The sequence below is a fragment of the Chlamydotis macqueenii genome, chromosome 7 (genome assembly GCF_036417535.1).
Source record: "Chlamydotis macqueenii isolate bChlMac1 chromosome 7, bChlMac1.mat, whole genome shotgun sequence".
Lineage (NCBI taxonomy): Eukaryota > Metazoa > Chordata > Aves > Otidiformes > Otididae > Chlamydotis > Chlamydotis macqueenii.
Window position 1 is genome coordinate 25530235 of NC_141562.1, and position 51298 is coordinate 25581532.

The following is a 51298-nucleotide window of genomic DNA, read 5'->3' on the forward strand; positions in this document are numbered from 1 at the left end:
CAGAGACACCGCTGGTGGATGATCTTTGAGGGGACAAAAGGGGGGTGGTGGTACCTGAGATAACAGAAAAAAACAGTACAGAAATTCCAAAATTCACAGATTTTGCTTCATCCTTGCCCCCCCCCCCCCCGGGGAAGGCTTGCCCCTGCCCGACAGGTGCGGGCCCAGCCCCGTGTGCTGTGGTTGTGCAAGGGTAGGGAGAGACGGGACACCCCGAGGGGGCGGAGGGGGCTCAGGGGACCCCCTGAAGAGGGGCTGCAGTAGCCCCTCTCACAGGTGGGGAAACTGAGGCAGGGGCACACATCCCTGCGGGCTGCACCTCCCCGGTCTCCCTCCACCCGCCCCGCAGTCACACACGCAGGACTAATTAATTATCACAATTAAGCTTTCGGGACCCCGAGGCTGAAACCCCGGGAGGTTGCGGGGAAAAAAGCGGGGAGGGGGGGCATGCGACACTGAGTGAGGCAGCGTGTGTCGCGTTCGACCCACGCGTGTCCCCGGGGATGGGGAGGGGGAGGCAAAGCCACCTTCCCACAGGCTTAACCCTTTCCTCGCCGGCGGTCTCGGGGTCCCGGTTTTCAGCTCTAAGATCTCAGCCTCATCCATCATCGAGTTAAAAAAAAAAAAAATCAAATACAGACAAACACATCAAGACTCAGGAGTGGCGACCCTTGGAGAAGGCAGGGTCCAACCAGATATGAATCATTTTTCTTTGCATACTTTAAAGGAATTACTTGTGATATGCACGGCTGTCACTGCAAACTACATTTATGGATTTGCAAGTCATTTCCATAAATCAGCTGCATTGGATCCATCAGAAGAGCAGAGCCCGGCGTCGGTGCGAAGAGGATGGAGCTCTCTTTGAACGTATAATGAAGTGTTCCAAGGGCTGCAGTTATTTTTCTGCTTGTTAAGGATTTTCTTTTTGGGGAAGGGGGAGGAGGGCCCTTTTCGAATTTGATTTTAAATTAAAACGTCGCCAAGAGATGTTTTATTGGTGATCACCCTTATGATAAATTTATGCTTCAATAATTACTTTTCACGGGATATCGATTTCCTCTGGCAAAAGCCTTTCTCCCTCCTTCCCAACTCGTCTCCCATTTCCCGAACAAGGCGGAGCTTCCCCCCGCGCCCCCCCCCCCCCCGCCCCTGGGGACTGCTCCACAGGCAGAAACACGAGTGGAGCTGAGGGAACCGAGCGCCCGCGGCCCGGAAGGGAGCGAGGGGGTGGCCCAAGTTCACGCGTGAGCCGCCGCCGCGCAGCAGTGCAGCCCTGCGGCGCGGGGAGCCCCGTGACCGGTCCCTCTTCACCCCCCGAGACCCTCTCCGGGTCCAGTGAGGCTGTAGATGGAGAAAGGGGGCTTTCCCCGACTTAGCGGGGATCCCTCAGAGGGATGCAGGCAACCTCCATGGCTGCAGCGAGCCTGCTCCCCCCCGCTCCAAGGCGTCCTGGCTGCTGGGAAGATGGGCTGAGGGGATGCCCCACAGCCCCCCTGGCCTCAGCCCCCCCACCTAAATCCAGAGCAAACCTCCCCCTGAGATACTATGGGCAGTCCCAGCAACCCATCAAACCGGGCCTCCCTCCCTTGATACCGGTGAAGGCTTGGTGAGTGACCACCCCACCGCACTGTGCCCCCCAGGGCCCGGGCTTGCCTGGCTGGGAGACCTCTGTACCCCTCCTGGTGCCTGGCCTGGGAAGAGGAGCAGGCAGGGCAGCGCACAGCAAAGGGAAGATCTTGCTGCACTTGGGCCATAACCCCCAGGACTGCGAGTGCCCTGAACCGTGTCCCAATCCGCAAATGCACTCCCTTCCAGGGACCCAGCCGGCCCTCCACACCACCCACAGCAAGCCCACCCTCCTCAGCATGAGTCTCACTCCTCTTTTCTTATAGAACTACTAACTTGCTGTTGGAAACATGTTCAGGGTGCTCGAGTAGATGCAGAGGGTCCATGGTGGGTTCACAGCCCGAAACAACACTGAGGCCACGCTCAACCAGGACATTTGTTGCACAAATGCCCCTTACCTTAAAAAATATTATTAATAAACCAGACCAGAGTGTTCCAAGATGTCACATTCATCCAAATAAATCACTTCTATTCTGTCCTTTCCTGACAAAGCCAATATTCCTCTCAGCTGCCCCCCAACTCCATTTATTATGGAAATAACTTTCCCCTTGGAAGGGACTCACACCGTGCTCAGAGGACAGAGCAGTGAGAACAGGACAGCACAGGGCAAGTCACCACAGAACCTTTGAGTCCATCCCAGTTCCCATGGAGGACCCCTTCACAGGGTTTTCCTCTCTTTACACTATTAGCTGGCTGCTATTCTCTTTTCCTTTTTCCTTTTTTCTTTTTTTTTTTTTTTTCTGTCCTTTCCTTGGGAGCTGGAATATGACATTTGGTGGAAAAGGGATGTGACTGTGAGCATGTGGCTAGTTGGCTGCAGGGAGGCCACTCATCCCTAAATGCTGGCTCATGCTCAGGCAGGGTTTGCTGGTGTTGTCAGCTCATGTCCCAGCTCCCACGGCAAAAATTGCAAGTAGATGTGGGTGGACGAATCATCTTGCCCATATTTGTTTTTTATTTTAAAGCAGGGAATTAGAAGAGTGCACATCCTCAAACACCAAACCCAAGCACTCTGGCAGCTGGCCAGGGCAGAGTTGCCATCGCCTGTGTGCTGAGAGCAAGGAAAGGCCTGTGAGTACGAACAGAAAAGCTGCGGTGCGGACCCAGGGTGCAAGTGGAGACTGGGGCTCCCTGCACACCCCCACCTTGCCCTGGTCTGGCTTTGCAGCGAGGCTGGGGGAAGCAGCGTGGACCCTGTGGAGGTATAGCCTTGGCCAGGCTTGAGGGGTTCTTCCAGCTGCTTATGGTACCCCGGCGTTTAGCTGCCAAAGGAAGGAATACCCCCCCCCACCCCCCCCCGCTTTTATTTTTCTCCTCTGGAGTGTCCCTGGTAGGGGACCTTTTAATGCAGCTGGGGCCAGTCATTGTTCCCCAGACTCCTGTAAGCTGCCTAAGGTGGAGAAGCAGCCACAGTACTGACATGGCCACAACCTGGAGAGCTCCAAATCCGCCACGGAAACCGGCCAAACACCGGACCCATGAGCCAGGGAGGAGAAACAGGCTCTCCTGTCCCGGTCCTCTCCCCTCCGCTTCTCTTGAGTGCTGGCCTCTGCACCTGGCATCACCGACAGTGCCCCTGCCTCGCACCAGCCCTTGGCCACCTCCTGCTCCAGGTACCTCCCCGCCAAGACCCCACATTCCAGCTGGGATGGGGGATGCGAGCAGGTGGGGGGTGTCCCTGTGTCCCCCCACCTCTGGTGCCGCTGCCCCCACGCGTAACGGGGCCAGCTCCGCGCGGCCGCCCTGCCCGGCGCTCAAAGCTTAGGCGAGGGGGACCTCTGCAGGCTGCGCCGCCACCAGACCTCCCCCCCCCAAAAAAAACTAACTCCACTGCTGCCCACCCCATGTCGTGGGACAGAGCAGGTCCCGCTGCCTCCTGCCAGGTGTTTTAAACAAGGGAGAAACCCCCTTTCCTGAAGGTAAAAACCCAAAAAGCAGCCGTCGCATCTCTTCTTCTGCTAGGGGAGCAGGCGCTTCGCGTCCCACGGAGGAATCAAGTGGTGTTTTCACAGGGTTTGTGACACCACTAACAGCAGACAAACAGTGTGAAGCAGCATATTGTCCGTCCCCCCCCACGCCCCGTGCCCCGTACCAGGTGCCACCCCAGTAATGCAAGCTGGAGGGCGAAAGCCATCCCCTGGTTCACAGTGATTTCAGAGAGATTCTCTGCTAAAAACTAAGTGACAACAGTGCCACAGATCTCGGGGACAGGAGGGAAGGTCAAAGCCAAACACAGGCTTAGACACGACCTCACCACTCCGAGAAACAGCGGGACAGCAGGGAAGCAACAGGCAGCTCCTTCTAGGTGGTCCTGTATGCACATCATGCATGTCCCTCAGCCCCGTCCCCCCCAAATTTAACTGCCTTGTTGAATTTCAGACAAAATATGACTAAAGACATAATGAGTACAAGAAATTCAATCCCTGGATGTTTCAAATCCTGCTGCCCTGGGAAGCTGAACTTTGGGGCACTCCCTGGTGTGCACACACAGCTCATCTCCAGCCAGGGTCACCTCCAGCAGAAACACTCCTGCCTCCCACTTCACTCCCAGAGCCGAGAGGGCTGCAGGGTCCCAGGGTCACTCTGCGCCAGCTGACAGGACTTCACATCTGGAACAAGACCTACGACCCCCTGTCTATGGCCCATCCCAAACCCCCCAGCTGCTTCAGTGTCAGGAGCTGCTCTACTCTTCCATGCAGTTACAGAACTGGGATGAACCCACTGCCCTGCCTGTCCCTGTGGCACAAAGCTGCCTTCCCAAACACCTTTGCCTTCCTTTGGTACTGCCTGTTGGCATTTCCATGTGCAGGAAGGGCTTTTTAGGGCACCTGGAGCAGCTCTGAACTGGTCACATTGCTGCATGACGACACTGGCCCTGCACTCCCTGCTCCCCCAGCAGTGGCAGGGCATGATGCCCAAGCAGCACCACTGGTCTCAGTCACTGATGCCAGCAATACCACTGTAGGACCATTCCATCCACAGAGCCAGGGACACAAGCACATCCCAGACTTTAACCCTCTTCTCCATAACCCATTCAACAAATGCAGCAAAGCTCCCAAGCCATCAGTGTCAGCCAAATCGCCAGTGCTCCCCCTTCGTCAGTCACCCCGCTCTGAGGGGGCAGAGCTGCCAGAGTGAAGTGCTATGTATGTGCTGACCGTACAGCTGAGAGACAGACAGACACACTGTCCCCAGGTTATTTTTTGCTCTCTGTGACATGGGCAACAGTTACACCCCCAGGGATTTGCCCTGCTTCCGAATCATGCAAATGAGTATTACAGCCACTTCACTTCCATTGAGGGTGTTCCAGAAAAATAATGGTTTGAAGGAAAATACAATGATCTGCAGCAGGTTTTTTTTTTGTGGCAGCCTTGGGTGAGGCGGTATCACAAGTCACATTCCCTTATGCTCACGCTGCCAGCTCCCCCAGGTGTCCTGTGCTTGCACATCTCCTTGCACAGGCACCCTCAACCATGCCAGGATGCTTGGTGGCGTGTAAGAGAAGATGGAGTCAGGGTCTTCTTGGACAACAGGGAAAGGCTAAGGGGCAATGTACACAAGCAGCAATGGACACAGTAGCATCAAGGAAAACCCTAATTAGATATTAGGAAAAAAAAAAACTTCTCACACAAAGGTTAGTTAAATACCGGACCAAGGATCAGGTTTTGAGGTCTCCAACCTCAGAGGCTGACTGAATCTAACCTCACTCCAGCAAGCAGTGCTCAGAGGGAGCGCTGGATCAGAGTCTTCCTGAGGTCACTTCCAACCCAAATTACGCTATGATTCAATGATGATGCAAACAAACCCCTGGCTGTTCTTGTATCCCCCTCATTCACCAGTGCTTTCCAATGCAGCAAAATAAACGGGAGCAGCCAAGCAACCTCCAAGCCCGTCAGCAAAAGCAGCAACGTAAAGCCGGTGTCACACAGCCTCTAATCAGCTGCTATTTCTCATTTTTTAAAATCTTTTTATTTTATGATCCACTAATGCTTTTCACAAATAGTCCCATTTGTTCTTCACCTAATTCAACCACAGCCCTTAATTGTTTGATACTAATAGCTTCCATTTCTCCCACTTCCTTCTTTCTTTGCCTTGCAGGTGAAATCAGCCGTGACAGCTATGAGCAAGGCTGCAGAACAACTTCTGCCTTCATTCCTTGTACCCTGCCCATCGCAGGGTGCAGAAACCACAGCCAAGGGGGAAGGGAATTTGCCCCATTTGATCCATGACTATTTGAAGGAAAAGCAAAAGGATAGTTAGCGCTGCCAGATGTAAAGACACAGACTAGATCACCCCAAAGTGACAAGAAATAATGATTAACTGATAACCTTGGGTTGCCACCAGGACTCTCCGCTCCTTGCTGCCAGAGGGTGCTTGTGAGGTCCTCTCCGTGGTCCAGGGTTGGCTTGGTGCTGTCTCGCTGCACCTTGGCTCGCACCCAGGGCAGGAATCTCCCTTCAAAGGAACAATACCCAAGAAAATCCATTTCTCAGACAGCGATGCAGAAGGCAAATAGCTCATGGCAGCCCCTGAGGTGGTGGAGTTCACTCCCTACATCTGATATTCTCCTCCATCTGCAATGAATTAAAAAAAAAAAAAAAAACGAAACTCTGATGGTCTGATTTTGATGGAGTGCTCCACAAGTCTGCTAACTGTTTTCCCATTACTCCTTGCGTTTGAAAGCAGAGCTGGATTTTTGTTGGAACAGTTCTGAAAGTCTGTCAGGGCTGAGAGGTCTGCTAGCAGCCAGGCGGTGCAGAGGAGCAGCTAGATGGGTATGTGCTACCTGTTCAGTTGTGGGAAAATGTGACGTTATTTCTCACCTACCTCTCACCCCTGCTGCAGACACAGGCTCTAAACACCACTCCTCCCTGCCCAGCAGCAAGAGAGAGAGACGCAGCAGCATCTGCTGGCAGCAGAGGGGCTGCAACCGGGAAGGATGGGTGCCCGCTGTCCCAGGGACCTTCTCATTCCGTTTTGGTCGAAGAAGTCTAATATTAGCCAGTTCTAACTGATGGGAAGCACGGACAGTTTTGAGAAGCTGTGTCTTAATGTTTCTTCTCCTTTTTCTTAAAGCTAAGCAGCTGCCTGCCCTAGCCAGGGCAGGTGGAGAAAGGTTCCTAAGAGGGAGAGAGACAAAAAGGTCTGTCAGGAGGGGATTAGCTGGAGCAGAGCCTCCCAGCAAGGCAGAGGGCGAGGCGACCTTGCCAAGCCTGTCTGGGCTATTTTCTGTAGCTCTGGGAGGAAGACGGCAAAGCCAGTAGTGATAGAGGAGAGCTGCGTTAGGAGAGGAAATTAATTCTGCTCTAATGCCTGCTATTGCTTACGCAGCACCGCGCACTGGCTGCCTCTGGCCCTGAAATCCCCCAGCTGTCCCCATCCCCACCGAGCATGAGCAAGTCCAACAGAGGCTTTTTGATACCAGGATGGGGAGTGCTGCCCTTGCTCTGTGGCCTACTGGGAAGTGTAGTTCAGTGCCTGCATGGCCATTTTGGAGCCGCCTTTGCTCCTGAGGCTCAGCTCAGGAAGTTTCAGGGACAGGGTTGGGATGGCTTCTTGGGTCCATTTGGTGCTTGCGTAGGTTGACCATCCATCCCTGGAGTGTGGGACCATGAGATATGCCGTCTTTGCTGAGGGGATGAGCTGCAGGATGCCCTTTCTGGTACGCTGATCTGCAGCCCCAATACAGAAGGAAAATCTTGATAGTGAGGGGCTCACATCAACATGTCATCCACGGAAACAAAAGTGAGCACAGTGCCTCAAACCCTGCACGCCAGGCCAGCGAGGGTGAGAGCAAGCAGTGGGCATCTGGGATTTAAATACCTCAGAGATGCACAAAAAGCTGCAGGGTAAGAGGAGGGAGGAAAGGCTTGGCCAGCTGGCCACAGATGCTGGATACAACCACGTGTCTGACTCTGGTAAACCCAGCAAATCGCCAGCACCTGGCAAAAAGAGATGGTTTTGCACACCTTGCAGTCTGGGGCACATCTTGAAGAACGTGACACTGGCTGGGTTTGGGGGTGTTTCATCCCAAATGGAAAACGTAAACCATCTGCATTTCTTCCCATGGCTTTTTTAATTTCCACCAAAGTTTTCTTTCTTTCAGTAAGGAGATGTGAGTTGCATCCAGTCTGCACCTCCCCATTTTCTTCCCCAAAATAATAATAGCCTCATTTGCTAAAGGCGCTATTAGGGTATTAAGTGAAAATGAATTAAGTTTAATTCAATTGTTATTTTAGGAGCTTTGCCTCGTCAGGGTTTTGCAAAGCTTCATTCTTCCACTCGCTGGAGACCGGCTTTAACACGCCCCTGCTGAGCTGTTGCTGCAAGCCACAAACCCATCACACTGGGAGTTTTATTTAATGCTAAGGGTTGGATTTTATTTTGCTTAATGTCAGAGTCTGCCTGCCACGCTGCCGGGGGAGAGGGGAGAGCCAGAGACTGGTTAGCTCAAGTCCATCATACTTGGCTTAGAAATAGAAGCGACTGTCTGGCTGGTGATTTCTTAGGCAAAACCCCAGCGCTTATTCATCCAGAAAGCATCATGTCACCGCTCCCCGGCTTCGGAGGGGCTTCACCTGCTCAGTGCATTGGCTCTCATCTCCTGGATCCTCTCCATCTGCTGCAGTATGCTTTGGCCCACCAGCACATGAGGGTGAGGGCTGCTGGGGTGGGAAGAGCTGAGGAGGGATTAGTCTTCATCTGCAGAGCATCTTACATCTTATCCATGCTTTGCTCTTTGGATTGACTTTAAATGCAATAGAACAGCCCCAGAGAGCATCAGCGTTTGCTCTGGTCAGGAACTGTTCCCCATCCCCAGGGAGGCATCAGCTCCACCCAAGGCAAGGAGAAACTTTGGAAAGAGGGAAAAGAGGAGGGAAGGAGAGAGAAAGCAGTGACAGAGCGACCTGGACTATCTTGGGACTGATGCCCATGCCTTTGCTATGTGAGCAGGCCCTCACTGGGTGCCCTTAACCACATGGGGTTTGAAACACCATTTAGAGAAAATTCATGTCCCTGCACGGGGCAGGGGAAAAAGGGAGAACGTGACCCAGAGGAGTGAGGAGAGGAGGGGCTCAGACTACCACAAAGCCCAGTGAAAAGGCATTTTGGATGAGCTCTCAGCTCCCCATAGCTTGTACAGTTGAGCTGTGAAGATCCATCACATCCCTCCTCCCTTCCCCCTCTGGTTCCTGTAGCGGAGAGTGAGGAGGGAGGACAAGATCCCAAAGACAAATGCCTGCATGCAGTGCCAGGACAGCTTGGTGTTGGTGGCAGCAAGCAGGACGAAGGAGCACTCGGAGCAGGGCTCTCCCAGCCCTAACCTTGCTGAGAGCCGGCGCCCAGGATTTATGGAAGAAAAGCTTGGCAGTGACCTCTGATCCACTCCAGCACCGAGCGCGGACTCGGATGGCATTACAGCGTGATGTACGGCCGGCGGGTCTGCCGGGCAGTCTCTTGTGAGCGATGGCTTGCGATATTTCTGGAGTTTATACCTAGCTCTCCAGCTCGACGGGCTTTCTGGGTATGATTTGTGCCGTATGTAGCTCTATAAATATTGAGCTCAGAGCATTATATATGGCGACAGCCCTACAGCACTCCCGGTGATATATCCCTGCGTTTGCGGTTGTAGGCAAATAATTTTCGTTTGAGCGGTGTGGCAATGAGAACAAGGAGGAAGTAAAATAAAAGGGTAATTCAAGCCCCAGTGAACGGCAGGGAGCGTGTGTGAGGCTCGGCTGATCATTCAAAGCCTCTCCCACCAAATCACTCAGGGAATTGATGGCTGGAGTAATTTTCTAAATTAGTTACCTTATCCCTGTGCGCTGCTGTCTGCAAAATAAAGAGATGTCACCAAGACCCTCCCTGCCTGGGGTTTTGCTGAGGGGAGGTGCTGCAACAGGGGACAAGGAGCAGGGGACAAGGCTGGTGCTCCCAGGACAGGGCCAGGCCCTCCCTGCCAGGGTGTCCCTCAGGCTGGAGCACGGGGTGAACCTCAGTGATTACCACCACCCTCTCACCTTCCAGTTCCCTGGAAAGCTGTGGCAGCACTGCCCTGGGAACCCAGCATGACAAGCAGCTGACAGGCCACCACTTAGATTTGGGAACACAGGCACTTTTCTGCTACAAGTGTGGGTATTGCTTAGTTCACCCAGGATTGCTCCAGCCCAAGTGTCACTTCCACAGCATTCCCTTCCTCCATCCAGGTGATGGGCAAAGGGGGCTCAGATCCATGCAGCCATTTATCCTGTTCAAGCAGACATTGGTGGGACCTCGGGACAAGCTCCTGGGCGGGATGCTGGGAGGATGCTGGGGATTTTCCCCCCATCTCCAGGGGAAAATCGAGGCCAGGTGTCATGCTGTGTCCCATTTACTGTGATGCTTTGAGCTGTTTATGTGCTTGTGTCCACTCCAGGCTGGCCTGGGCTGACAGGTTTAGAGAACCTACCTTAGAGCATTAAAAGTAATGATTTCTGACCTGGCATAGGAGCTCAGCACTCCCATGGGAAGGGCCCATCCTTCAGCCCTGCATCTCACCGCTGCGGGTGGCAAGGGGACAGCTGGGTCACACAGCACCGTGTCAAGAAATCTGATGCAGAACCTGTAATTAATCTTTAATTGTGAAATAGGTGAGTGAACAACTACCCAAGGAATGGGATTACGAGGGAGGAGAAAGAACTGGATGGACCCGGGCTGGTAGCACACTTTCCAACAAAAACCACTCTGCACTGATGTGTTTCAGGTGTGCCTCATTCCAGTACAAATGCCATAATGGGCCCATTATACTTACATTTCTGCCGCTGTAGTGCTGCAGACATGAACCCACGGTGCTGTCACTGTAAGTTAGCAAAAAAAAAGCTCCACAGTGTTCCCAAATTCAGCATCAGTGTAGTTGCATGAGATAGTCTAAAAGGAATTCAGCTCAGTTTATTAGTCCTTTCAGCAAATAACCCCAGCAACAGACTAACGCAGAGGAGCTGAGGCTCCTTCCCCCTGGGAAACCCATACCTTCCAGCTCCCTCGTAACCACCCAAGGGCGCCAGGCAAGGACATGGTCCCACCAGAGCATTTGGTGATGCAGGCAATAGGCCAAGAGCAGCAGAGACCATTTAAAGGCAGCCAGAGTGGTTTCCTCTGAACTTGCAGAGATGGAAGGTCAATGGACAGCAATAGTGTTTCTTGGCGGCTTTATGTCAGGACAGGGACTGCGGCTGTTTGCAGTCACAGCTATTGTGGGCACAAAGGATGAGGGAACTGATTTGGTTTCTTCCTCCAGAAAAGATTTAAGCTATGTGGGAACAAAACCTGCTTCCACTGGAAGCTCCTTTTTTTAAGCTCAAAGAGGCACAAAAGGCTCAATGAGTTCGGGATTTGACACAAAACAATTTGGAGTTAAAGTTGCAAGTTTAACATAGGAGAAGCCATGTAGGGCTGGGGTAGGAGGGCAGGTTCTCCACCACAGAGGCTCCTCAATCAAATGTAGACACCTCTCAGGGAGATTTGCTACTAGAGGAAGGAGTGGTCTGAAACACAGAATAAGGGGCAGAAATGTCCTGTCTGGGAGATCCAGTAGGTCAGATTAATTGTTAGAAGGATCCATTCTGGTCAAAATGCACATTAATCTCTCACCCAAATGAGTCACCAAAACTTTCCATATTCCTATCTCTATTTCTGGATTACTTTCCTTCATGGACAGACTCAGCAGTCCCAGGCTCCAAGCTGTGTGTTCCCAGGAGAGGAGACCTGCAGACCAAAGCCACTGCTCTGACATGGCTGAATAGCCCAGAATTTCTTGATTGCAGCCCTGGATATTTCTTTGCAATTTTGGTGCCTGCTTCGGCGGAGTGACTTCATCCTACTGCTGGGGTAGCTTTCCCTGGGCTCCTTTTGCGGGTGCACATGGAGTCTCTTGAGGACTGCCAAGGCCGGCGGAGCACCAGACAGAGACAGCGGCCTTTGTACCAGCATCCCGTGCTGCTGGGGCCAGCTCAGCTCCGTGACCCTGTGGCCTGATGAAGGCTTGCTGTAGACATGCTCACTCATCCTCATGGTTCCCCACGTGGTGGTATCCATCTCTTCCATCGTACCAGTGGCTGAAATTGGAGATGTCTTGCTGAAACCATCTCTGTAGCCTGTTAACACAAGATTTATACCATGAACAGCCTGAATTTTTACATGCTGAGCCCCCTCTCTTGCACCTCTCATTGGCTCTGCTGGTGATATTTCTTTCCAAGAAATACAGATTGGTTGCAGCTGAGGTGTCACAGTCCCCCTTGGTCCTCAGACCGCTCCAGTGACTTGCATATGACACCTCACTTTGCCCTTACCTGAAGCAGCCAAATACACCTGTGAGGAGAAATTAGCTGCTTCAGTGACGGAGCTCAGTTGCTTGGGAGATTCCCAGTGCCTCCAGCACAATGGGTAAATGAAGCAGCTCAACCAGCAAGCATCTTCCCAGAGGAGCATGGCTCGGAGCAGAAGTGCCGGTAGCTTGATGCTCTGCCTCCCCAGCCGTTCCACCAGACCCGACGACTGTGCCATGCAGGGCTCACCTGGCTTTATCCTACAGAGCTAATGCTTTTCCCTCGCTGCAGGAAATGCTCTGCCCTCCTTCCTACCAAATCCAGACAGTTTCTGACTCTTCCCAGCTTTTCTTCCCATTTTGTACATTAGCGAGCCGCCTCAGTGTCTCCCTGAACGTCTGGGGAAAGCACTCCTCAGCTGGCCCAGCTGTGGCCAGGGAGGTGGAAATGGAGCCTGGCTCCTCCTGTGCCCCTGCGTGCTCACCTGGCCCCCAAACCAGCCCTTTTTCTCGCCAACGCTGACCAAAGATCTCTGTGGGACAGACACAGCAGGGTCACCCGTGAGGACCTACCCAGGGCATCTGCCACTCACATGGTGGAAGGTGTGAAACCCACTGTCAGGTCCCCATCCCAATCTGGCAGGGAATGCTGCCAGCTCTCCTGTGCCCCAGGGAAATCCCATTTTGGGCAGGGCTGCGAGGAGGACACAGGCACGGAGGGCAGAGCTCAGCCTTGGCTTTAGGAGAGCCTAGAGAGCAGCTCTAAGATTGCCAAAATTGGACCAGAGAGAACAAAAATTGTTAAATAATGGTAGATACACACAGACACGGACTCATCTGAACGCACTCACATGTGCAAGCACACTCAAAAGTCTTGCTTTTTCTTTTTGTGGAAAGCAGGCTAAAAAGAGGAAACAAAGAAGAGAAAGTTCACAGCTAGTAGACCTTCCAGAGGGTGTTTGTCCCAAATTTCAGTATATCCTTTTAGATCACATTTTGGCCTCTGCCCTCCAGGCACCACTTCGCTACTAAATGCGCTGTGGAATAAATGCCAAGTGATGGTAGAACATGAATAATCCCTTCTTGGAGACAATTATTTTTCTGGCAAATACTGGGGAATAAATGCAGCTTTAAGAAGCAATAACTTGTGAAACAGATACGCACAGACATACGCACCTGAGCAGACCCCATTGAAGTCGTTTGATGTGAGCCAGGGAAAAGTGTCTCTAAATCACACAATTATTTCAAGAGATGAAGACACATTTGCTTAAACTGGTTCAAATCACCTTTGGGGAGGGAAGAGAGAGGGTTTGTGTCTGCACCATTAAATGCTTTGATTTCCTGCAGCTTACCCCAGACTCCTGTTCTGGTAGCATTAAATGTAAGAATATGTGATAATAAAATACAGGTGGTTTCCTTGAGCTTTATTGACTTCCTATGCCACAAACAAAATCATCACTTCCTTGTTTATCTGTTTTAGTATTTCTTCAGTGTGCATTTTTTCTCTTTTGATTAATGCAAGCAGCTTCTTGGCAGTCCCAGAGAGCTGCCGCAGCTGCCTGCTTTGACACAAGCTCATCTCTCTGATTAAAAAAAAAAATAAAATTCCCAGCACTTACTGCACCCCGCGAGCCAGGGGGCAGTGGCGGGTGGGGGGCGTGGGTGGGCTGCCTGAGCCACACCCCAGTCAACCTGGAGCTCGGCTGTCCGTGAGCATCCCCACGCGTGCAGCGGGAAGGATGCGCGGCCGGGACGGCGGAGGGGGAGAGGACCGGTTGCGCCCGCTCTCGCCGCTAGATGGCGCTCGGCGCCCACCGTTCGCTCCCGGGCAGCGGGGGGGGGGAGGCGCTCCCCGGCCCCTCCCACCCTGCACAGGGGCTGGGACCCACAAGTGCGAGGGGTTGTCGTGCCCTAGACTGCATCCTTTGAGGGAAACTTGGCTGTGAGGGTGGGGAGGCAGTAGGCCAGGCCACCCGGAGAGGATGCGGAGGTCCCGTCCCTGGAAGGGCCCAAGGCCAGGCTGGATGGGGTCACTGGACCCCATCCAGAAAACATCCACAGGCCCCTATAAAGGCAAATAAGGAGGGGCGGGGATTGTTGCTGAGACTGAAATAGGAGTGGAGCATGGTGAAAGAAAGAAGGACCATGGGGTCAGAGCCACACAAGGCAACACCTGTAGCAGTGCCAGACAATACCCACCCAGTCCCATCACCCCATCTCTTGTTTGTGGGTCTCCATTCCCCTCATCCCACCAGGGCCAGTTTCAGCCAAGCTGTCAGCCAGTCAGAGTTTCCTCCAGCAAAGGGAGCAGGGGCTGGAGTCAGGACCTACCTCCTGCGATTCCCCCTGTTGGGAGCAAAGGGAGAGAAACGCTCCCAAACACAGGAGATGTTCAGCAACAGGACAGCTTCTCACCGCTCACCTCCCTTGGCAGGATCTGTGGCCACAAGCTCTCTCAGGAGACTCTTTCTGCCTGTTCCTGGGTTTCTCTGCCACAGAGGTGCCGTGTTCCCCAGGGGCTGGCACACGCATGCCTGCATGTGGTCCTAGCATGGGCTCTGCGCTCCCTCGCCTGACGGCTGCAAGTCTTGCTTCTGCCCATGGTGTGCAGCACAGCTCTGCTCGAGGGTGTACGTACCCCCACATCCTCAAAGGACCAGGCCTGGAGGGAGGCTGCATGGGAACTGCTGTGGGTCCACCAGCAGATCCCTCTTGCCTTGATCCCCGGAGAGCACACTCCACTCCGCGTCCCACCTCCCGCCTCTGAACGCGGCGGTATGAACCATGGCCAAGGCAGATTTCAGACCTGTCATAACAACCGATAAGGTTTCAACATTCATTTTCGCTCCATCCCGAAATGAAAGCCAGATCTCTTCAAACATTTCTGCAAGGATGAGGGCTGGTGGGGAATGCCCCCTCTGCAGATCCCTCTGCGAGTGGCTGTGTCAGTGTTCAGGGCACACAGGACAGGTCCCTCTGCAGTCACAGGGGTCTGCACAGTTTGGCAGTGGCTGAAACGCAACAGTGTTTGTAAATGCAGATGAAACTTCCCGGAGCTTAATCCTGGAAGGAGGGCAGGGCCCTGGATACAGCCCAGCTCCACACCTGCGTCACCAGGGGATGTCATAGCCAGGACCTGCATTTCAACAGCGGCCTCACAATGTGACATCTCCAGACCCTGCGAGCTCCTCCAGCACAAGGCACCCACAGTGGTGCCAGACGGGCCAGGTATAGTCTCTGCTGGGGGACAGCCTCCCTCTGCCCAATCCAGGCTCCCGCTGGACCAGGACCCCCAAGTCCCAGGTGCCCCCCACTGCTCACTCCCATACCCCATGGGCCTGCAGAGACTTGGTGCCTTTTTTCTGCAGCTTTCAAAAGAGCATCCTCCTGGTACATCATGGCTCTCAGGGACCTGCTGGCATTTGTCCTCTTCTCTCCCAGCCTGGCCTCAGAGGACCCCCTCTTCTCCCTCAGGGCTCTCCTGTGAAAACAGCTGGATCAGCTGGGGAGGCTCTTATCCCTGGAGATGGGGAGCTGTGCAGAGGCCTGGAGACAACTCACTGCACTTGTGCTCACTCCCCTGAGCAAGCCCTTTCACCACCTGCACCTCTTTGTTCCCCTTTGCCACTTTACGTGGGGAGATTGCGGGGTCAAGCCCTGCCTCTCAGCACGTTTATGCCCAGCACATCCAATAGCCCAGGCTTGGTCTTGCTCCTGCTGACCACCAGCTTCGCAAACCAAATGCTTTCTAGATGAAAATCCAGAGAGGAACAGTCTGGCCAGCCCCGACGCGCCCAAAAGCTGAGCATCGGCAACAGCAGGTACCAATCACTAAACAAAGCAACTTTCCAAAAAATTCCTCTTGCTGAGACATGAAAGTCCCTAGGAAATGGAGCTTTTCTCCGTGTTTTTGTGCATCCCTGTCTTTGTACTGTTTCCCAACTGTAGTTAAAAAAAAAGTCTATATTGATTGATATTTTTTAACGACTTCTTTGTTATTTGTAGGCGGCTGCAGTCGAGGACAGACAGACAGTTAACCGCAGCTCGCAGACCAGCGGGTTTACATTCTTTGCAGGCAACGAGAAAACTGTTTTCCTCAAGCCTTGCTCCTTCCTGCTCAAAAATTAGAGCAGGGACTCCCCATCTATTTCTGCTCATTTTATTTTTTGCTCCAGAAGCAGAGAGGCAAAGGGCGGCTGAACTAAGGGTAAGTACTGAATTTCGAGCCCAAGGAAGCGGAGGGCAGGGGTTTGCAGCTCTCTGCAGCCGGGGATTCACACACCTTCGGCGCGCAGGGTTGCGGCTGGAGGTTCGGCACATAATTAGGAGTCACAGAGCTAAGAGCTGCCGGAACCAGCCCTGTGCTTGCCACAACTAGATGCCAAAAAAAAAAAACACCAAACAACAAAACCAAAAACCAAATGGAAGCCAAAAATTAATTTCTAGACTTGGAAAATCAGTTGGTTTTTTGTTTTTTTTTTTTTATATCTTTGGGGGAAAAAAAAAATCTCTTTGAATACAGCTTTAAGTTTGATTTGAAGAAATGCATTGAATCTATTTAAAACTACCAGAATAACAAGGAGTTTCTGATCAATAGAAAGGAACAGGGGCAAAGAACCTCTGTCCTGATCTTGGGCAAGCGCTGACATATCAAAAAGAAATTTCCTACTTTACAAAGGCAAAAGTAATAACAACAGCAATTAAAAAAAAAATTAAAGTCACAGCTAACTTCACAAACACAAGATCTGCAAAAATGGAGACAATCTGGAGGGTCTGAATCCAGCAGAATCTAGTTTTGATTAACTATTGCTTTGTGTACTTTTCTTCTTTCCTTAATATTTGTTAAAAAAACATTTATTTGAAACATTGACATTTTCTTCACAGATTGAGACTCTTTCATCTAGAAAATTTCAAACCCAAATTTCAAAATTATTTTGATAATTCCAAATCTCATTTCACAAACATTTTTCAAATAAGCAGCCGTCAAAGCTCACGGTTGCACAAAGAAATCAGTGTCACTCAGCCAGTCTGCTTCTGGCAGGGAAAAAAAAAAAAAAATTCAAAAAGTTCCAGCTGTCCCAGAACCCCAGACAAGGCTGGCTTTTTCATGTAACCCAAACAGTTTTCATCAAAGCTGTTTTCAGTTTTGACAGTAACTCGGCTTGCGTTCTCTGCTCCATCTAGGCCACCACCGTGGGGAAGCTGCCCTCGGTGGTGAGGAGGGGGCTGCCACCCACCAGGAATGCCGTGCCAAGTCAGCAGCCCTTGTTTTAAGCTTTTTTTTTTTTTTTTTTTTTTTGCGAGTTGATTAATTAAGAGCACATCCAAAAATACCGATCAACACTTCTGGTGAGGTAATTAAAATTATTCTATACATGGGTGTTTGTGGGGTCAGAGCCTTTCTCTATGATCCATTACACAAACTGCATTAGAGGCCACGTAGACTTGCCTGGGTCTTCCTCCAGCAAATAGCCACGCACAGGTGACTCTCACAGATGCTGCTGCAGAAAAAAAACAGCCTCAAATATACAACAAATGCCCCACAGATGGGATAACGTAGCCCAAGAAAAGCTGCTTGCAGTCTTTACCAAGCACTCACACATAAATCGGGGCATGCACGTGCTGCAAGGGGCCAAATGTGCTGGCCCGCACCCAGGAAAAAGCACAACTGCAGCCTCCATTCAAGGCAGGAGGCTCCAGCAAAAACCCTTCAGCCCTTCCCTGGGCCCGTCCCTCTGCAGAGGTAAACCAACTGATCCTCGTGTGGATGACTCATGTGCTTAACTAATTGGCTAAATGGGGGCTAGGCCTCTGGTTCCCTCCTGCCCAAATAGTTTGCCGAGCTGGGACCAAACCCAGACAACCGCAGCATGTCCAGCTGGTCTTCGTCTCTCCCAGCTCTGTGCAGACGCTTAATACTTTGCTTGCTCGTGCAAAGGCTGTGCTTTTTTTACCCCCCACCCCAGATTTTTGCCTTCGAAAGCTCAGCACATCTACAGTCAACCCAACGTGATCTTGGTCCCGAGCAGCGCTGCGGGCGGCTGCCCTCTCCTGCGACACCCTCGGCTGCTGGTTTCCCCCTCCAGCCTAAGTTCTTCTTCTCCTTGTTCTGTATTTCCTAGATACAGGCAAACAGTGGAAAAACATTTCTTCCTAACTCCCATTTAACATTTGGGATTTGCTATATTTTGAGAGGGATGGAAGTGGGAAATTACTTTCAAGGCATCTTAAATGCGATTTCATTCCTGTTCCCAAATACGAAAAATAATACGAAAAATAAAATCAGCCTTCAACTTGGTGTGGATGGCCCCAGGATATGGCTGAGGTGATGTCAGACTACAAAACGTATCATTACGTGTCATTGTTTCCTGTCATTCCTTACCGATTTAATTCCATCCTACTTCAGGCAACTTTTATTGTCTGGGTACAGATCATCATATTAATAACTGGAAGCACGTATGCAGATACCAAAAACACCTCCTGCCACTAAATCAATTTTTCAAATGACTCCAGGAGAAGTACTTTAAGAGAAACGCCTTCCAGAAGCAATTGTTCCAGGGACAAGAAAGACCGGACGACTATTTTTCTGGTTGCAGTGCTACATACATTGTAATTTCATCTCAAGATTTCTTTTTTTCTTTCAGTCTTTTTTTTTTTTTTTTTTAAACAGGAAAGATTGATAAGAAAAGGAGGAAGTCAACAGTTTTGAGAACAAGGTGAAGCTAAATATTGTCTCTAAACACACGCCCTCGAATGTACCCTATCATACACTCAGCTTCGCTGGGGAACATTTTGGAATATGAACTGAATAATGTGGATATTATAAAATGGCTGTCTGGGAATTAAATTTTAAGATATTGATGTGTCATAATAATAAAATAGAAAACACTTTTAATATCAACAGTGAGCTCCATCATATTTTTTCTTATTGTTTTGTGCTTTTTCCTACAGAGAAACCTTGAAAACAAAAACGTACACTGCAACAAACTGTAAACCATTAAGGAGCTGTGCAAAGCAATGCCTCCTGAAAGAGTAAGACCTAAGCCTGGTATTATCTATGTAGCCAAAGTTGGGCACATGTTAAATAATTAGCTTAATCTATCTGTGGTATGAAACAGAATTCAAACAAAAGACTTCTGTGAAATTTGTCTTGGAAAAAAAAAATACAAAGTATTTCATTTTAGCAGTTTTTTGGGGGTAATTAGGTATCTTTTAAAGTATCTCCCAAAATGAGTGTTCTCTATATTTACTTTTTCTCCTGTGGTTTATCTTTTTTTTTCTGGTTGTTTTTTTTTTTTCCTTTTTTTTTGGCTTCTTGTCTCTCCATCACTGCAGATGTTTCTCTGTGTTGAGTCGTGCATTGGACAGCAGGATGGGAAAATCCTGCAGCACCGTAAATTTTCATCCCGGTCCTGCAATAATAGATTTTTGGATAAAGCGGGCTATTCATACGCTCCCTTAACAAGCTCTCAGCAAGGCTGCACCCAGCGGACCCAGCTTCCCTGCACGCTCTCAGCTGCCAGGTATCAAAGGCTGGGGGTATTTTGTCACCCACGTCCCACAGGCAGCCTGGTCCCCAGGGCCACGTCAGGGGGTCCCTGCCAGCGGCTCATAGCTGGCCGCCCTTCCCAGTCCTCTCCTCCAACCTCCCTCAGCCAGTGATTCCCAGTGCTGGAAGGAAATGCCAGGCTGAAGTCAACACAGCTTTCCTAGCCATCGGGCTGGAAGTCTCCCTCAAAGAAGCGGACACAAGTTTTCCCACTGGTTTGATTTTCCTCTGAGAAAGGCTTGTCTAGCTGGGGACGATGTCCCTGAGAAAGGCTGAGGGTGAACAGAAGACAGGGTCCCTGGAGTAATTCCCTGCAAGGTTGTTTCTAAAATATACTTGTGCACATTTCTTTATATCCAAATTCCCCTTTCCACATAAAGTTTGAGACACGAATACCTCTAGACCCCCAGCCCAGGTGAGACCTCGCTCCAAGGGCTCTTTCAATAAATTATTCAACGTGAGTTTCAGGCCAAGCCCCTGCCCAATTTCTGCTATCCCCCCAAAACCCCCCCTGGAAGGGCTTCCATTAAAGCAGGCACTCAGCCCACTGCTGGGTGCGTGGAAGCCTGAAAATGTTCACAGGATCAGGGATTAAAATACAGCAAATTACCTCTGGAGCTTCCGAAGCCAAGTGTATCTGAGCAAAGTCAAATGTAAATGCTAACTCTATTCCCATTTTTAAAAAATAACAGAGGCTTCAGCAGTGGCTGTGATACGTTGTCTCCTCTCAGGGAGCTAATAGACAGGGAAAAGCAAAGATTTAAATGATTTATTCAGTACCCTGGAGATTTTTTTTTATTTTGTTTTTCGTTTCCACATAAATTACACAAGCACTTTATAAAATGAATACACATAAACCACCTTATAAGTGCATAACTTAAAAAAAACCCCAAATGAACGAATGCCTTTAAAAATCTCACTGAAAATAGGTTTTCTGATTGCTTGCTTGTACTAGCTGCTTAAATTGGCAGTGCTGTTTTAGATTATAAGTAACTGAAAAATATATATTGTATATATATATCTATATATTCCTGGAATTTGCTATAAGAAGTGCTTTGTTTAATTGTGTCTCATTTCCTCAGTATAATTAAAGAAACAACAAAGTTAACCGGTTGAGAGCAAAATTGATTTTTTGCCATGAGGAACTGCCTTCTAAAGGGAAACAGGTAAAATAAAACATTGGACAACATTTTGCAAATGATATGGAAATAATCCATGGAAAGAAACCGCATTACCCCCACAAACTGTCACCAAGGTCTTCTCGTTATTAAAACACGCGCTGATGGGCACGGAGTCCGTGGCAGCCAGGGACAGTTTGGGCTCTTCATACAATTGAGATATCATATTTACCGTCCTCAGGAGTCTGTCAGATCCTTCTCTTACTCCCCTCTCGTAAGAAAAAATTAATGAAAAAGGGGAGGAGAGACAGCGAGGTGAGATCCGAAGGGGTCCCATCTGGCGCAAGCAGAAATTGCTGCTGTTTCCTCCATTTGTTGCGTCCCCGAACGTCTCCGGCGCAGACAACCCGAGGAGGCTGGCGGCAGAGACGCGCTTTCCAGGGAGCCTCCTCCTTTTGTTTCAAGCCATCAATTCGAGGTGTGTGTGTGTATATATATATATGTATGCACTTTATATATATATACACACACACACACGGAAAAATATGGGTGACCCCAGGCTTTGCACCACCACCAGCAGAATCCGAAGGAAGTTTTCTCTCCCCGGCCGGTTGAACGCCGGTGGCCGTGTCTGTCAGGGCTGGGCTTTTTGTCTGGCAGCACGTCAGCAAGTGTTCATGGTTGGCACCAGCGACTTCCAAGAGAACAAAAGGGCTGGGGGGAGGCAAGTCACCATAGCTGCTCCAGCAACCCCATGGGTGGGGAGAGAGTTTTTGGGGTCGTTTCCCTTCCTTTCGGTCCTCATGGTGTGTTTCCCCGGACGGATGCATGGGATGCACACGTGGCCGGAGGACCGTGGGGTGCCAGCCTTCCCCAGGCAGAAACAGGGATGCCACACATCCCATCGGGAATGCCACACGTCCCGCCGGGGTCAGCCCCGCCGGCAGAAGGTGCGCGTGCCACTGACGGGTGCTAGCCTTATTCGCAAGCAGAGGCAACGCTGGTGACACTGGTGATCTTGGTGGAGTCATCAGACCAAGGCTGGAGGTTCTGGAGGGCGAAGAGAGAGGAGTTATGGACGCAGATGGGGTCGGCTTGGATGGGCTGGTTGATGGTTTTTTGGAAGGCCTCCTGCTGCAGCTGCATGAGGATGCGGTTCGCTTGCTGCCGCTCGGCCTCTCGCTCTTCCGCCGTCTGCCTCCTAGGAGAGAGGGAGCATTTACAGGGGGGGTCTAGGGGTGCAAGGGAGGGGCAACTCCAGAGATAAAAAGTTGTAGGGGGTGCTTAGAGTTGGTAGGAAAAGTGGGTGCCTGGCCACGTTGCGGTCCCATGTCCTCCACACAAACTACCAGTAAGTCCCATAAACTGGGGGCTTGGGCTGTCTCTCTTACCGGCCCCAGCAAAAATTGCTCTGAGCAAAGAGAGCCAGGAGCAGCCCACGGGTCTGATTTATTTTCTGTCCACAGGAAAAATCCAAGCAGAGCCAGGGCACCCAACGCAGCACACAACAGGGTTGCAAAACGTGTGATTCCCTGTGAACACGCTCTGTGCCCGGCAGCAAGGGCCAAGCGCACAACATCCTGGAGAGGAGCACAGGGCAGGAGCCAGGCGAGACGTCACCAAATGGCAGTGCCACACGGCTGGGAGATGGGCAACACCATCCTGGGCATCCCCTTCCCTGCATCCAGGTCTGCCATCTCCTCTGCCAGGCTGCGGTGGCCCGCTAATGAGGGTCTGGATGAAGGCGACAACACACCCACGGCAGGCAGGACAAAAATCAGCAAAATGCCGGCTAAACACTAGAAACACATTTTTTAGCAGTGAGAAGAATCAAAGCCCAGAACAAACTGTCTGGGCAAGGCAGAGGAGGATGTTTTAAGAACAGGTTGGACACGTGTCTGTCTGGAATGACACCAGCAGAGCTGATCCTGCCAAGGGGGGGATTAGGGGGCCTGCAGGGGCCGTTTCCAACGTTGGTAGGGTCCCAGCTCTGGGCTGTCTGGGAGGAGGGGATGGGATAGCTAAAAATGGCCTGAACACACTTAAATCCATAATAAAAGTCCCACTCTCCCCTTGCCTGGATGGTGAGTCAGTCTGGAGGCTGCAGCCCGCAGTCACCTCTCCTTTTCCTGGTGAACATCACCTGGCACCTTCAGCGATGCTGCTGGGAAAGCCCAGGGCAGCTCATAGCGCCGGTCCTAGGATGATCCCCAAAGCACACCCAACCTCGCTTGCACCCCCAGGCCCAGCCGACACTCTCCCAGCAGCTTCGGCAGATCAATGACAGGGGAAACTGCAGCTTTTTAATTTGGCAACTCGGGGACGTGAGAGGTCTCATGTCCTTTGGCTGTGGGGATTGGATGTGGCAGCTCCAAGCTCCACAGTGACATCTCGGAGCTCAAGGCAGGGGGTCCCCAGGTCCCCACCGGCGAAGCGGGCAAGCTCTGGATGTGGGCCATGGGCCTGTGGGGCACCTGAGCCTTCAGGTGTACAGCCAGGGCTCCCGCCTGGGAGCAAGGCGCTGGGGGCTCAGTCCCTGCTCTAATCACTGCGTCAACATCTCACGTCAGACATCCCGGGGAGAGGGGGCTCGGAGCAGCACTGGCCCTCCCCATGCAGCCTGGGAGCGGCTCAGCCTCTGCTCCGATTAATATTTAATGGCTCCCTGCACAATGAAGAGATGCTCCGGGAGGAGGGAGGGAGCCCCTCGTCCAGAGTGGTCAGAAGCACCGTGGCTGTGAGCACCCAGCTCCCAAATATCCCTCTGCTTGAAGCAGCTGGCCCATTCACGCATTCAGGCCAGGCTGGGATTTGCGGGTTTTTGCTGGATTTTGCAGGAACTAAACCTCGATACTCATGTCTGAAGCAAGAGCCCAAATCTGGGGAGGGGATCGTGCAGCCACCTCACTCCAGCAGAGATGCCCAGGCAAGGGACAGAGGCCAGACTCCCCCTGCAGCTTGCCTTTATTTAAGCAGTTAAATCCCTCAAAGGGCTTAAAGTAACTCTCTGGGATGCTCCCCACTGCCCAGCTCATGCTGCACCTGCCAGCGCCCACCGCTCCAGGCACCCTCTGCAGCCCACCACCGCTGCACGGGGACCCAGGCAGCGAGCCGGGCTTGCCGTTGGTCAGGGCCACCCGCATCTCCACCGCAACGCCCAGATGCAAACACAGAGAGCTTACAAGCCTGACTGCCTCCAGCTCAGGCTGGTGGGGATTCTCGCATGTCTTAGACTACAGCTGAGGTCAGGCTGCAGCCTTTCCCTTAGGCAGAACCAGGATTTTGTTTCTCTTTACCCAGCTATTTTTTTCTGAAATGTATGAATAGGTCTGTATCCTCTGCTCCGCTGCCAAAGGGAGCTGAACTTAGCCAACAGACGCAAGGAGTATTGACAGACAGATGGCGAGCCAGCCAAGCCACATTTGCCTCGCTTCCTTAGGAAACCAGGTTAGAAGACATAGCTGACCCCGTTTCACAGGCCAGGGCAGGACTGTTCCTCCTCCAGGGCTCCACTCCTGGCTAACGGGGATCACTCCAGTCGGAGACTTCCTGGCACTTGGGGAGCTGCTCTTCCACGGGCTCTTTGGGAAAGGACTTGTGGAGCGGGGACTCACCCAACCCTTGGATTCGAGTTCCTTGTCCCCCATTTCTTATCCAGCCTCTGCATCCCAGGGTGATTGCTGTCCCATTCAACCTTGGGGACGCCCTTTTCCCCCCGCCTTGAAGAAGCTACTGCCTGCCAGCGCCCCAGCGCCCGGTGCTCAGCACCCAGCAACACCCCCCTCCTCCGACCTGCCAGGGGAGCTGCCCCTTGCCCTGGTCCTCCCCTTCCCACAGGGTGCCGTCCCCAGCCCGGGACAGGGCAGGGAATGCTCTCAGGACCGGGGTGCCTCTCCTAGGAACACCCCAGGAAGCTGCAGGGTCACCCGGGAACCTTCATCTGAGCCCAGCCTCCTCTTCCTCTCCTGCCTGGCTTTACCAGCATGCCTGGCAGGAGGGAAAAAAAGAAAAAAAAAAAAAAGAGAAGAAAGAAAGGAAAAAAAAAAAAAAAGGCATTTGGCAAGGAGGTGCCATAAACCCTGCGGGGGTGAAAATTTGCATGTTATGCAGGGCCTGATATCCTGGCAGCCCCGGGCGCAGGATCCAGCCCAGTGCCGGGTGTCTCTGAGCCGGGGTCCCACTGCCCTCTCCTGTCGCCACTGCTGCCCACCGACCCCTGGGGCTCGCTGCCGCCCCGTGTGCACCCTGCCAGCCACGAGGCTCCCGGTGATATTGGCTGCACCCACCGTACGTGTACCCCCCGCACAGTGCAGTGCACACACATGCACACACGGGTGTGCACACACGCATTCACCCACACTGCATACTTGCACAGCTCCTTGCATGCACACCGAGCCCGCTCACCCAGCGTACACACATGCACGGAATGCACACTGCCTGCACACACACTGCACACATGTTCATATGCACATCTGGCTTGCATGCACACACACATGCACATTGCACGTGTGCACACCCATGTGCACAAGGCCTTCACACAAAAGCACTCAGAGGCACCAAGCACAGTTATACAAGTGTGCTCTGCTTGCACACACACCCGCGGGTGTGCACACATTCACATCGCATAAATGCACAACAGCAAGCACGTGCACACGCGGCCTACACACACACCCCACAGGCACGTTCATATCCACAGGCGCTGCATGCACGCACTCGCTCCTGCACACGTATACACACACATTCACATGCACGCACACGCGTGTCCCCCCGCCACGCACCCATTCGCAGGGCCTGCACCCCCAGGGCTGCCCCAGCACCTGCCCCCTGGCTCTGCTGAGCCCCCCCCCCCACCAGCCCCTCACCTCCATTTCGTGCGCCGGTTCTGGAACCAGGTCTTCACCTGGGCGTCCGTCATCTTGAGGGCCTTGGCCAGGGCAGCGCGCTCGGCAGAGGCCAGGTACTTCTGGCGGTGGAAGCGTTTCTCCAGCTCGCAGATCTGCAGGCGGGTGAAGGAGGTGCGCGGCTTCTTCTTTTTGGGCGGTGTGCGGTTCTGGTAGGGGTGACCTATACGGCGTGTTACAGTGAAGGGTGAGAGGGCCACTGGGGGGGACACGGGGGTGGTGGGGGGGAAGGAGGGGGATGAGAGGCAAAGAAGCAAGCAGCGAGACATCAGCAGAGGGGCTCCGGCTCCCGGGCGCTGGGCTGGGGACCCCCCACCCACCCACCCCACGCTGCGAAGCCGCCGCTTCCCCGCCGACACCCGCGCACCGGCCGCCAAAACGCGGCGGCCCCGGTGCTTTCCCCGGGTACTGAGGGCATCGGCCGGGCACCGCTCGGCTTCTTTGGCGGTGGGGAAAGCCCGGGCGAGGAGGGGGCCGGTAGCGGCAGCCGGTCCCGGTGCCGGCCCGGGGCTCCACGCTCCGTGCGAACGGCACTGGCGTGGATTTCGTTTGGGCACGGCGGCAACCGCCGCCATCCTCGGCCCCGGCGTTCCATACCGGGAAACAACTTCCCGGGCTGGAAACGGGAGCTGCGATTTTTTTGGGGGTGTTTTGTATTGTTTTGGTTTATTGTTTTTAAGAAGAAAAAAAAATTTTGTTTTTCTTTTTTTTTTTTTTTTTCCCCCTGCACGAAAAAATAATTGGGGAAAACTTGCGGCGTGTCTCCGCCGGGCCGGGACTCCGTGAAAACCAGTCCCGTGCCTGCCGGGGGAGCGGCCCGTTCGTTCGCCCGCGGCCCTGCCCGAGCCAAGCGCTCCCGGATCGGAATTAAACGTGAACTTGGAAAAACCGGCCGAGAAGACGGGCCGGTGCGGGCACCGCGGGAGCGGGGCTGATTTTTTTCCCCATTGCAATTTCGGGTTCTTTTTTTCCCCTCGTTTTTTTCATTTTCGTTGTTCGAGTTTTTGCTTTGTTAGCGCCGAAAGAGGAGCCCAGATAGACCTGGAAACGGCGGCGGGGCCGGAAAGCGGCTCCAGCCCGAGCTCGGCTCGGTTCGGGGCTGCAAAAGAACAAAATCCCATTTGAGGGGAAAAACTAGCCGAAACCTGCAGCGGGGGAAAAACCAGCCCGGTTACAGCACGCACGGGAAAAACAGCCGGGCTCCAGCCAGAGCCGCCGGGCCCGGCCGCGCCTCCGCAAAAGCCCTCGGTTTTAAGGGAAACTTTCTCCGGGTCGGGCGGCGGGGGAGCGGGCAGCTGGTCCTGGGGCTTGCGGGAGGTGTGCGGAGTTTGTCGTCTCGCTTTGTCCCTGCCGTCTTTCCAGGGGAAAAAAAAAACCCCAAAACAACAACAACAACAACAACAAAAAACACAAACAAAAACGAAAACAAAAATAAAACCAAAGCAAAACAAAAAAAAGAAAAAAGAGGGAGAAAAAGGCAAACAAAAAAAACCAAACAAAAATAAAACCAAAACCAATGTGTTTAGGGGGAACTGAATGCGCCTGATTTTCCACCCCTTCTTGCCTCTCGCCTGTTCTGGGACTGGCTTCCCGGGGCGATCCGGGCCCTCTCTCCACCCGCGGCCGGATCCTGCTTTCCCCGAGGCCGGACGGCGGGGAAAGGGAGTGGGGGGCGGCAGGAGCAGGGAAGGGGGGAAAAAAGACGGAAAGAGAGGGGGTGTCCCGACTCACCTGTGAACCTGTCCTTGGTGTAGCGCCTGTTGCTCTCCATCCAGGGGAAGGTGAGCCCCGTCAGGCCGTTGACGCCGTTGACGGCCGGCACGGCGGCGGAGAGGGGCTGGTGCACGCCGCCGGTGACCGGGCGATGGGCCGGGACGCGGATCACCCCTCCGGCCGAGCTCAGGGGGCTTCCGTTCACGCTCACCGCCATGTTCACGTTGTAGGAGCCGGGCAGGCCGCCCATGCTGCAGGAGGTACCGGTGTAGGCGCCGGCCGCGCCGCCGCTCGCCCCGTAGCCACCCGTGACTGTGTTGTAGGCGCTGCCCACGATGCAGCCCAGCCCGTAATCCGCCGAGTCCTGCAGCCGCGGGTGCGATACCATGCAGCTGCCCGGCTCCGAGGTGTTGAGGATCTGGTCGATGCCGAAGCTGATGGGCTCGGCTTGCCCCTGGTGCAGGTGGTGAGCCCCGAGGTGATCCATGTCGCCGTCCGATCGCCGCCGCCGTCGGGTGCACCGGGGCCAGACCTCAGCACCGCACCGCCCCGAAACACGGTAACGGCACGCAACGGAGCCGCGCGCAGCCGGGACGCGGCGGCTACGCGCTCGGTCCCATCGCCCGGCTGTCACGCACCCCGAGACGCAGCAGCAGAGCCACGCACAGCCGGGACGCGGCGGCTCCACGCTCAGCCCGAGGACCCGACAGCAGAGCCATGCGCAACCAAGACGGCGGGAGAGAAACAACCCCGCAGCCCAGGACGCGACGGCCCTGCTGAGCCGAGCTGCCCACTCGCGACACAACTGCTAACTCGCTGGACCCAGAAGTCTCCAGGAGCCGAGACGCGACACCCTCACCCACGCACCCCGATGAGACCCAGCACTCCCAGGCCACCGAGACACAGGCACGAGCCGCTCACCCAAGACACGCACGCACGAAGGTGCCCCGCGTGGGGAGAGCACCGCCGAGGGCGATGGGGAGCCGAGAGCCCCGCGGAGCGGAGCAGCGCGGAGCCGAGCGCGGCCGCGGCGGATTGCGAGTGGGAGCGCCCCGCTTGCCCATCAATCACGCTACCCCCAGGCCTGCAGCTCCCGGGCCCTCACTCTCCATTGGCTGGATGCTGAAAGGAGCCGAGTGAATGACAGCAGAGAAGAGCACACGAGAAAAGCAGTTTCTTCTTCCCCAGCTCCCCCACCCCCCCCCCCCCCCAAAAAAAAAAAAAAAAAAAATTACCACCCGGCTCGGCCTTATAAAGTCAGCGCTGGGTGCACACGGGGTATTGGGGCGGGTAAAGGAGTGGCAGAGGGGGACGTTTTGTCCCGGAGTTTGTGGCCGTGGGCTGCTGGGAGGGGGGTCCTGGCTGCCAGGCCCCACGGGGTGGGGGCTGAAGCCCGGGATTCCCCTCCTGGAGGGGTCCCGGACCCACCTGCCCCTTTTCTTTGGAGAGGTGTTCTCAGTTTCAAAAGCCAGCACCTCTGAAAGAGCTGAGAAGGGTGCTCCTCCATCTCCAGACCCTAGAGCAGGCCCCCCCGCCACGGGTGCCCAGGTCCACTGAGGGGGTATCACAGGAGGGGGCAATGGGGGCCCGAGGCATATCTTTCCCCTGGAGAGTGGTGGTGGGGCCGGACGGGGGGGATCATTCCCCCGGGATGAGCATCCGCCCCAGCTGCTCCCCCTGGGGCAGCAGTGCAGATCACGATGGGGCAAGGGGGGCACTGGCTGCTGCCGGCCCCACCACCACTCCTTCATGCCTGCCTGTGGGGAGGTGAGTGTTTTCATCCAAAAAAAAAAAAAAAAAAAAAAAAAAAAAAGCTACTGCTGTAATTTGCTGCAAAACTTGTTTTGGCCCTGACCCGTCAGTGCTCCTGCCCCATTGCTGCCCACCACTCCCGGCCGCGGCATCGAGGGTTTCCCTGTCGGTTTGTGCTCTGCCAGCACGGGGCAGCCCACTCCCGGCTGGGGCCAGCCCCCTCCTCCCTGTATCTTCAATGTGCTGGTGGTTTAGTGCCCACGGGGGACTGTGGGGGTCCCCCAAAGGCAGCCCGCTGCGGGGCATCTGCTGTGCAATACAAGTGCACTGGTGTAGAAACTTGCAGGCCCGTGCCCTCAGGTACATGCACTGCCGTACCATGCATGTCATCCCAACCGTATCTCCACACGCAGCCTCACCCTCGCAGAGGTGCACATGCGCTCACCAACACCCTTGCGAGCTCACGGGCACTCGTGCTGCCGCACAGTCGATGGCGCACACTCCTGCATTTGTGCACACTCATTCACACACAGCCCCTCATTCTCACAGACACTTACAACCCTCCCTGCACCCACACAAATCACACACGCGTGTTCTTTCTCACACCTTCACAACTGTCTGCGTTCATACACACGCACGCATTTGCTCCCACCGCATGCATTAATATGCCCCAGACACACACACAGACGCACCCCCGCTCATGGGTCCCTGCAACCCTCACCCCTGCTATGACACCCCAAGACCCCCACTGGAGACCCACCGCTATGGCCGTACCCACCACTATGGCCCCATGTCGGGGAGGCTGCGGGGGCACAGCTGGCAGCAGCTCATGGCCACCCCACCCCACCACCCAACCCTGCCTGCCCACCGGGGTCAGGTTTCCCCCCCTCCCCATACCTGCCTCAGTTCTTGACTTCTGAACTCTTCAGGGAACTCACTGGCGCCAGCTCCATCAACCAAAGTCCTTGTGGTTAGGAGGAGCTGGGAGGGGAGGGAGAGAGCGAGGGCTGGGGCCAGCCGGGCCGGGAGGTTGCCCTCAGGCAGGGGGTCTCCTCATCCCCCAGGGCTGTAGTTGCCTTTGCCCTTCTCCGGGACCAGCCTGGGCTTCTTCTCCAACCCCTTCCTGCATGGGGAATGTGGGGCAGAGCCTGCTCACCAGCCCTGAGTGTGTCAGGTTGTCTCCGCAGGGACACGGCTGAGCACGCCATGCCAGCCTCACAGTGCCACAGCCCCCTGCCAGCGAACTCTGACATCCAGAGGGACCCAGCTCTGCTGCCAGGACCCCTCTCTCCAGTAAATAGCACAGACATCTGATACTGCTTGCTCATCCCAAAAGCGCCGGTCGATACTGGGCAAAGCCTTTGGCCTTCCCTGTGCCAGAGATCCCCCAGTCTGAGCAGATGCCAAGGGCCCCGGAGGGACTGGCCCTGGGAAATCACAAGGTCACCACCACTAGCACTGAGCCAGGGTCACAGCCCCCAGCTGCTGAGCCCAAGGTAGGGGCTTCTGGGGAATAAAACCTGCCAGGAGACCGATTACGGGTAAGGCAGGTCTTCATCTGCACAAGAAGGGCGGGCAAGGCTGGGTTGAGCTGGGATTCAAGGCTCCTAGAAGTCAATGGGAATTATTGGCGGGGTTTGGGATGATGCATAGACCCAGGATTTAATCCCTGCACAAGCCACAGACCTCACCTGCAGCCTTGGGAAAGCCACATAACTCCTGGTGTTGGAAGTTTGGGCACTGCACGTCTAAGCCCCAGCACAACATCTGGTACAGATGCTCCAGTTCGCATTGCTCCTGGCCTCAGTTTCCCCTTGGCTTCTCTGTGTCTGGGGCTCAAGCTGTGTGGTAGAGCACGAGGCTCTGGAAATACCCTGTCTCACAAGAGCTGGGAATTAATTTATAACTTTTGCATCCAACTCCCTAAATCCAGGGATAAAGAGAACCTGCACACAGTGCTGCAAGTTTCCACACCAGGACAAGCCAGGGCCAGTCTTGGTGCTTTCAGGTTCACATCTCAATGGGAGAGTTTAAAAGGGTCAGCACCCGCTTCGAGGTGCATCCAAGTGATCCTACAAATGGATCCCCGGGGTGAGGGGCAGAGCTCTGCCTGGCTGGTGCATGGAGGCAGATCCCCAAGCAGCATCCTCCCACCCACTGAGGGCTAGATTTGTCCATCTTTGCTAGGCTTCTGGATGTCAGGACCCACAAAAAAAAAAAAAAAATTCAGAGATCATACTCCAAACAGAGCCCAGGGAGACAGGCAATCTCATGCCCAAAGAGCTCTTTAGGGAAGTGGGGTTTCTTTTCTGGCCAGATAAATCCTTTTCTGTAGGAAACATCAACAAACTGGATCACCTCTCTTCAGAGATGGAAGTCTCCAACACAGGAGCTGATACACTGACTAAGTTGCTGCAAAATTGGTGCATTGAGGAGCCCAGTGCCCTTGGTCCCCACTTCTCCAGAGCGTCTCACCCCCTTCCAGCACCCACGGCCACTTACCTATTTCTGCCAGCCTTGAAACTTTTATCCCATCTTGCCTGCCCTGAGCAGCTGTTGGGAGAGGCTCATTTCCAAAGAAGTGGTTCAACCCTGCCCCGGCTGAGGGTTGGGGGCTCGGCATGTCTGCGCTACGAGGTGGTAACGGAGATGAGGGCCCTTCCCGCGCTCTCCCTCCCCACGCAGGCCTGGGGATCGTTTCTCAGGTTCTCTCATTGATCGGGTGCATCTGCCTCCTGCTAGCCGAGAGGGGCAGCCCCACCAGGGCCTGATCTCCACCCTCCACTCCCATTTTCCTCTGCCTTGGTGGTTTTTCAGGGCTCCCCTTCGACACCGAGTGCATCCACAGCTTGGGGTTCCCGAGAGCTCAGCATCACCGGCTGCCTGGCAGCTGCTTGGCCAGGAGGCCGCTGGGGAATATGAGCCCTCCTGCAGGGACCAGGGACAAAAGTGGTGTGTCTGGGGCCTTGGCCGGGTCCCAGCAAAACCCACTGCACTCCCTCCAAAACCCACACTTCCAGCAGCGCTTTCTGGAAACCTGCAAAATCCTCTCCTTTTCTTAAAAGGGGAGCAAGCGGCTCTGGCACAGGCAGGTGCGCAGTGACAAACACACCCGCACCCCTTCAGCGGAAGGGTGCACCCCGGCTCCTTCCTTTCCTCGCTTCTTAATTCGTTTAATTTGTCGGTGATTGTTCCCCCCGCCGCACATCCATCGCCTCCCGCAGCTCTTTCTTTCCCGCCCCGACCCCTGTGAAATCAATTACGGCGGAGAAACTGGTGCCCGGTGCAGGGGGACACGGTCCCCGCTGCCGCAGGGGCTTCTGCCTCTCAGCGCTGCCGTCCCCGCTCAGTCGTGTCGCGACAGTCGCCGACAGCGAAGCAGGGCCACCCTCTCGCACTCTACCAGCCGGTCTCCCGCGGCCATGCGGGCTTTCCAGCGAAGAATCTCGTTTCCCGCACATCCCACCAGCCCCAGACTCAGAGCCTCCCCCGCCCCGTCGGCTTTTCCGAGGCCGCGGGAAGGGCGGGCCGCGCTTCCTGCGCGCTCAGAGCAATTAACACCATTTGGGGAATTTTTAATTGCTCTATAAAGCACGCTGTAAATAATTACTCCCAGCTCAGTTGATCCCTCGAATACGCACTGACAGTTGTAATTTATGGCTTTGAAAACGTGGCCCCTTGTATTCAGCATAACTCCTTATTACGGTAATGACTTAACGCCGCTGCACTTAATGAGTATAAAGTGCCCGGCGCAGCGGGAACCGGAGCATCGCACGAACTTCGCCCGCAACGATATTTCTCCCCTTTATGGTTACAAACGACCGAGGGGCTCCGAGTTAACACGGCGGGGAAGGGGCGGCGGGGCTGGCTACCACGCTCCGTCAACGACATCTTCGCGGGCAATTGTTACCTACCCAAAAAAAAAAAAAAAAAAAAAAGTGTTTAGAGCAGTCCGCAAACTCCCTCTCTTTTCCTTGCAGCCACTGGCTGCCCGGAGAAAGTGGGTTCAGGAGAGGGATGAGAACGCTCACAACTCATCGCACCTGCGGGTGCATGCAAGCCGCGGAGCCCCGAAGGGCGGGTCGGCCATGAATATTCAGCGTTGCCGGTTGCCGGAGGAGCATCTGCCAATAAGTTATTGGTCCCGCGGCACCGGCCCCTCTCCCCACCGTGCAGAAACGCCTGTAATCCCATTAGCCCCGTCCCCTCGGCCACCAGCCCCGCTAATGAACGGCGTCTGGCCGCCATCCCCCCAGGGCCCCGAAGGCACCGGGGGCTCTGCCCCGAAATTAACTCCCAGCTTAATTACACCCGCCGTGCAGTTGAATACATCCGTGCGCTACGGGAGCACGCGTGGGCCGGACAGTCGCGTCCCCTCGTGTCTTCCCCGCTCCGAGAAGCGCTGACCTCTGCGACAGCCAGGCCTGTCGCGACACAGAGGGCGACAGCCGTGATGCCGCTCCCCCCACCAGTGGGGGGCTGCTGGCTGCTCCCCTCCCCCGGCTGCCGGCAGCTGCCCCGTTTGCTCCCTTGCCGGGGGAGCGGCGGCTTTTGTCTCCCGGTCGCTCTGAGCCCCAGCCCTCTCCCCCATCACACAAAATCCTGTTTTGCCAGCAAATTCGGGTCTCTCCCCTCCCCACCTTAAAAGAAGCCCTCGGGGGCAGGGGCGCAGGCAGCTCCGCGCAGGCTAACAAAGTAGCTTTCACTAATGAACAAAAAGATGTAGTAATAATGGTCTTAATTATCGCAAACATTGTTACGGGCTTAGCTATAAAAACCTCTAAAACCCTCCTCGTGTTTATCTGTTTATTTATGTATCGTCCTCCTCCCTTTCCCCTCCCCGAGGTTAATTAGCACGCAAAAAGCAAATACAAATTATGGCAGAACCGATGGGTAAACTTAAATCTAATTTGCTGCTGTTTGTGTTAGCCTTTGGGGGGGCGGGGGGGGGGCAGCGGGGAAAGACCCCTCCCCCCGGCAGCTGCCTTACAGGTGGGCGGCTGCGGAGGAGAGTCCTTGCCCTGCTCGGCGGTCGCCTCTGTCCCCCAAAATCTGGGGACAGCGGCAGGATCGGAGGCTTTTCCTTCGCCGGCAGAAACGCACCCAAGTTCTGGCAGGGCATCTGCCCAACTCACCGCACGTCGTTTGCGGCGCGGAAGGTGCGCGGGACAGAGGGTGTTCGGGATTAACCGTGACAAAAGAAAAAAAAAATCAAAACAAAAAAACCCACCCCAAACAACAACAACAAAAAAAAACCACACCAAAACCCCCAAACAAACAAACAAACAAAAGCAAACGAAAAAAACCCCGGGGAAATTATCTAGAAATAGAAAATCATCGGAGTTTCCAAATCCGAACCCTCCCTCCGCGGCATAACCTACCCACCTCACTCCTCCAGCTCCCCGTGGGGTAAAACACCGTGTGTTTTACCAAAACACAAGACCGGTGCCGCGGGGATAGGGAGCACAAGGGACGATCTGGGTTTAAACACCGTCGGCCGTTTGTGCAAATAGCGTTCTCCACACTCGTAAGTTTAATTCACTAATTGCCGTTTCCCCCTGTAACTGGCTGTCGCGTCCGTGCAGAGCCGCCTCCTTCCCACCGGTCCCGCTGCTTCCAGCCGCCCGGGTGGGATCCCGAGCACCGGCTTACGGGAAGAGCTCGACAGAAACAAACAAACAAATTAAACAGGGTGTTTGTAAATGTGAGTGAGGGAGGGGAGCAGGTGACACCGGATTTTCCCCGGCGACTTTGCGGAGCGGGAGCTTGCGGGACCCCAGCAGAGCCCGCAGTGCCTTGCTGGCTTTGAGGGTCACCCGTGGACACCGTGAACACGAAGCAAAGTGGGTGGTTGCAGGTGAGGAAAGCAGCTTTCATTTTTGGGGACAAATACTTGGAAGGTGCCGAGGGGACGGCGCTGTCCCAGGCACTAAAATCATCTGCCAAGGCATCTCTCTCCGTACGGCTGCTGTAGCTGAGCTCTGAGCACGCCCTGAAATACAGGGACAACTTCCAGCAGCTCATACGCTGCTGCAAACTTCCCCCAAAACTGGAAGTGCCAGGAGCTGGGGCTTCAGAGATAGAGGGAAAGGCTGCGCACACAGATCTGAGATCCCAGGGTCGGGAATGTTGTGTCCAGGAGAAAGCTCTGCTGTTCAGACCCCACTATCGGTCTGTGAGGTCCTACAGGGAAGTGCAGGGTGGATTTCAGTCCTCGGAGAAATCCGAATCAATCACCGTGTTTAGCGGGCAGCATCCCCGGAGCGAGCCCCGAGTGCAGCCTCGCCCGCCGGTGCCGTCGGAAGCAGGAGCTGCTGCGAGCGAGCGAGCTGGCAGCAGTATCTGCAGAGATGCCGGGAGAGCGCTGGGGTCTGACACCGTGCAGTGTAGAAGAGCCCTTGCGGTGTAGACACCAGCCTCACTCCTTTCCAGAAGTGGCTCAGTGGCAAAGCTCAAGCTTAGGCAGGGTCCCATCAGACACCGAACTTGCTGGGAGTGAAGCAGCAGCTCTGATATCCTCTTCCCAGGCTCTCACAATCCCCCCAGAATCTCTTTTCTTTTTTTAATTTTTTTTTTTCCACGGGACTTTTACTGCTCAGAGGAGATGAGCCAAGACATTTCCTTCTCCCCTTTCATAAATATTGCATCTCCCAAATGCAATTACCAAGGGCGAAGCAACACAAGTGTTTGCTAAATAAGATTATGTGATAATGTTAATGTATTTTATGCCTGTGCTGTGACACCAGACAATCCCCCTATTAATAACAGCTCAATGAGATGTGGAAGTTCTTAACAGGGTGCTTTGGGGGATAGGGGATTTCTTTTGCACCAGAGGGAAGGCAAGCACAGTACTGTGGCATCCGTTGCAAGGGAAGAAGAGCCGTTCCCAGGGATCAACTGAAACGGCAAAGGGAGCCGTAAGCAGCCCAGAGGGTTCAATTGTGCTGTAGGTAACATGCAGATCAGTTAGCCAAAAAACAGGGTGTAAATCACTCATAGCACTTCATAATGCAACAGGTTTGTGCACATTATCATGATCTGAATTAGTGCCTGGTTATCAGCCGTGCATTACCCAGCCTTTGGGGGACCTGCATGCCCATCAGAAGTGCTCTGTGCCAGCCCACGAGTCCCTCACTATCAACAATGGGCAGAGCTGCACCTCTCTCCCTAGCCAGTGCAAGACCAAGAAAAGCAACAAGAAAAACCAGCCCTTGGTTCCACTTCCCCCTGTCAGAACAAAATACCCACGTCAAATCTTAGCTCTCCTCTGCTGACCCCCAGCTCCCCAAGCTTTATCCACTTGTCTTTCCTTCTCTCCCCTGGCACTGTCCATCTGCCACCTCTTATTGACCCATCCATCCCTCGTGGTCTTCTGCCTCTATCGTATGACTGTCAGCCATGTGCCCGTTAGCGTATGGCCAAAAGTAACTGGGCATGTCAGTTGCCCAGCCTCAGACATTTAGACTTGGCCCCTTTTAAAAAAGTCCTTTGACAACTCTGCACTGCACGGCCCGAGCTTTCCCAGCGGTCCCCGCTCGCCGTATACACAAGGTTAACAGAGAATCGCCCGCTCCCAGGTCGATCCAACTGCAGGGCACACAGCAGCCCCACCATGACTTGGCAGGACACTGGGAAACGCAACTTGCTCTTGCCGAGCTGCCCGTAGGGCACCACACTGAAAGCGTGAGCTTTCCTGACTCCAAGTCAGGGATTTCCCTGTAGCCCTTCCCTGCCTCAGCCCTTGAGCCGACACAACATCCCTCCCAGAGCCGCTGGCCAGAGCTTGGTCCTCTGGGTGGCAGGGCCATCATCCCCGTGTTGATGCAAACAGGGTGATACAGGAGTCCTTTGCCTTCTTTGATGCTTCCAGGGCAAATTCCTCCAGAGCCTGCAAAGTTTGCCTCTCTATTTCACATTAGCACTAGTTTGTAGCTGCCCTCTGGCCCCCGGGGTGGAAGGTCAATCCTTTATTTACTTAGTCCCGCACTTAGTTCATCTGCAGGCCTTTCAGTGCTTTGGATAACAGACACAAAGCGGGCTGCTAACCTGCTCCCTGGCCAGGTGCCTGCGCTCCCCAGCTCCTGTGCCGGGGAGAAGAGCATCATGTTCTCCGGCCAATACCAATATTGTTAGCAGTAGCTCTTTCCTACCTGGGGCAAGGTCTGATTCAGCATGGAGCAAAATGAGGGATGCAGAGGCTTCCACACACTGGCATGCTTAGGTTAAAAGTTGTGAATGGTAGGAGAAATTATATCCCTGACATCACCTGGCAGGTGCTGCTGGCTGGTGCCTCTGGAGCTGATTGCACTGAGTCCTTTGTTGCCCTGTGGAACAGCAGTACCTCTGAACACGGCAGCATCCTTGTGCCATTGCCATCTCAGAGTGACCCAGGGCCTGGCCTGGGCCCATAGGGTGCTGCTGCACCCGTGAGAGACTCAGTGGGCAAAGTCAGAGCCCGTACCGAGTTGGGGAATGTGCTGGCTCCATGCCCAGCGCATGGACTCCCTGCAGCCCAGTGCCCTCCTTGCAGTTAGAGCAACCCCAGGACGTGAGAGCCTGCTGGGTTCCAGCCTGGCACCGGACCCCTCAGGGTGGCTGGTGGGTAGGCTCACAGACAGAAAGTCTCCCAAAAGTAGAGAGGTGCAGCCCCCCAGTGCAGTCACAGCCCCCCAGCCAGGGCTGGCCACAAAACCAGCAGGTTTCGAACTTTGTGTGCCTGTGTGAGCCCAGGGAGGGGCGTTTTACCAGTCCTGTCCTACCTGGGGACAGCCACCACAGGGCATCTCTCCTCTTGTTTGGGATGCTGCCGCTTGCTGTAGGGTGACTGAGCCTGCCCTCAGCCCTTCGTTGTCTGCAAGTAGCATCAAACCAAAGTGGTCAATAGAGTCAATAACTAAATAGTTATAAAATAATTACTATTGAATAATATTCATATTAAAAGGGTAAATTCTCAAGCACACCCACACTTGAGCAGGCTTTGGGGTCTGAAGAAGCAGAAGAGGGATCTTGACTCTCTCAGGGGAGACCACACAGCAGATGTCTGTGCAGGAGCTGGAACACAGCCCCGTCCCACCCTCTCCCAATAGCAAGGGTCCCATGGTGCAGCTGCAGGCACTGCTGGCCGCAAGGAGCGGAGGTGGTTTCCGAGGGTCAGCTGAAGGCAGACGCCAAAGGGGTTTCCTTGAAGGCTCAGAGCACTGGGAGGGAAACGTGCCCTTTGCCTGGGTGCCCTGGGCCGGGTGTTTATTCAGGCCTCTGGTCCCACAGAACAATGTTGCAGCCGGAAAAACCGGCTTCCCCCCTCCACGGCCTGACCGGAGGGGCTGTGTGTCCCCCCAAGCTTGTCCCCAGGGCAGGCGAGCGGTGCCTTGGCTCACAGCCATGCTGCTCGTGTTTGTCACCACAGGGGCTTTTTTTTTTTTTTTTTAATCTTTTTGTTTCCGTGCTCTCTCATTTCTTCAGAGCAAGGGAAGTGGCACCTTCTTGGAGAGCTGGTTGGGGATTTGGGGAGTTTCAGGCTGGGAGGGAGCATGAGCTGATTCATCCTGACCCCGCAACGCAGCCCTGTCCCACAGCACCCTCCAGCCGTGGTGGTGCCAGCTGCAACCCAGCACACGACTGGAAGCCCAGCTGCGCTCAGCGGACGCCTGTCCTGGGGACATTGCTTCTGCCGAAAAACCGAGTCCCTGCTCCAGGGATCCAGGCAAGCCCCAAAGCTGGCTGCAGCCGAGCTCCATGGTGCAGCCCATCCAGACTTCCAGAGGAGAGAGTCTTCCCAGGACACCTGCAGCCCAGAGACAGTGAGGTTTCAAGGCCGCGCTAAGCTAAGCTCGAGCATCCTCTGCACCTTTTGCTGGGCAGCCAGGAGAAAGCAGCCAAACAGGAGCAGTGCCCCTGCTGAGGGTTACAGGGCTGAGGCTGAGCTGTGCTCCAGGTGCTCAGCGTGTAGCAGGGTCAAACTCTTCCAGCGCTGGGGAGTTTTTATCAGCTGGAGCATTTTGCAAGGCAGTGCTCTGCCTCCTGGCCAAGTGCTCGCTGTGTTCCTGGAGTGAAATGTGCACTCCCACTTTGATTGCATTATAGGATGTGACAAGCCGATCCCTGCCAGGAAATTAATGAGCCCCAAACACCTTGCCCATCCATCACCAGCCCAATCAGCTACCTAACACGCTACCCACCCTGGCCACACACCCGGTGCTGCCAGGCATTGAAGGTCCATGACAGACTGGAAACCTCACTTTCCAAGGATCTAATGCTGCTGCCAGGCTGGCAAGGGCCTTGGACCACCGGTGGTTCAGCACATCCCAGCCCTGCACTCACCACAGCAATGGCTGTTTCTCCTGCTTATGCCTCCCTCCAGGCTGCTGTGTCTGACCGGTGCCCGAGGAACCTCTGAGGCCATCATGGTCCAGAATGGGGAAATGCTTGACAACTACCAGCAACCTCAAACCTCCAGCTCAGGCATGGCTGGGACAGGTTAACAGGGAGTTGAAAAGGAGAGCAGAAACCTGGGAGGCTGGAGAAGTGTCTCCTTACTGAAACAGAGCGGGGACTTGGGGAAAAATTGAAGGAAAATGAGTGAAAGTGGTTCTAGGATACCGCAGTGGGGAGAACATCGTCCCAGGGCTGCATTTCCCAGACCAAGGATGCAAAGGGGCACTCACAAAACACTAGCAAGTGGTAATGGTTTTCAGAATCCACCATAAAAGGAGCTGGAAGGTCAAATGGATGAAGGTACTTCCAGCTCCCAAGGGCGGGCTGTGCTCCCCAGGGCCTGCACCCCGCCTGCTGCTGTACCAAACCCAGTACTTAATGTGCTCTCAGCCTTGCAGAAGTTTTTACAAGACACTGATGCACCACGCCACGTTTGCTCATGCTTGCAAGGCAAATCCCATGAAGCTGCTGATGGGGTTTGGGGCACTGATGCTGAACGCCTGATGCTTAGCAGCACAGTGACAGCGAGATGACAGCTCCCTGGGATTTTGCCAGACAAGCAGCCATCCCACTTGGTACTACACCATCCTGCTCACATGTCCCATTGAGTGCACATCTGGGGCCAGTGAGGGGCAGAGAGGTGCTGGAGAGTGGGGGATATGGAGGTCTCCACCTTCCTGGGAGGAAATGCCCTGGAGGAGAGGTTCCTGCTGAGAGCCCTGTGCCTGGGTGTGGCCCTGGGGAAGAGAACCAGGCTGGTAGCTACATCTCTCCTGCAGCAATAGGACTGGGGAGTTGGGGGACACTGAAACCCCCAAAACCTCTGCAGAAAGGACAGGGAGAAGCAGGGAGTGAAGAAGTTTGTGGAGCAACGGAGGCCAAGCAAAGACCTCATAAGTCTTCACGGGGTGAGGGCATTCACAATGTCCTTAAAGAGTTTGGGCAGGAGGCAGGGGGTTAGGTCCTGGGGATAAAGTTGGGTCCAGGGGATGGGGATGTCTGTGAATGCTTTCTAACAAGTTGCTTCTTTCACTGGAAAATGGATTTCATTAAAATCAGCTTTGAAGTAGTGGTGGAAATTCCCACGTTGTGCTCGCACTTCACTTTGTCTCCATTGGATAATTATGAAAAATAAAGCTTTCCAAGTGTGTCACTTGTTCTTCTTCAACTTAAAAATTTCTCTTCCACCTCTTTCTCCAGGCAGTATTTTTTACTTAATCTCAATTGTGGGGAAAAAAAAAAATCTTCTATTTCTGGTACTAAAAGAAAACAGAGACAAAAACTTTCCAATTTAAAACTTTCTCACTAACAAAATAAGGAACAAGTGAAACATTTTTTTTTTCCCAACCATCTTTCTTCCTCTTGAAAAATTTCAAAAGGAGAAAAGCCACCAAAACACAAAAATTCAGTAGTTTCCTCCCCAAGCTGATGGAGATCTCCCTGGAGGAAATGTATCCGATAAGCTAAAGTAAAGCCGCCTCCCCTGCTTTATCTCAAGCAGTGTCAGATGGGTATTTCTAGCAGGATCTCTTCTGGACACTCAGAGCATCGAATTACTCTCCCATCCTGTACTCCCTTGAACTGGTTTGGAGCTCCCGGATCGGCGCTCACCGCAGATGCTGGGCAGCCACGCTGCAGCGGGATGTGGTCAGTGGCCAGAGGGAAAGACTCTTGCTGAGGGCAGGCAAATACACATCTCCGTCCTTCGAGCCAGCTGCTTTGCTGGAGAGGCCTGAGGATGCTCTGGGAGCTGCCACCCAGTGTGGCTGGGAGGACCCTGTTTCACCAGGGGGTTTTCAGTCTTAGAAAAGCTGCTTCGGTGCCTCGGTTTCCCCACTGAGTGTTGCAAGCAGCCACCTCACTGCTGCCTTTCCTAAGGCAAGCCTGGACCAGAAATATTTGCATTTTCTGGCAGCAGAGGTGTCTCAATTCACCCTTACACCCAAAGCCAGCAGCCCACACAAGGCTACTCAGGGACCTGAACCCCTGAAAGCATCGCGCCTCAAAATGTCCCATGGCTCGGGCTGGACACTTGCTGCCAGCCTCGCTTGGATGCAGACGGCAGTGGTCACCGCAGGGCTGGTCACGTCTTCACCCCATCTGGGTCCATTTTCCCCATCTTGGAGTTCGCTGCTAATATTCCTGCTTGCCCAGGGAAATAACCCCCTTGGCTGCCATCACTAGGGGATGGACCTGCGCCTCCGTCCACCAGCTCCCTCGGGGCTTTGCATCCGGGCGCTGTGATGGGAATGCCCATCCCTGCAGCAGAGAGGTGGCCAAAAGGAGCCCAGCCCAGAAATCCCAACCTAAAATGAGGCAAATTACCCATTAATTGATGCTGCCCGCTCCCCAGTGATTAATTGTCAAGAGAAACCATGTCACATTTTGCAAGCCCAGACTCCAGCGCCGCGACACCGTGGGTCCTTTATCAGCCCCGGGGCCAGGCACGGCACCAGCTTGTCTGAGCCAGCCAGGTACCTCCGCGTCCCAGGGCTTGTTTGTTTTGGTGTAAGCCTGAGCGTAATTGGGAGCTAAAGAAAAAATACCCACAGCAAAACAAATGCGGCGCCAATGATGGACACAGCCCTGCAGCCAGCACGAAGACAGACAGGAGGAGAGCCTGTCCCGAGAAGCCCAGGTGGAGATGCTCGGAGAGTTCAACACATGGCTGTTGACTGTGCAATTAATTTCCAGTGGCCCCTGCAAGAGTGAAGACCCCAGCCAAGAATGTCCTGCAGCCTGGACATGCCCATGGCAGGACAAGAGCCCCACCGCATCCTGCTCTGCCCTCCCAGCCTGGGCAGTGAGGCTGCCTGCGCCAGCCACGCGACTTTCTCCTGGGTTTCCTTGCCCTGGCCTCCCCCAGCATCACTCTGAATAATTCATGTACGAGACAGAGAAGAGGATAAATCACACGCAATGATAAACATGAGTTATTTCATGTGCTGGAAAGATCTATCAGCCCAGCTCCGTCAGGTTGCAGTGATTAATGCAGTACTGCTGCCTTCGTCAGAAGAACCTATGTTCAATCACGGATGCCGGGGGGCTCCCGGAGAGCAGGAAATCAAACAGAGATGGGACTGACCGGGGAGACCCCACGCCACTGTAAGAGATTTCGACTGGATCCACTCCATATTAGCCTCAATCAGCTTTAATGGGGTTCAGACAGGTTAAGAAACCAAACATCCAGGAAAATCAGGCGCTCTGACATCCCCGGGCACTTGCGATTTAGTGCAAAGCCATCAAAGCCTGTTCTTAGATCACGTCCATCACAAAGTCTGCAGGTTTATCAGGCCAGCCCTCCGATGCCCCGGGAGCAGACCAGCCTGGGGTGCAGAGGTTATTTCTAAAATAATAAAAAAAACCCAGTAACATCCTGTCTTGATTAAAATTAATTAATTAACAATTCATTAACTTTAATTAACCAACAAACTGAATGTTATTTTAATTTCTTGGTGACTCCAAATGCCCTTTTCCAGCCTGTCCAGGGCTGCCTCTTGTGATGCCCTTGTTTCCAGGCTAGCCTGGGAGTTTTGCTCTTTTGGGGCAGGATCCCTCCTGTGCCCCGCAGATTTGTTTCTGAGGACCAGCAGCCATACAGAGATGTTTCTGCAGCTGCTGGAGAGCCCAGAGAGGGAGAGCTCTGGGGATTTTTATAGCTGAGCCCTTACCAAGCTCACAGGTGTCAGCTGCAACGTGCTGTGGTTTGAATCCAGCTCCTGGGCTGGCTCTGCATAGTGACTGTTTTTTTTCCTGTTTCATCTCTCTGCTGTAGTTACACCTGACTCCTTCCTCCCGTAGCATTGGCCTCAAAAACAAAACGCCTGTTTATTCAGATCTAGAACTTACTAAATGGTGCAACACCACTTTTAGGACCAGGAGAGCCACCACTGAGCCGTCTCAGTGCAGTTAGGCTCTAACCGTGTATTTTAGAGCCTCGATCACATCAGACCTGCAGAGCCTGTTAAAAAGAAGGGGAAAGGCTGTGGTCACAGACTCCTCCATGGCAAAGCCTCCTGCCCCACTCTGTGGTGTGTGTGGCTCCAGCTCCCCTCGCAGCCTGGCCGGGCTTTCGTTCCCCTCCACACCGCACTGCGATCTGCTGGGGAGGAGTTGTATCAGCCCAAGCCATTAACACAGAAAGTTATTAGTAGGCTCTTGGGCAGAGTCTATTTTCATATTCATTTGGCTAATTAAATGTAAGTCATTGCTCGGGATTACCACGAAGGATCCCAAGCCCCGTTAGTGAGCCTGTATTCATAGGGGAGAAAGGGTGTCACCCCCATGCAGAGGTGATTCACAGACACACAGGAAGTGCCCGGTCTGCTATGGCAATAAGTCGCTCCGTCATGCACAGGGCATGACAGACACAGGGGGTGACTGGGGTTATTTGGGCTCCGAGGAGCAGGCGCCACTTCTTTCCACCTGCGGGGTGTTTACAGCGGTGACATCTGGCTGTGATTCTCTGCGATAGCAGGGCTTGAAAGATGCTCTGTGAGCATCCCAGCCTTGATCAATATTTGGAGCCTGCTGGCCCTGGCTGCCCTCCCCAGGGTGAGGCAAAGCATATGGGTGTTCCCAAGCCACCGGCTAGTGTTGCAGCAGCTTTTAAGGTGTCACCGACCTCCTTGCGGGGACCTTCTGCCAGTCATGTTGGCTAAAGCAGTGGGAGAGTCCAGGAACCTCTCCAGAGTCACACCACCAGCCTGGTCCCTATGCCCATGTTGGTACCCAACACATCACCTAGCAATGCTACAAAAACGCTGGCAAATGGGATTTTCTGCTCCAGACAGGACACAGAAGGGCTGCAGATCATGCAAGGAGATGGATGCCCTGGGAAGCAGCATGGGGACTCTTCGCTGAAGCCAAGGCACTCGCAGGAGGGACGTGGTCTCTCCCGTGAGTGCTGGCCTCCCGCCTCTGTTTACCCTGTCCCCTGCGTTTGGGTCGGGGCCTCGCCAAAAACAGCAGCACAGCTGGATCTGCTTTCACTCCCTTTCTCAAAGCAAACAAACACAGACAGCGTCGCCCACTGTGTCAGTCTGGGGGGCACCAGGGCAGGCGGACAGGTTTCGTCCTCCCATGGATGTTGAACGGAGCTGACCCCGGTCTGGGCTGGGTGCTCCAGGCTGCACCCGCCATGTCGCCCTCCTCAGCCAAGACACCGGCTCCTCCTGATATCCCACTGACGGGAGAAGCCAGCCCATCTCTCCCCGCAGCAGAGAGTCTCAGGGCTGCCATGACACTCTCATTATGATGAAGCCGTCCTTTGTGTGGGACAGGCAGGACAGAAGTCCATGCCACGCGGGGGTTCAGTTAGCAGGGCTGCCCAGAGGCCCACGCGCTCGGCACTGCATCTGCAGGGTGCTCAAGAGGTGGGCAGAGAGGAGCTGGACCAAGCTGCAAAGCCAAGGGCAGGGGGATGCAGAGGGGTCTGGGCTGGAGGAGAGCATCGAGCAGAGTTGGTCCAGCCCCATTGCTTGGTGTCTGCATTTCAGCGCCCACGGCAAAATCCACCTGCCACTCAAAGTAACCCCACATCCGCCTGCCCCGCAGCCCAGCTCCGGCTGCGTGTCCTGGCTGGTTGCAGACGGATGGGCTGGGAGCCAGCCAGGAGTAGGCAGAGCATCTGGGAGCCAGAGGGGTCTTTGCCCCTCTTTTGGGGCAGCTGGCAGGCAGAGCAAGCCCGGGCTGCCTGCGTGCCGCTTCTGGGGCAGAGCCGCAGGGGAAAGGCAGGTCCCTACTTTCTGCTTCCAGCCTCATCTCAAGGCTGGGCAGGTGGCTGGCCAAGGACTGGCACATGGCTATTTGCAGCAGACAGACCTGCAGCATCGTGCTCATCCTCTGAGTTCCTTGTTTATTTTGCATATGTTGTCCATATCCCTGGATTCTGGCTCAGTGCTGGGAGCTGGCAGCATCAGCCAAGCTGGGTACACACCTACAACAAGCCCTGCGAGGTGAGGAAAATTAGGGGTAGTGTCTCTGGGAGTTCAGGGAGTGCATGTCTGTGCCACGCTGCCTGCAGCCCCACGGGCAGGGAAGGAGTGGGAGGCTTGCTCTCCATTGCCCCTGGGGTACCCGGCAGCACCTTGCCCCACAGCCAGGCTGATCCTGCCCCTGCCAGCTCACAGCCCTGCCACATGCCTGTCCCTGCTGCCTCCTGTTATCAGCCGCTGAAATCCCACCTGTTTTCCCTGCCGTCTGTAGTAGCAGCCCCAGCTGTATTAACCCCTGACCCCGCAGGGCTACTCTTTTCTTCTTTGACAATTGTGTTTACCAAGTGCTCGGAGGTTGGCTTTTTTCTCCTTGCCAGAGCTCAGCCATCCTGTCTCCAGCCCAGGACACTTCCTGGCCCTTCCCTGCTTGAAAGGTCCATGGCGGCCACAGCCCAGCGCAGGGATGCTGCTCCTGCCAAGCCAGCTAGTGAGCCAGTGGCACCCCTGAAAAGCCTAGCAAAAATTGGTGCTCACCTTTTGCTGGGAGATCTTTGTAAGAAGGCCCTCATCTTCTCCAGTCTCCATGCCCTTCAGCTTCCCACAGGACCCCAGCCTCACCTGGGTACCAACGGAGAGGACCCTGGCCCCACCTCTCCGAAGTCCAGGGTGACCTGTGCTGTGGGCTGCCCCAGTCCTGCCTAGAGAAGTCAGACCTGGCTGGGACCTCAGGAGGAGGAACAGGAGAGAGTTTGGGGGTGAAAGCCAAGGGCAGAGGGCGTGGGGTGGGAAGAGCTTCTGCAGAGCTTCTGCAAACCTTTACCAAGCCAGCCTGACCCTGCCTCAGCCTCGGAGGACTTCCCTTCACACTCCTCCCTTCACTCACCCTTCCTTAATTATTCTTAATGGGCAAGCTCATAAGAGCTTCTATTAACTTTATTACCAGATCAATTAGTGCTTTCTTTCCCCCCTCCTCCTCCCCCTGTGCTAATAATCCCATCAAATACGAAGACAGCATCCACACCGGTACCCAGCAACCTGCAGAAGGTGCTGGGAAATGCAGCCTAGCCTGCGTTCCAGATGCTCTGCTGGGCATTTCCGAGATCGATGGATTCCCCCCAAGACATAGCCTGGAAAGGAGGGGAGACAGCTAGGGAAGGGGGAAGATTAATTGGAGAAGACTTTGGCACTCAACGGCTCCAAAATCCGCCAGTGTGAGCTGAGCGGGAGCGGCTTGGCACAGGGATGCGGCCCTCTCGCCTGCAGCCCTGCAAGCTGGCGGGGTCGGCGCGGCCAGGAGAGGATACAGGTGTTTGTTGGTGGATCCAGGAGAAGGAGCTGAGGCATCAATCAGAGCTCCAGAGGACAGTAGGAATGGGGCCATGGGGACAGGAGATGGGGGAATGGCTGTGGCCACGTGCTCAGAGCAGAGAGGAGAGGACACCTGCCCAGCATGGGGGACAAGAGCAGTGCCAGCACCTCTGCTCTGCTCTATGAGGGACACAGGAGAGGGTGGGGACACCCCTGGAGCACACGCTGGCCATCACAAGGAGGCTCCAGGGAGACACGCATCCCCTTCAGAGAGGGAGGGATGTGGAGGATGAGTGCTGAGCACATCATCCAGCGATCCTTCCCCAACCTCTGCCCACTTTGGGGATGCACCCCAAGCACCCCAAACGTGGCTGCCCCTGCCCCCAGCCCTCGGCACAGCCCTTGCACGCACAGGAGTGCTGGATGCACAGATGTGGGAGCTGGCTGTGAGCTGCAGCCACGCTGGATGCCCTGGCTTGCAGTGGGGCCATTGCAGCCTGACTGACAGCCCCTGAAGGGAACGGGCAGGGAACGTGTGGGAGCAGAAGGATTTTGAAATGTTTGACCGGGGGACCCGGCTTGGAAAGCAACTCCTCTCACAGGGACGCCAGCTCCCACCCCAGAGCATTTCTCAGAGACCCCTCGGCTGCCCACGCAGTTTGTTCCAGTCTGGAAGGACCCACTTGAGCATCCCGGAAAGGCCACAGCGTTCCCAGCAGCCTAAGCCATGTGTCCTGCTTGTGTCATGCTGACGGCTTGCAGCTTTGGCACTGGAGAGGACTCCAGGGCCACTGCGAAACTCCAGCCTGCCTGGGCCATGGGGCAGCACGGCTCTGAGCCCAAGGGCTCACTATGGGCTCCCACTCCCTTGGCCAGCCAAGGAAAACCAAGGCAGCTGTGGTACAAGAAGGACTTGTGCCAATGAAGCACCCACAGCTTTTTCATTAAGCCAGCATTCACACTCGGATGGGGTCTGCATGGCCACCAGCAGCAGGACCTTGCAGAACCAGCCCCCCATCCCCTCACATTTGGGTCGTGCTCAGCCCTTGGGTTCAAAACTAGGACCAGTATGAGCTGGTTCACCTGGCTGAGTCCCCTCCCAGCTCCTGGAGGATGCCAGATGGGGCACCATGCATTTAGCCTGGGAAAAAAAAAAAAAAAAAAAAAGCCAAAAACTAAAAAACAGCTTTTGGTGGTTGCTCACAGTGATCTCTGCATGGAGACAGGGCTCCTTGACTGCGCCCCCTGAGAAGATGTCCCCAGCCAGAGAGGAGTTAGCAGGGTATGGTATCCCACACTTCTCATCTGAGCAGGTCCCACTGCCTCCTAATGTTAGGGGTGATTTGCCGTGAACAGCCAGCAGCTGGGTGCACATTTACAGCCCATGATTCCACAGGGCACCGGGAGTCTGCCAGACCCACCACAGTGCTGGACTTGCCCCTGCAAGACTTCTCTCCGTGGAGTTGATCTGAGACTCTTTAGACTCTCAGCCCCAGGCTTGTAGGACCTGCCCCGTCCACCTCTGAGGCTGAGCACCACAAGCCTGAGCCAAGTCCCAGCCATGGGAGCTGGCAGGGAAAAACAGTGCTGCTACCACGGGTCTGGGAAGAGTCTTCTCAGCACCAGGAAGAAAATCCAGTATTGTCCCTTAAAAAAGTGACCCTAAAGGCTTCCAACTTCATGGCCAAGGGCTTCCCCTTCGGATGTGGAGGTGGCAGGTGCACGAGGAGGAGAACGACGCTCCACTTGGATGGGGCTGTCGCTGCTGGGGACAGAGAGAGCAAAGCACTGCAGCCCCCTCGCCTGCCCCCAGCCCTTCCAAAATAAACAGGCCTGGGAAATAATAGTCAACGTGAAAGGAATTAAAAAGGCTTCTGCGTGTGTGCATGTGTATGTGCGCGCGAGTCCTGCCAGGTTAATACTGCTGCCGATTCGCCTGACAGCTCCAAGATTGATTACCCGCCTCAGCGCTCTTTATAACTTGATCAGTCGAATTAATCTCTGGCTGCGGGCCCATCTGATGCCAGGCATCACAAATTTAATTTGAAGGTGTACGGGATCTTTTATTCCTCCCTCCCTCTGCCCCCCCTCCCCCAATCCCTGTCCCTGTCCCTTTCTTCTCAACTCGCCAGCACGCGTGATGCGCCTGCCGCTGTAGGGATGACCTGGGCTGTCAAACCTTCCTCGGGGCTGCAGGGAATAACATCATCAGGTAAACCCATGCTACACATAGAAAAAAAAGGAAAAAAAAATACACCCCCCCCCCCCAAAACAGAGGCCAAAGCAGACACTAAGTAAGACATATTAATGTACTAAAGACTTAATGAAGTTGGGGAGGGGGGGAGGATGGAGGCGAAAGTGCTTACTTTATTAGTTTATGGCCGATTAATGGGAATGGTCATTACAATGATGGAGATGGATTGCTCCCATCAAACACAACCACCAGCCTCTTTTGGAAGGTAGAGGGGTGCCGGTGTTAGCACCTCACTGCTCAGTCAGGATCTGGGAAGTGGGGTGCTGGGGATGGAGGGGAGAAGCGCTTGGGGAGGGCAAGTGGCTGAGAGGATGCCGGGGGGATTTGGAGGATGCCATGAGCTGGAGACTGAATGAATGAGGGGTTCAGGTGGTGGGAATGAGGGGCCAGTGCTTTGGAGGAGAGATCCTGCACAGGAGAGGAAAGAAAAGGGGGAAAGTGGGGAGGCAAAGGAGACCCCATGCCAGCATGCAGTCTGGAGGCAATTTCAGGCCCCAACGGCATGTTTAGCTTCCAGGTCCAGAAGAAGGGCATCTTGGATGCATTAGGACTCATCTCCCAGCCAAGGAGGGTGCAGGACAGACAGATGAACCGGCCAGGAACTCGAGAACTCAGCTCTGTGGGTGGTAAGCAGCTCTTACCCCCAACCCTCCCAGGCTCTCCGCTGGGAGCAAGTGGGGTCTGCAGGACTAGCCCTGGCCAGAGCAGGGAAATCACTTTGGTTCACTCCAGAACACAGTTAAATACCTGCTCACAGCCCAGGTGCCCTGTGGCGGTGACCCAGAGGTCCCCAGACACCTCATGATAATCAGAATTATCCAATAACTCTCCAGCCGCTAATTGGTAGTTACCCTTTATCTCCCTGGGGCAGGGCAGTAATTCTCATCCCTGCAAGCCACCTACCAACTGCCATTCACCAGGGCCAGAGGAAGAAATGCGGCAGGGAAACTCTTGTTCCTGCTCAACAGCCCTTGATTCCTCCTGTACCATGGTTGCAGCCCCTTTTATTCACCTCACACCAAAATTTACACTAGCCATGGAGACCAATTTACTTTTTTTTTTGCCTTTAATGGCCAAAATATTGGCACTGGAGACAGGAGTTGGGAGTGAGCATCTTAGACATTTGTGCAAACTTTGCTGTTCACCTGGAAATCCAAGGTGTGATGAGCTCCAGATATAGGGGAAAGGGACAGTGGTAGACACATCTCTTGTCTTTTTTTTTTTTTTTTTTTTTTTTTTTTATGCCAGGGTACAGCCAGGGTCTGCTCTGGCAGCCTCCTGGCCTGTCTGCCCAGGTACTAGATGGCAGAGGCAGGAGTGCATCTGCCAAACCCTTGGAAGAAGCAAACATGCACCCAAAGCAAGCACCTTTCCCACACAGCCTCACCCATGGCTGTTGCAGCTGATGTTATACTGGAGCTCTGCTCCAGCCCAGGGCACCAGCCATGGCTTCACCCACCTCCCCATAGCTCTGCTCTCACAAACCGCCTTTCTCTGTAGGGTTGGGTCCAGCTTGTTGATTCCAGTGGTTTGTGAGCTCACAGAGCAGTGGGAGATTGGCTTTGCCCAGTAACCAAGCCTCAGGAGCAACGTAAGGGTCCGATGGAATAGAGCAAGGCCATGGGTTTCCATCCCTTCAGGTCCCCTCCCAGCCCAGCAGCTCTCCATCTGCGTGCGTTACCTGGCTGTTCAGACAGTTTCCCATTGATTGCTGGACCAGCCCAAGATTACTTGGTCTCCAGAGCTCAGCAGAGCAACCCCAGCTTGTGTTGGGAAGTGGCTGGGATCATCCACCAGCTCACTTGCCATCCCCACCGGCAGTCTGGCACCGCGGCAAGGGAAGGGCTTGTGCTCACCAGCATCGAGCAGCACCATCCCTCTCCAGCATCCGTGCGGACTCGTAGCCTTTCATCATTCCCAAGTGATGAATAACCACCCTAATGAATGGAGGGAAATTGGATTAGCGCTGAACACCCATGTGCTTAAACTGTGCCTGATTAAACCCCCATCTGCGCAGGGAAAGGCTGAGTCTTGCTGCCGCTCAAAAGCCAGGGAGCTGGCAGCGCTTGTGCACAGCCTCATCTGCAGCCTGTTTGGACATTTCATGCATTCAGGACCTTTTTCCCCCCTCTACCCCTGGCAAACTACCCCTTAAAGGCTGAACTGCACAGTTTGGTGCTGGTTTTCCTCAGTCTGCTGACCTCTTCACAGTTGATGCTTTTGCAGCTAGAAGGAAGCTGTATTGAGACTTCAGGCCATCCATCTCTGGGCTTGCTACCAGGTCCCTGCCTCAGCGGGGGAAAATCAGTCTCATCCTCTGTGCCTCAGTTTCTCCATCTCCAACTAATGAAAGCAACAGTTTCTGACATGCAGGGACTGTATTTTCTTTAAAGCAGAGACTGTC

At 54.3% G+C, this 51298-nt stretch overlaps 1 protein-coding gene across 2 annotated transcripts; it reads right to left on the reverse strand.

Moving 5' to 3' along the window:
• Positions 1 to 21574: 21574 nt before the first annotated feature.
• Positions 21575 to 27697, reverse strand: TLX1 (T cell leukemia homeobox 1). Of its 2 annotated transcripts, none has more exons than XM_086752100.1 (3): positions 27229 to 27697; positions 25459 to 25660; positions 21575 to 21797 (listed from the first exon to the last, which is right to left on the reverse strand). In XM_086752100.1, the coding sequence occupies exons 1-3, from the start codon at positions 27695 to 27697 to the stop codon at positions 21575 to 21577; spliced, it is 894 nt and encodes a 297-aa protein (XP_086608226.1). The 2 variants fall into 2 exon arrangements, with proteins under 2 accessions (XP_086608226.1, XP_086608225.1); XM_086752099.1 differs by having other exon boundaries at positions 25459 to 25696.
• Positions 27698 to 51298: the final 23601 nt, after the last annotated feature.

Excerpts from the sequence above, each read along its gene's own strand:
- TLX1 (XM_086752099.1), bottom strand. The coding sequence starts at position 27,697 with ATGGATCACCTCGGGGCTCACCACCTGCACCAGGGGCAAGCCGAGCCC. Across the intron at positions 25,697-27,228 it reads CACCAAGGACAGGTTCACAG|TGGCCCTCTCACCCTTCACT; the intron begins GTGAGTCGGGAC and ends TGTCCCCCCCAG. Across the intron at positions 21,798-25,458 it reads AACCGGCGCACGAAATGGAG|GAGGCAGACGGCGGAAGAGC; the intron begins GTGAGGGGCTGG and ends CCTCTCTCCTAG.